The sequence below is a fragment of the Lissotriton helveticus genome, chromosome 3_1, assembly GCF_964261635.1.
Source record: "Lissotriton helveticus chromosome 3_1, aLisHel1.1, whole genome shotgun sequence".
NCBI classification, from domain to species: Eukaryota; Metazoa; Chordata; class Amphibia; order Caudata; family Salamandridae; genus Lissotriton; species Lissotriton helveticus.
Genome location: NC_136061.1, coordinates 40660042 through 40732130, shown reverse-complemented (window position 1 = coordinate 40732130; position 72089 = coordinate 40660042).

Here is a 72089-nt window from a genome sequence, read left to right as displayed (position 1 = left end):
AGGTGCTCACATAGACCTTTACACAGCCACAGGAACCTGTGCAGACCCTCACACGGCCACAGGTGCTCGTGAAGACCCTCACACGGCCACAGGTGCTCGTGAAGACCCTCACACGGCCACAGGTGCTCGTGAAGACCCTCACACGGCCACAGGTGCTCGTGAAGACCCTCACACGGCCACAGGTGCTGACACAGACGCAGGCCTTACAGAGCCACAGGAGCCCGTGCAGACCCTCACACGGCCACAGGTGCTGACACAGACGCAGGCTCTCACAGAGCCACAGGTGCTCACGTAGACCTTTACAGAGCCACAGGAGCCCGTGCAGACCCTCACACGGCCACAGGAGCCTGTGCAGACCCTCACACGGCCACAGGAGCCCGTGCAGACCCTCACACGGCCACAGGTGCTGACACAGACGCGGCCTTACAGAGCCACAGGTGCTCAGACAAGTACAGTTGACCATGCCGCCACATCTACAGGTGCACACGCATCTACAGGCGCGTACGTGCTCGAGAGACTCACACAGCTGATACAGGCACAGGTACTTTCAAATAAAGTCACACTCATAAAGTTACAGGCATCACTTACACAACCAAAGGAGCTCAGAGAGGTACAGGTGCCCACGGTGTATCTACAGACGCACTCTACAGGTGCACACAGACAGACCTACAGGAGCGTACGTGCTCGAGAGACTCACACAGCTGATACAGGCACAGGTACTCACAAATAAAGCCACACTCTCCTAAAGTTCCAGGCATCACTGACACCGCCAGGCACCCTGCCAGGGCCATGTGTCCGGCCCACGAGGACCATGTTTCACGGGTCACCGGGGACGGTGGGTGAGTTGAAAGGTGGAAACATAAAACACCAGGCAATTTCCTGCGCCAAGAGGTTTATGAGGAGAAAATCACTGGCCATTACAGGCCCATTAGGAGCCGGCCCGCGGTTCCATCAGGGTCGGCCCTGAGAGGCGGTGGGAGGCCGGCTCAATCTCCGGTGTAGCACGGCCGCGCCGGGGGCGTGCGGAGAGCCTGATTGCACTCATCAGGAGCGGAGGCTGCGGCCGACGAGATGCAGCGAGAGGGGAGGGTCACACGGCGAGCCCGGGGCGCGCTGAGATTCAGCCGGCTCTGAGCCGTGCCCCGGGGGAAACGCAACCAGAGGAAGCAGGGCCGGGGCCATGGGGGGCTGGAGGCGAGAGGAGGGGGGCTCACACGGACAGCCGCCTCCCAGGCCTCCTCTAGGAGAGATGCAGAGGGGAGGGTCACACGGCGAGCCCGGGGCGCGCTGAGATTCGGCCGGCTCTGAGCCGTGCCCCGGGGGAAACGCAACCAGAGGAAGCAGGGCCGGGGCCATGGGGGGCTGGAGGCGAGAGGAGGGGGGCTCACACGGACAGCCGCCTCCCAGGCCTCCTCTAGGAGAGATGCAGAGGGGAGGGTCACACGGCGAGCCCGGGGCGCGCTGAGATTCAGCCGGCTCTGAGCCGTGCCCCGGGGGAAACGCAACCAGAGGAGGCAGGACCGGGGCCATGGGGGGATGGAGGCGAGAGGAGGGGGGCTCACACGGACAGCCGCCTCCCAGGCCTCCTCTGGGAGAGATGCAGAGGGGAGGGTCACACGGCGAGCCCGGGGCGCGCTGAGATTCGGCCGCTCTGAGCCGTGCCCCGGGGGAAACGCAACCAGGGGAGGCAGGGCGGGGCCATGGGGGGCTGAAGGCGAGCGGAGGGGGGCTCACACGGACAGACAGCCGCCTCCGAGGCCTCCTCTGGGAGGGATGCACTCCGAAGAAGCAGGGTAGGGAGGGGTTCCCAGGGAGGAGGCTGCGCTCTCTTCAAAATACATTTCAGGCCTGGACTTAACTCGAGAGAGAGACCCCGCTGCTCTGACTGCTTGGAAAAGTATCTATCCTTCCGCCGCAGAAATGTGGGAAGAGAGAGTGGGGTGCAAATGAATAAAGGCCCCAAAGGGAATGGAGGGTGCTGGGAATAGGGGCATGCCGGGCGTACCTTCAGGGGGATGTTTGGGGGGTTACACTCCCCATATGTATATTCTGATGAGTAGTTGGGTACACCTGCTTTCAGTCGGGTAGGGTGAGGTGTCTGTCGGATTTCACCGGGGATTTTTGCATGCAGGGAGACAACACACCCAGACACAGTCTCATCTGTTTTGAAAGCCCTACAAAAATGTTGATTATTTTTACAAATATTGTGTTTCTCTCACTCAGTATTCATACCAGTCGGCATTCCTCTGCCTTTCCCTCAGGGCTTTAAGTGGGATGAAAGAACTGGAGGATCTCTCAAAGGGGCGTGGCCAATGTAATTAAGGGCGTGGCTTAAAACACATACTAAAAATCTGTGCTTAGCATAGCGTGCCGCCCGACTTGTATTTGGCTGTGCCTGTCATTGCGTCCAGATGTATGATACAACAAGTAACATCATACCTACAAATCAGGACTAATGGGCTTTGTCAGTGGTTGTAATATGCCGAAGATAAATAAGCAGGAACTATGACTTGTATATAATATTGAAAACACTTCCACTTAAAGCCCTGGCGACACCACGACAATGTTGCTGCTCCTGAGTTTCAAAAAGAGAATGGAAATCCAGATAGAAAATTACTCTCTTTAAAGGATTTCCCTGCCCCTACAAGGCTCACCTGGCATGACGTTATGCCGTAACTTCTACACTAGTGAGAGGTGAGCAGTGTGAGCAGCACAAATCGATGTGCCTGCTGTCACTGCAGTCTGGAAAAAAACGACCGCTTGTGCCAGGGCACAAAACCGAGCCTGATAGAGACCTGTTTCGAGGCCCCCTTAAGAAAACTGCCGGTGCTCAGACCTGGTGAGACCCGGCCCACTTAAAGCCCTGCTTTCCCTAACAAGTAAGCGAGGATGACCACATTTTGAGAAGGAAAAACTGGGCAAGACCAGACGTAATAGTAGGGCTAAAGCCTTTAATGCCTGGCCTGTCCCGATTTTGTGTAGCCATGTAAAAATGCACACGCATGCACACGCGCATGCACAAGTGCACACACACACACATATGCACACACACACACGCACACACACACACGCACACACACATACATAGATAAATAGTAAATGTATGTGTGTGTGTGTGTGTATATATATATATATATATACATATATATATATATATATATATGCCACACATTTACAAGTTACTCTGTCTCCCTCTCTGCTGCAGCAAACATTCAGCCAAACTGCGCTGCCTGGAAGAAAGAAACAATTTACTTGAGGAGAGCATACCGTTCAATTTGCCATTCAGGATTGTTGGACCCGGCCTTGTGGCGTGGTCCTACCCCTCCCGCATGGCGGGCCCCGGACGACATCGGCCCTCCATCCAGCCCGGGTCGGCCTCGGGCACACCTCTGCACGCCCTCTAAACCACCAGATCCGCCATCACGTCACAGACACGTGGTCCCGGACCAGCCGCGGCCACGGCCCCAGCGAGCCCGCCATCGAGGCACCAAGAACCCTACGGGTGGTAGAGTGGCCACTCAACCAGAGACAAGGAGAGGGGAGTTTTGGTGGCTCTCCAACCGTCCCCGGATGCCTGGTTTCGATCGGCCTCCGGCCTCCCTGAGCACTGGCTCCACCCCCTGCTGGGTGTCTGGACACCATCATCCCGGCCCCTCTGACCCCCAGGCGAGAGGGTCCGGACATCAAAGGACTCCAGACCTATATCTGGGCCAGCCCCGGAGTATGACGGCAGTTGTATCCCAGAGTCGAGAAGCCCTGCTGACGCTGTCGCGGCTGACCCTGAGACGAACTCCCCTTGCTGTTCTACCTGGAACCTGCTGGCGCTGCCGTGGTCCATCTTCGCTGTAACCACTTTGGAGCCTGCTGGCGCTGCCGCGGTCCATCTTTGCTGTAACCATCTTGGAGCCTGCTGGCGCTGCTGCGGTCCACACTCGCTGAACCATCTTGGAACCTGCTGGCGCTGCCGCGGTCCACACTCGGTGAACCATCTTGGAACCTGCTGGCGCTGCCGCGGTCCACACTCGCTGAACCATCTTGGAACCTGCTGGCGCTGCCGCGGTCCACACTCGCTGAACCATCTTGGAACCTGCTGGCGCTGCCGCGGTCCACACTCGCTGAACCATCTTGGAACCTGCTGGCACTGCCGCGGTCCACACTCGCTGAACCATCTTGGAACCTGCTGGCGCTGCCGCGGTCCACACTCGCTGAACCATCTTGGAACCTGCTGGCGCTGCCGCGGTCCACACTCGCTAAACCATCTTGGAGCCTACTGGCGCTGCCGCGGCCCAACCTCCCGGAACTCCCCAGCTCGAGGATTGAGAGCTGTGCGTAGAGTCTCCTTGCAACCGACCATCTATAAGACTGTCCCGCTACCTTGCCCTTTGTCACGAGACTTTCCAGATCTCGGGATCTGCTGTATATATTGAAACGATACTTATTGCCAGATAAAGATTGAAAACTCTATCTACGTGTGGTGTATATTTGTAGTGGTGTGGTTACTCTGCTGTACGATTCTAGGAGAGGGCCCTCCCGTCAGAGGCCTCTCGACATCGCTCGGTCCCTTCTCCGAAGGAGGGGTAGACCTAGGGGTGGTCAGTCAGACACCTTCTGCCTCCCCGGGTTCGCCTTTCTAACAAGGATGAACTGACCTTTGTTGCAAACACCGGGACGTGTGTTTAAAATGAAGGAGAGCGTCGGGACACTGGAACAGTCCTTTGAAAACTAAGACTGTCTGGGGAAATCCAGGACATCTGGTCACCCTACCTTAAGCTCCTCTCATGCGCCTGCTGGTCGTATAATGCTTTTTAATATTATATGCAAGTGTGGTTGTCAGGAAATATGAAGCATGCAACGCCCCCACAATCTTACTGACCAAGCTACGCCCCTCTGGACATGTACTCTAAGACCCCACGGTTCAGGAGCAGCACGTGACTCGCCAAAAAGCTCTTCGACGCCTCGTCAGGGAGAGTAAGCGCTGTATAAGTACAATTACAACTACATTCGGGGTGGAAGATCGCAGGACAAATTGAGCAGGGTGTTGATGAAGGGCAGAGTTTGAGATTCGAGTAATGACATCGAAGCACCGCCCCTCATCACTCCCACGCTCCATACTCCTCTCCTGAAGCCGGCGTGGCCAACATCCATCACTCACCAAAGCATCTGACCATAAAGGGCAAAGCGCCACAGCAGGGGCGATCCTAGGCATGTGCGAGCTGTGCACCTGCACAGGGCAGCCAAACCCCAGGGGCCACCACGCCAATATATATCCTTAATATACTAATACTCTGAGGATGGATAAATATTTGCGTGGCGGCCCCTGGCAGGGATTTGGCGGCCTCCGACTCTGTTCCACTTCCAAACACCCTGACCCCACCCTCTTCACTGGCCTCCGCGCTCAGCACCGCCCGGACCCCCTCTTCCGGGGCCCCCTACCTCCGCTCCCTGCCCAGGGCCGCCATGAGCCTAGAGCCGCCCTTGGCCACAGGCAGGCTGAGGAGAGCATACTCTTTCCAAACTGCTTCGGTGGTCCCTACAGCTCTGTCTAGTCTATGCCAAAAGGGCAAACACATGCAGTGGCAAAACCCATAGGTATGCCTTTGGCTGCCAGGCTTTTGACTTTGTAAAACTTTGTTGTTGAGGGAACCAGCTGGCCCTTGACAGTATAAAAAATGATATATTAAAAACATTAATAAAAAGCGAAAATATATTTTAGTCTCAAAAGAGCACTTGCAATACTAGACCGGTCAACGAATGGAACTACTTTGTGTGTGGATGCGCAGCGTGTGAAAGAGCAGAATTTGGCAACTCACAGCGAGGTTAGCCAACAGCTGAAGTAGCTGGCCCTATGCCGAAGAAGAACATTGTATATGGCACAATAATGCACAGATGGAAGAAGAGGGCTGGCAAAAACACCTCTATTATCATATTAATAAAATCAAAGGCGCATATTTACAATGCACCTGTGGCACTTTTACGCTGCCGTTGCGTCACTTAAGTGACGCTCAAGAGGTGCAGTGTGGGCCATATTTACAAGGCGATGTAAAACCACCCTGTGTGGCTTTTCACGGCCTTGTAAATATAGAGTAAGGCAATGCTGTGGGTGTTCCCACTTAACACCCATAGTTTTTGACACAGACCCATATTTACAACATAGTGTACATCTGTGGCAGCGTCAAAACCAGTGCCTTCCCAGAGCAGACATGATGAGGAGAAATGTGTACATTTCTACTCGTCATCTCCTCTTTCCACATGGCTGCATTCTGCAGCACACATAGAATGAAAAAAACACCTCCTTTACTGGTTTTTGCACAGAAAGGTGAACTTTCCTGCACAAAAACAATTATACCAACAAAACAGATACCCTTGCAGCATGATTGGCGCTCGGCTGCAGTTTGTGCACTGGCGCTGGCAGAAAGGACAGGAATACATCCTATCTTGTAGCTATGGCACATCCCTGCCCTTTCTTTTGTCGTAGGGCAGTTCAACTAGAAGGCTTGCTGAGCTGCCTTACTCCAAAATATTGTAAATATGCCCCAAACTGTCTTGTTTAATGCCAGACCTAAAAAGTAGGCCCAGGCATAATTCCACCAAATTTCGTATCACGCTTGTTATGCAAAATTGTCAAAATTACACCGTTATGCCACGTGGTGTATTTATGTTACAAGGCACCTGTTATCAATCAATCAATCAATCAATGACACTTATAGAGCGCGCTACATACCCGTAGGGTCTCAAGGCGCTTGGGGGGGGTTGCCGCTACTGCTCGAACAGCACGAGGCATTGTAGACTGGCCTCATGCGAACCCCAGATGCACAAAATGCATGCACACAGGGCTATGTCCTGGGCAGTAAGACCACGAGCTGTCCACGCCCCTTTATTTGATAGCCTCCGGCCACGCCTGGCCAGAGGATTTACTTGGTGAGCATCCAAGTGAGAGCCTCTCCGTAGAGCCCCGGGTGACTCACTACAGCCAAGGTCACCAATATATACGCATCTTTCTCTTCCTCAACTCATTCGGAAGGTTCTGATTCTAATCCCGTGTCCACATTATCTAAACCTATATTTTCACATTTTCACTCTCTCTCTGCTGAACTAATCAGTAAACAGGTTGTTACCATCAAATCAGGCTCTCCTCTAGACCCGTGTCCACCTTTTATAATCAATCTCCTTTCTGAGGTCATCACCCCCTCACTCACGGACATCTGTAATTCCATGCTTCTTACCGGCGACTATCCCGAAATATGGAAAAAAACTGTTATTAAACCTTTGTTAAAGAAACCATCCCTTGACCCCTTAGATCTAGCCAGCTAGTCTTCCCTTTCCCGCTAAGATATTTGAATCTATCATGAATCACCAGCTCTCTGAATACATCAACCAACATCAACTTTTAGATGACACCCAGTTTGGATTTAGGCAGGGTCAAGGTACCGAAACCGCACTGATAAAGGCGTCTGATGAGATCAGGGCAATCCTATATCAAGGAGGGGCGGCCGTCCTTATATTATTAGATCTTTCCGCAGCCTTTGACACGTTGATCATTCTATCTTGATCAACCGTGTCTCACCTAGCTAAGGACCTTCTTGCCTCTTTCCTGGCTAACCGCACCCAATCTGTGAAATTGGGCTCTTTTTTCTCGCCCATCTTCACCTTGCCGTACGGGGGGCCCCAGGGATCCTCGCTAAGTCCGACACTATTTAACATCTATGTGTCGGACTTGGCGAGGGTCATTAAAGCATATGGGCTTGGTTTAACCACATACGCAGATGATACCCAGTTGGTGCTGGCAGTGCATAAGGATGGGGTAGCGGTTGCCTCTAGATTCCAGGAGGGTATGCTAGCCATAGGCTCCTGGATGTTGAAGAACTGCTTAAAATTAAACTCGGACAAGACCGAGGTTATGACCTTTGGCAACCTTTTCCCGGGATGGTCTGCTATCTGGTGGCCTAACGAAATGGGCCCCCCCCAAACCGGTTGCCATGGTCAGAAACCTTGGGGTCATGTTTGATGACAAACTTTCATTCCTCCACCATGCGAACACAGTGGTCTCCTCCTCATTTTATATGCTAAAAAAAATCAAGAAGCTGCTCCCATATTTACCACCATCAGCAGGAAAAACCCTTATAACTACCCTCATTTTTTCAAAGTTGGATTATTGCAACGCCCTTTTTTTGAATGCGCAAGAACAAGTTCTAAATAAACTCCAATCTATCCAAAATGCGGCAGCAAGAGTTTTACTTGCTATCCCCAAATATAACTCTATCACTGCGGCCATACGTCAACTTCATTGGCTGCGTGTTAGAAGCCGCATAAAATTTAAAGCACTTTGTATAGCTTACAAAGCGATTCACAACTCAGGACCACGGTTCCTCAGGAATGCTTTTCTGATTTATACCCCCAACAGACCCCTCAGTTCATCATCTACTTGTCTTTTACCAGTCCCCCGCACCAGAACCTCTTCTTGGGGAGACAGACGCTTCTTAGTGGCCACCTCTAGGCTCTGGAACACCCTCCCTTTGTCCAGTAAGTCCAGTCCCTCCCTTGCCATTTTCCGCAAACAACTGAAAACCTGGCTTTTTAACCAATGATCCCTTCAGCTTTATCGGTCTGATTAAAAATCTTATGCGCCTAGACACCTCAGGGTATTTGCGCGCAATACAAATCTGATACTAAACTACTAAACTAAACTAAACTACAGCCCTTCCCAACCCCGTCATGAATCATCATTATTAGATTTTGCACAGAAAGCCCCTGAGGCGCTGACTCGGCTGGGGATTGGGCCGGTAGTGATATCGCAGGGGTGGCGAGCGGACCGGCATCTCTCCGGCATTCCAAGCAGTCTGGGCGTCCTTGGTTGCCTTGCTTTCTCCAATCGTGTTATTGTGACTCCTTTGGCTGGGAGTAGTCTCATTGGGGCATTCAGCCTCCAGCCAGTTGTTCTCCTCCATGTCATCCTCGACGGGTATCCACTTTCCTGAACCACAAGATATTTCTTGCAACTGTCTTGGTGCCATTACCTAGGGGTGGGCGGAATTTGCGAAATTGACTTTTGCAAAGTATTATGAAATTGTGCGAAATCTCTGTGAGCATGCAGAACTTTCGCGAAGATGCGTAGATTGCTTTTCCCGCCCGTTCGCGATGTGTTTTTGTGTGCTCGCGGGGAAATAACCTCTAACTTGCCCATACGGTCGCTAATGGGTGTGGCCATCTTGCTCGCAATGCTTATTTCCTGTTCCGGGTCGAATGACATGTTCGCGATCGCAAACTCACGCGGGATAGCGCGACCGGTTACCAACAATCCAACACCTTGTGGTGCCCACGAATGGATAGGAAAACTCGTCGGCGAACGCAGGGACCCGGTAAGTCGCTCCGCGCTCGCGAGAACACATTTTTAAGGCGCAAACAAGAAAAACATCTGTTTCGCAGCAAATTGCGAAAGTTTTGACATTTTCGCGCTCTTCGCTTAACGCAAAAATGTCAAAATATCGCAAATTCCGCGAGCGGAACTAAATTTACCCCCAGGCCTACCATTAACCCTCAGTACCGTCCACACTCCTGGTTTGAAAGGGGTCCTGAACTTCCACCCTAGACTGTGATCTCTGGTGATGACCTCATCTCTTGACAGGACCAGTCATGTTTTTGCTCGCCCTGTCTGTTTCATGCGAATGTTACACCGGGTACGCCAGGTTTGAATCTCTTGGGGGTCGTAAATCGATGGACTCGATCCTGGGAGTGTTGGGATAGGGTGTCGCCATGGTCCGTTGAACATTAGACAGACCCCCCAGGATATAGCGGCATGGATTAGCAAATTTAGCGGCACAAAAATGGAAATTTAGCGGCACAAATATGGAAATTTAGCGGCAATTTTGCGGCATTTTATGTGGCCATTTTTCATACAACAAACACAGATATCTTAGTTTTTTTAGTTATTTAACAACATGAAGCTATGCATATTTGGTTTCTTTACAATGTCGACACTTTGTTTCCTCAAGAATACGGTCTCTCAGATTGAAAAAACTGTGATTACTTGCTGCACATGCAAATTAACAGACCTTGCCAGAAAGGCCCATGCTACATATGACACCTTAAAGAACGGTCTAGGCGTTTTGCTAGCAACAGCATGCTGGGGTTGTAGTTTTTGCTTTTTTGAAAACATTTTTACTTTAGAGCTGTTAAGAAGAGACCTTGAGCACCTAATGAGGAGTACACGGGTGCACGCCACTGACGCAGATTGTATTAACCATTTCTAAAATGTTTAGATCAATAGATGCAAAAGCTATTAATTTAAAAACATCAAGTTTCTTTACACAACCAAAGACTATCAGCCTGATTCATCAAGCTGATTTGCGCTCGCAAAGGGCCAGATTCTGAGAATCTGGCCCTTTGCGAGTGCGATTTTTGCATTTGGGATTCATCATCCCAAATGCAAAATTCGCTATTTAAGAATTCGCACATTTGCGAAGAATTGAATTTAAGGAATCTCTAATAGAGATTCCTTAAATGCAATTCATCAACCAAATAGAAATAGCGAAATCGCAATATTTGGTCTCAATTTACCACCAGGTCTGACTTGGTGGTAAATTGCGAAAATAGTGTAAAAAACACTTTAGTGCATTTTTTTCTTTTGCATGTTACACACACACATGTCCTTTGGACTTGTGTGTGCGCAACACCTGTTCAAATGTGCATTTTAGGGGTGCTACAGGGTGTCCTTTGGACACCCCTGGCACCCTTAAAATCGCTATCTTATTTGCGAGTAGCAAATTGCTACTCGCAAATAAGGGATACTCCCCATTCATTCCTATGGGCCTTTTGGCCCATAGGAATGAATGGGGAGTTATTTCCTTTTTTTGCGAGTAGCAAATTGATACTCGCAAATAGAGAACATGTAGGAATCGCTATTTATTTAGCAATTCCTACATGAATACCGTTTTGCGTGTCCTCAATAGCGAGTCGCTATGATTCGCTATTAGGGCCACGCAAAACGGCCCCTTGATGAATCAGGCTGTAAATGCGCACAACCATGCACACATAATATGACAGGTATTTAGAAACGGTTTGGAAGCTGTTATACATTTTCTAAGTTCGAGACCATTTTTATAAACTAAAACTGAGCCGCTTTTAAAATTGGCAACACAGCAGATTGAAAGACATTTTACCTAGAGGTCCCTCCCACCTGCGGCATTAAAAGGCGAAAGATAGCAGTGGAGCCGATTTACCCAGCGCAATGACGCCGGGAAATCGCCCATTCGCTGAGTACTTTATCTCGCTGTGTAAAACATCGCAGTTTGGACTAAAAGAATCCTGTCGCCTTGACTTGTGTTTAGTGCAGAACAGCGGGAGGTGAGGCCCCGCGCAAGAAAGTTGATTCCGGACTGAGGGGTCTGCTGCCCACCTGCTGTGTTTCATGAATGATAGCTATTAGCAGTACACTCAGATAGTGTGGTTTTTTATTTTAAAGCTAATCGTGGCTGTCCAGACAAATCCAGAGGGGCTGCGAGCAGATGACACCCCAGCAGTTCTCCCTTCCGTCGTCTTCTGCAGACTGACTGGCCGACAGAAGCAGGCACAGAAGAGAGGCATCAGAAAGGGAAGCTGGAAGGGGAAGGGTGAGACATCGGAGAGAAGAGAGAGCAAGAAGAGACTGTGAATGGAGGGAGAATGAGACACCGGACAGACAGGGAAAGTGAAAGATAGGGGCCAAGCAGGGGGTATGATATTAGAGGGGAGAGTAAAAATAGAGAGACCTGTTTTAACCACACAGTTGACGATGGGAAGGGGAGAGATTGTGCAAGAGAGACAAAAAAGAGCTGGCGAGGAGACCGACAAAGGCGAGACTATCACGGAAATCATTGGGTAAAAGTGTGTTTATAATCGAACACATTATCATGCATACTTTTACAGAACGTAATGGACTTGGCCACCTCTAAAAACAATATGGGGAAAGCGATCTGCAACAATAGTAAATGCATTCTATGAAAAATAAATGCCATATGTCCTAGCTGAGCATGTATGATATATGACGCAATTGTGGGCATAATCCTTACTTCGTACGATGGGGCAGATTTATGAAGGCCTTGCACCGCCGGTGCGTCACTTTATTTGACGCAACGGCGGCGCAAATAATGCGCCCTATTTACAACGTGACGCATCTAGGAGATGCGTCACGTTGTAAAGCCCTGTGCCATAAGGAGGCGTTCCTGCGCAGGGGGGGGGGGGGCGTTCCTGCGCAGGAACGCCTCCTAAAAGTGGCTGAGTGAAATCTATGAGATTTCACTCAGTCACTTTCAGGACAATGCTGCGTCAAAACCCTGCGCCTGCTTGAAACAGGCGTAGGTCTTGACGCAGCATTGTAGAGATCGGTCACCCCCGAGCCTTGCTGGAGCTGCGTCGCACTTGCGACGCAGCTCCAGCAATGCACCACCTTTACGGCACAGATGCGTCACGCATCTGTGCCGTTTTTGCCCCATAGTGCGCCGCATTGTAAATGCGGCGCACCATGGGTGGCGGAGCAGCGCAGGATGACTGGCGCATCCCTGGGGATGCGCCAGTCATCATAAATCTGCCCCGATGCACTTTAAATTTGCTTTTGATGTATAGTGCTTAAATTCACACTTCTTCCATCTATAATCACTCTAAATAACAGCTGTGGCCATTGCCCAGTTTTGATGGTACTCCGTTTTCTTCATTTCGATCGATTCAATGTTTCCATCTTAAGCCCTTACTAGAAGTCCCGTTTTAGCTCCACGCCTTATTAGGGTGAATACTTGCACGTATTTCTTTTCCCATTTGAAGCCCTGCTGGCACGGGAGCGATGCATGCTTCCAGGGCTGGGAGGGCGGCGGGGAGGGGGCTTCCTATGGCGCAACCTCCTCCCCAGTGCCTGCATGGCCGCCCGCGCGCATCCCACTGGCACCACAATGCCCCCTTTCAGCAGAGCCGCACGTTATGTGGGTGGCTGAGAACTCTTTATTATTGTCGCATGCTACCCCAGGGCTGGCACTGTCCACAGCTCTCTGTATTCAGCCATTGCCTGGGAGCGAAAGTTGAACTCCACAGTCCGCCTACAATCTCAGCGTCACGGAGCAGAACCCTTAAGTGACCTAGGAAGAGTTAGGGATGACAGGTTGTGAAGATTCTGCGACTTGGACCATAGGTGCAATAGCTCTCCAGAGATGTCATCCGCCCCCATTAGTGCCCCATAAGCTGTGTTACTGGGTTGTCAGCTAAAATCTGTGAGGTCTATAACCGAGTTCAGTGCCGGACAATACGAGGTGGGCAGAGGATCCAAGCAAAGGACACTTCTTGGGCAAGCTGATGATGAAGCAGACCCGCCAGGATATAGCGGCTTTTTTAAAAATGCCATGATTTATACAAAAGTGCCGATTTCGCGGCAAATCGCGAAATCGCGAAATCCTGGAGGGTCTGATTAGAATCCACAGGGCTTGTTGGGTGGTACCCTGTAGCATCCTGTGATACTCGTGGAACTTCTGGAGGCTGAGTTGAGGGTTGGTGTTCTCTGCAACTGCAATCCCGTGTATTGTTTAAAGTGCACATGAATCTTTAAGCTTTGCAGTTTGCCTGCGGCCACTGGGGAGTGATGCGACGGTGGAGTATCCCCAGGTGTCTGAGGAGATCTTTGAATTCCAACCCTGGTACAGCGGTCCATTATCAGTTTGGATCTCAACTGGCAGGCCAAACATTGTGAATGTCTTTTCCAGAATTGGTGCCTGTAGGAACTGGGGTCACCAGTTCCCCGGGGGGTAGCCTGGCACGAGCGGGTAGGCACCCGAAAGCTCAGGTGTTAAGTGACTACACAACACACACATCCACTGAGACAATGAGTGCACGCAAGGACTTAGACCACACCAGTTACGTTTGATTCACATTAATAAGCTTTTATATAAGATTAGAATCAGGGCAATCAAAAATTCACAGTAACAATAACTTAGTAGCTCCCTTTAAAAATACATGTGTTTCATCACTCGGCAATAAACACTTTACTGAATAAATATTAAATATTAGATAACCATAGCTTTGTAATGGTCCCGCTCTTACTCAGCACCTGCAAGAAATTCTCTATAAAGTCATTCAGAAACCATTGCAGCAAGCATCAATAACCATCTCTACAGGTAAGTAACCATTTCATTTAGTACCCATAGACATCTCAGTGAAGATTAGGCAGAACCATACATTTCAGGAAGCCCGCAGCTGCAAAGAATTCATTAGAAAGACATTCCAGTAACATTTCATTTAGTAGGGTTAGCATCTCCTCCTGTAAAGCATTGAGTCAGTATTTCCCTTAGGCCAGAACAAGCCCTTTTCTTAAACAGGAATAAACATTTCCTCCAAGGAATAACGGTTCAAGGCTCAGCATTGCACAGGTGGTTATAAAACTGCGGGCCCCAAGGCAACCTTCCCTTATGCAGGCCTAAACATTTCATCACAAATCAGCACATTGTCAGGCCGGGGGAGTCATGGCATAAAGCAGGGACCAACAGTGCAGATAACCAGGTCAAGAGGCTAAGAGGAACCTTTCACCCGGTAAAGGTAACCATTGGTTTGTGTCACCATGAGCTGGTCTATCTGACTCAGGGGTGCCGAATGTGTCTTCCCAGGCCCTGGCCCGGTATCGGGTGTCTAAGGGGCCATTCAGGGCCAACGGGGCCCGGCAACAGTTTCTACAGAGGGGAGGGGGTGTTCCGGGGCCTCCTTCTCAATCTTGGGAGACCTGTGTCTATTTTGGTCCTCCTCCCTCCCCTAGGGCTTTACCTTCAGTCTTCGGCCCGGCCCGGGCCCTTGCAGTGTTTGTCAGGCTCTGGGAGAGCTCTCTCTCCGATCGGATCCCTCCAGTGACATGCAGGCCGTGGAGGGGGACAGGGGAGGCCCGCGCTCCTCCAGCGCTCTTCTCGGGCCTCCCTCCGGCCCCGGGGCAGTTCTGGCTTCCTTCAGTCAGCCGTGGGAGGGCTCCAGGCCCTCTCCAAGCCCCCCGGTGCGAGGATTTCCTGTTCCTGGGCTCGCGTTGACGTGAGCAGCCCGGGAACCAATCAGCAGGCGGGCGCAGCAGCGTCAGCCAATCGCTGGGCGGTGCCAGATTGGGGCGTGTCCTCCCGCGTCCCCTGTCACGTGACGGTGGGAGGAAGGCTTCAGGCCTAGCGGGGCCTGACAGGAATTCCGGCGGCCCTCTCCTGACACCGGGGGCCACCGCAACGGGTCACTCAACGGGGCAGGAGGCTCAGGCGATCGCGGCGGCCCTCTCCTGGCACCGAATTACCATGCCCGACAGAGCAACCTTAGCTGCACGGACGTCCTGGGCTGCGGCGGTGAGTTGGGGGCAATTAGCGCTTCGTGGAGGCAGCGCTCCCTCGCGCACACACACAGCGCTGAGCCGGTATAGGGCTTTGGGGGCAATTAGCAGGTTCACAGTGCTTCAGGCAGGTCAGTGGGCTAGCGCTAAGTAGGAGAAGCGCTTAGCAGGCAGTCCAGGCTGGGAGGCCAGGGGGCAAGGCAGGACAGTGCAGGCCCAGATGAAGACAGAGGGGCGCAGAAGTAACACAGCACAGTACCTGGCTGATCCCCAGTAGTCCTGGTAACTCAAGAAAGTAGTCTTCTCGGCGCTTGGTTGATCTTGCGCCCTAAGGAAGTGGTTCTTGGTTTCTTGAAGAGGGGAGGTTCCAGGAGCTTCCCTCATTCTAGCTAAGGGCAGGCTGGCATTGCTACATTGTTTAAGGCTTCCAGCCAGCTCCTGGCTACTAAAGTGCGTCTAAAAAGACCACGCTGCAGTAGCAGGGGTCAGTGGCAGCCATGTTGGGGGAAGAGAGCACCTGCACCTTAGCATTGATAAGCAATGGGAAGGTGCCCAGAGTCCTAAAGCCAACAAAAAGTAGGTGGGAAAAATGAGGCAAGGGCAAAAAAAATAGGGAAAGACCACCCTAGGGCTGACAGGTCTAACAGTGTCACAAATGCTGAAAGCGGTCAAGTCAATTACTTCAACAACAGGGTATTAGGAGGAGTTGTCAACTATGACCATCGTGATCCGTCCATCTGGAAAGTTCCAATGTCAAAGCTTAATTTGGACCATGGGGTGGTGCACGGTTCCTCCGTGATGATGGGTGCAGGATTTTCTGGAGGGCTTGTGATTTGACACATGGGGCACGGTATCACTACTTTGTATACCATGGCTTCAAGGTTAGGGAACCACACTTTTTCTCACATGCAAGATTTCATCCACATGATACCTTGATGTCCCCCGTGGGCCAGCAGTGTCACTTGATATTGTAGCGTGGCAGGTATTACTGGTCAGTATGCTCTCAGCAAAATGCCTTCTTGAGTGGTGCTGAATTTGCTGCATACTCTCCACATTTTGGCTGCTCCACTCATTGGCATCACACAGGAAGTTCTGTGAGGACCCTTTCTGCACATCTGCGTTCACTTGCATCAGCATAGAGCCTTTGTTTTTTTGTAAGTTCCTCCAAGTCACTGAGGCAATGTGCTCTCAGAGGCAGTTTGCGAGGCCATGCAGATATATTTTTCTACAATGTTGACCACGTCAGCCCCACAGTCGTACATTCGAGAAGGGTAACAGGAGAGAAAATCCACAGGGTTTTTGGACTCATGGGGATTTACTCCATACCTGTGGTAATTCTTCAGCTGGGTGTTCCACCTCCTGATTTGCGGTGGAGAATGTGGTGGTCAGCCTCAGAAGATTAGGACAAGGGGCTGGGGGTCTGTGATTACTTGGAAAGGTATGCCACTCAGGTGCAAGTGGAAATGTCTGCATGCCCACTTGATAGCCAATGCCTCCCTTTCGATTTTGCATAATGTCTCTCCGTTGGGGTCAGAGCCTTGCTGACCCCAACTAGCCTTGTGGCTCAATGGTTAGAGCGGCAGACCCTGATGCAGACTTCTGGCCATGGACCAGGGTTCGATTCCCGCCTCGGCGGGTCTCGGGCTCAATTTCCTCGGACCTGTTAATTCTCGCCTCGGTGCCTATTCTAATCACGGGCCCCACGCTGCATCCTTGGTTGGATTCATCAATATGATTTGTACATTGTCATCAATCCAAGAGCCAAGAATCAGATCATGGTAGTGGATGATGACTCTATAGAATCCATTCTTGATGAGTTTAGTTCGGTGTTTAAAGCCGAACTTGGTGAACTGAGAGGTTACTCTCACCTCATCAAGCTGAAGAAGAACAGCTTACCTGTACAACACCGGGTCAGAAGGATTCCCATCTCTATCCGCGAAGATGTTAGTGCACTAATAGAAGAGATGCTTCAGTCTGGAGTCATAGAACCAACCGAAGCATCAGCCTGGGTTTCTCCTGTGGTTATTTCTAAAAAAGCTGATGGTAAACTTAGGTTCTGTGTGGACCTCAGGGCCTTAAATAAATTTATTGTGGCAGACACTTTTCCCTTACCAAACATCTCAGAGATGGTGTCTACTCTTCAGGGAGCAAAATACTTCTCAAAACTAGACCTGAAGAGTGCCTATCATCAGGTCAAGCTTCACGAGTCCTCAAAACATCTCACCGCCTTTATCACTCCGGAGGGTATCTTCCAATTCACTCGCCTTCCCTTTGGTTTGATATCGGCGGCGAGTGTGTTCAAAAGGTTAGTCACTGAAATTTTCAAGGGGTTGAAAAATGTGGTGTTCTTCCAGGACGACATCCTGGTTTTTGGCGAATCTGTTGCTGAACACAATCATGTCCTGAAGAATGTCCTACATAGGATCTGGGACACCGGTCTAACCTTGCGGAAAGAGAAGTGTTCCTTTCTAGTCAAGGACATTGACTATCTGGGTCATGAGATATCCGCTAGTGGAGTAAAGCCAAAGAAAGATCTCATGGAGGCTATATGTTCTGCTCCTTGTCCTACTGACAAGGACCAGTTACGTTCTTTCATGGGACTGATAGAATACTATTCTAAATTTGTAGAAAAATTTTCTGAGAAAACATTACCCTTGAGAGCTTTACTTAAAAAAGGATGCAAGTTTGTGTGGGGACATGAGCTTGAGGTGTGTTTTAACGACATCAAAGATGCCATTTGTACTGCAAAGGTCTTAGCGCCTTTTGATACTAAAAAAGTTTCTACGTTGTTGGTTGATGCGAGTGCTTGTGGCATTGGTGCTGTTCTGATGCAATCACATAAAGATGGCGAGAGGCCCATTGCTTTTGCTTCCCGCACCCTTTCTCGATGTGAACAAAATTACTCAGTCATCGAGAAAGAAGCTTTAGCTGCTGCATGGGGCACACATCATTTTCGTACTTATTTGTGGGGTACACGTTTCAATCTTAAAACTGATCATAAGCCACTTATCAGGATACTTTCCCCAGGTGGTCCAGTTTGCAGTTCCCCAAGGTTGGCTAGGTTAGCTTCCAAGCTCCAGGAGTATCACTTTGACATTTCTCACATACAGGGTTGGAGAAACTTTCAAGCAGATTGTTTATCTAGGTTGGCTGTACCGACTAAGTCTCAATCTAGTGTGACGTTCAGTCTTGAGGGTACTGAAGAAAACATTGCTTGGATTAATGATGTTGTTTCTCTAGGTGCTAATTCTTTTTCACGCATGGATTGGTTGGAGGCTATGTCTAAAGATTGCGTTATGCAAGAAGTCATTCAACTAATCAAATTGGGTACACGGAGAGAAAGTAGTGTTCATGTTTCTGTACGTCCTTTCTTAAAGATTATTGATGAATTGTCCGTGTGTGAAGATAATGTTATAATGCGTGGAGATAAATTTGTTCCTCCTTCTGATTTGAGATCCAAACTTATTGCTATAGCGCATGAGGGGCATTTGGGACAAACACTGACACAACAAAGGCTCAAGTTGAATTTTTGGTGGCCCGGTATGGACTCATCCATTTCTTCCTGGGTTGAGGATTGTCCTACCTGTAAGATGGGAGAGAAAAGATTGAAAATTTCCTGCAGGTTCTCAGATGGGAGAGTTAAAATTTCCTGCGGTCCCGTGGCATACTATATGTCTCGACTTTATAGGTCCAATGAATGAGCTACCTGTGTCTCAGAGGTTTGCCATTGTTGTAGTGGATTGTTTTTCAAAGTGGTTGTCAGTCGAATTTTTGAAGGATATCACTACTGATTCGACCATAAGATATTTGAGGTCTCTATTTTTCATGGAGGGTTTTCCTAATGTCATCATTACTGACAACGGGACACAGTTAGTTTCTCAAGACATGCGCTCATTTCTAGCGGGTTCTGGCATTTCCCATCACAGAACGTCACTCTACAATCCCCAAGGGAATGGTCTTTGTGAGCGCTTAAATAGATTAGTCAAGGGAACCATCCAGATGGCTGTTTCTAAGGGTTCCTCAGCTTCTGGTATGGTTCGTGAAATGGTTTATGCTTATTGCACTACTCTACATGGTTCTCAAAACAAGTCACCATTTGAAATTATGAGGGGTAGGACTCCCAGCACGAAATTGACTCCCTCTTGGCTTAAAGATTTGGTTTCTCAATCAGATGTGACAAGGAGTGCTCTTACGTCTGGGTCTTTTTCTTCAACTTTCCATACGCCCTCTAGTAGTAAGGTGGTAGAGCCAGTTTCCAGTAAAATATCTAAAGGTGACCTCGTTAAAGTGAAGTCTGGTAGGATTTCTGGTGGTTTGTCCAAATTCAGGGGTCCTTTTTCAGTGAAGAAGGTCTACCCTTACTATGTGGTACTTTCCAATGGGGAGAAATGGAGTTTGAGAAGGGTGGCTCTATATCAGAAAGCTAGTTCTGATACCAGTTCTCAAATTTCCGAAACTGTTCCTTCTCAGGTTCAACATGATTGTAGTAGTGATTCTTCTGGTTACATGTTCATCCCTTCTCATGTTCCAGCTTCCTCCAATTCTGTGGGAGGGTTGAGTAGGAGGGATGGTGGTGGTGATGCTCCTGACGTTCAATCCAGTAACGGAGCCTCAAACCAGTCTGTTCTTTCTCCAGTTCATGACCTATGTCAGCCACCTTCAAAGTGTCCAAGATCTCGTAGACCACCGTCATATTTAAATTATTACTGTTGTGATTGAACAAGATATGTTTATTGTTTTATCTTTTTCCTAATATTCTTCTTTTTGTTACGAGTAGGTATTTTCTTTTCATGTGACATATAATTCTTTTGTTTTCAACGAGAGAAGATGTGTTGTACATTATTCCTACTCCTATTTGTCATTATTACCTTACCTCATTGGGTTCCAGAATGTATGTGGCTCTGAACTCCTCCTGGGATTCTAGGTTGAGTCAGTTTGTGCCTGGCCAGCTCCTTATGAAGATGTCTTGCTGTCAAACTGCGCAATAAACCTATTGCTCTACATTGAAGTCTCCAGGGTATTTACTACAGTTGGCTGATGAACCAAAAAAGCACGTGAACGAGATTGGGCCTTTATCGTAGGTGGAAGGACCGGAAGCCAGACATCCAATGATCAGAGAGGTGGCTGCGTAAGATGTGGTTGAAACGTTTCTACAGCAAAAATTGTATCTAATGGAATGACAGACACAAGAGTAAACAATGCCTGAGGGCCCTATTCCGAATTTGGCCAAACCCAGGGTGGAACAACGGTGGTGTGAGCACCCGTGGTCTGATCACCGTATTCTGAGTTTGGCGATAGGACTTCTGCAACTGCCGGAGACCCATGATTCCTCGGTGGTGGCATGGTGGGCTGAGGATTACAATATGCTGGCGGTGCCGCTGCGGCATCGGCAAGCATATTGCGACCTTCCTCCCTGCTACCCTTTTGATGGTGGTGAGCCTGCCATGAAAACGGTGGTGGAGAGGAAACTAAGGGGGCACTACAGGAACCGCTTTTACCTCAGGGGCTGGGGATACATGCAGGGGGACACATGTTGTGCATGCATCCCAGTTCCTGCATGGCCTGGCCTGCAAAGTTCATGTTGTGCTGGAACTTGCTTTGGCGCTCCTTCAGTGCTGCAGTTCAAATGCTCTCATATGAGCCGTAGCAGGATGCCGGTCCGGTGTGCCGCTCCGACACCCCCAAAGTGGTAATCAGGCCCTTACTCTTGATTCTGAGACCAAATGGAAAGCACAGATGTGGGCCTCTAATTTTAGATGTGGAAAAATCTTAGCAGCAGAATTCTGCATGTGCTGAAGGCTCATCGTGATGTACTCAGGGATTCCAGGGTACATGATGTTTCCATTTTTTGAGAATACAAGCATAATTGACCTTGAGCAACAATGGTAAGGTCATCTTTATTTTGCTAGAAAATATTGATAAAACAGCAAAATGATCTGATGGTATTCTCGTCTTCTGATGGTGCGAGCGATCCTATGTTCATGCTCTGCCTCCGGTGAGTCTAGGGGGTCAGGTTATGAGTGATGAGATACAGGCATGAGTTTCTTCAGGCAGGTAAGCATTGGGAGCGGGCAGGATCCATGCATTCTGTGCCAGAAGCTGTAGTGAAAGTGGAAAGAGAGGGGGACTGGCATCAGAGGGCTGTTGGGCATGTGTACCAGCACCGATTACAGATGAACGACAGACAGTTAGATACAGATCTGACATAGAAGCAGTACCAGGATCCACCCCTTGAGCTGATTGCGACAAAAAGCCCTCTGGCTGCTGTGGTTTCATCATGGCTATTGTGATATTCTGCCTTTCTTCTGATGTCATGTTGCTATGGTAACCCCCGTATTCTTTTGCATTGCTGTGTCTGTAGTTTTAGAATGTATTTAGAATGTATTGGTTCAAATGAGGACTGTGACCTGAGGTGACTCTGTGACTGGATGGGTCTCTTCTTTCTCCATGAAATAAACCTTTCCTTTACTTACTACATGCCTGCAGAGTGATTCTTATAGCTGCCCTGGGATCCTACACATATTATCTTGTTTGAAGTGTTCTAAACATTTATTGAAAGCATCGCATCAAAGTAGGTACAATTGGTAAGCTTAATGAATTGCCTCAGGAATTCCATTGGAGTAAAAGCAGGAGTGTTCAATTTTGAACAGCTCATGCAGGTGTCATGCCTCTTAAATGATGATGAAGTGAGGGTATGTCATGTCATGACAACGTATGTTACTAGTATGGTAAATAGTACATGTCTGCCATACTGGTATGGCCTTAGGATGCTGCAGGGTGACTAGAATATACATTTTCACAAGGCTCTGGGTTACATGTAGAATGCATCCAAGATTGCAGAAGTTTGTTGTTTCTTTTGTGTTGTGAATAGTTTGTGGGTGAACTTTTTATGCGTTGTTATCAATTCACAGCATTCAGTGTTTTTTAGGTACAAGAATGCTTGGAAGTGCCACTAATGTGTGTAGAGGCCTGGTTTGATCTAGTTCTTGCCTGAATGGTGTGTGAACCTGATGGTTGAGTTTGTGTCTGTACTTGGAGGACTCAAGAGTACGTCTCTATGATCTGGTATTCTTTGAAGGAAATGAATGCCCCAAGTCCATCATATCCGATAAGGTTTCCACAATTCCTTTGCACTGCAGGGTGCTATGTGAGTCAAAAAGGGAACATGATTTGAAATGGATTAAATACACATTTGACAAAAATAAAAGCAACAATGACATACATCAACAAATGTTGAAATCATTAGGTGAAAGAAAAGAGATCATGTTTAAACAAACTGATAAAGGTGGAACTTTACAGGTTATAGGTACTGAATTCTACAAACAAAAACATGTAAGAATATTTATCTTACCAGAATGTATATGTCGAATTTGAGCATAACCCAACAAGTGGATGTGAAGGAATAATTGGAAGCATACTTGACAAATTGCTTGAGATTGACAGTATATCACAGAAAATAAAGTAAACATCCTCTTATTCCTGTCTGGGATCTATTACCAAATATCCATAACAGTTTTTAAAAATAAACAAATAAGCCTGGTTGTTTTAGCTGTAGGTTCTTTACAGCTAATTTTGGGATTTTATACTGATGCATATCTACAACAGAGAGTCAACAATTCTAAATACTACATAAAAAATGCCACATATTTTTTTTTAAAGTCTGAGGGAAGTATACGTTGAAAACTATTTTGCCATCTGCACATCTATTCCACATGAAGAATGTATAAGTGTAGCGGAACACTACCTGTATGATCACAGATGGAATCTGGTCGCGTTTACGTATTGGTTGGAGACACGCTTTGGGCTTTACGCTGGAACTTATCATGGATTCACAATCACCATGAATGAAGACGACTGTCATCTCTAATAGTGTACAACTAGATTGAAATATACATTGGGCGGATTATTTTGTAAGGAACTTTGAACCATATAAGTGTCAGTAGATATAGTGCTGTACAAATTGGATTTCTTCCTTGAGAAAGCCCATAGGGGGCGAAACGTGCGTCGGCTGTGAAGAACCTTGTTTTAAAAGAAATAAAATCTGGAATTTGTCTACACTACGTGATTCCAGTTGAAATAAGAAGTCGTGTTTGTGCGTGCTATATGCACATGTATGAAAGAGACTATTTATGATGTGCAATTATGTTTTTTCTAGTACATGATCACAGATGAAAGACGTCCATTTTGGGTTCTACGTGATTTAAAATGATATATTGTACTGGAGTTACTTAGGAACTTTGGAGAAACATTTTCTATAATATCTGGAACTTCGAAGGGGAAGCTGTGCAGCCCCCACATTCGCAAATACTGTTTATGATTACTTTTGATGAAGGTAACATCTTAAAGACACAGAGGAAGCATAATTGCCTTGTGATATGTGTATGCTTCATCAATATTACATTTCTAATCTGGAATGGACAACAGAATAATTGACTGAAAACCTCATGAGACTATGATAATCATACAAGAATGAACATTTTGCAAATGATCAACTGAGGGGAAATAACATTCTAAGACCTGTTAATTTGACGTACAACAGTCATTTGGCAAACACCCTTCTAGCAAAAATTTATAGATCGAAATACATTGATACATGTCCATTTTTCATTGAAAATTGTTAATCAAAAAGGTATATCTGTCACAAGCAGATAGAATCAAAAGAGTAGTTTTGAATGAAAAGGAAACTACACTGACCAAACTAGGATGTAGGAAAGATTTGTGAAAATAGAATATTTGACTAAAATCCTAAAAAGAGCAGTGGAGAAATGAAACCAATAAACAAGAGAAAAACATGCATTTGCATGAAAAGAAAAATAGTGCATAATCTGCAATACCCGCTTGAAAGTTTAAAAAGATCAGACAAAATGATGGGACATTATCAAAATGGACCAAAAACTCATGGGCATATTTGATGAGTATATCACTTCTGCACACAATTGGAAAAGGGGATAAATACTGACAAAGTGTTGATTGTGGAAAGTTTTGGCTATAACAGTCTAAGAAAACTAAAATACCTAAAGAAGGGAGACGTTCCATGCCTACCTTGTAGCCAGTTCATACATTTGATAAAAGAGGAAAAAGTGGCACCTCAAAAATCTGATAAAGAATATCAAAGCAAAGAAATTTACACTTGTGAAACAGCCTTTTAAACACACGTTATAAAATGTTCAAGTTGAACAGGCTGCCTTGGAAAAACATGTTATGCAAAAACATGATGGACTAAAATGAGGAAAATTGAATTTTGCCTTGTCATGTGTTCCTACGTGTTCCCCATCCTATGTTATATGTGCATGATCGATATGCATATATCCCCCTATGATCGATTAAAGACTCAATTATAGTTGTGTCCAACTCTAGTATGCCAGTTTCCAGTTCTCGTGAAAGCAACGAGTATTAGGCCTATGTTGCCATGTTTTACAGTGTGCACGTTAATTCATTGAATTGTCCCCGTTTCTAGGCCTCAAAAGGGCCCGGACACCAGATTCAAGCTCCAGTCTCCTGAAACCCACTCCGAGGAGCGATGCAGCCCCCACCTGCATCCCTGACCCTTCACTTACTTCCTGCCGCGCAGCGCGGTGCCCGGCCTGGCTCTGCCTGCCTGTCTGCCAAGAATATGTTATGCCTCTAGTTATCAGTTCAGCTCTCCGTCTTCACATTCCTAAGCTAGCGAACCACATAAACAGCTTCAGCTATAGTCTAGTCTTTCTGTCTCCATGCAAGTGAATTACTGTATTAATATTCATGGAAGATTCATAGCACACGCAATACATGTAGAATATATGCATGCACCAGCCTTAGTGTCAAGTTGCCTTTGCCCTGATAACTTTTAGATTCTATCAACATGTACTCCAAACACCAGATACCAGATATGCTATAGGTACATGTCGTCCTGACACCGCAGACTTTAGTCTCCTCTTCTAGTGCAGAAGTCATAGCCCCCAGTTCTCCCCGGTAACACGTCATTGCCCGTTGCGCGCACCACTAGGTTAAAGGTCCCAGCTGCTCAGGTAGCCCCCTCCATGTATCCACCCATTTATGACACTTCTGTGACGTTCTCATCACATGTCTACGTGCACGCCCTGTGCACCCCTTCTTTTCACGCCCATGTATTCTTATCTTACGCTTGTCACTTGTTACGCCTACTGTATGTAATGTAATTGTGATGTTTTACTATATATACCTTGTACTGTTAATGAGACGTTGCAGCTGCCTTCTATGCCATTCTATTTCAGGCTGTTCCGATCCTGTCCCTTCCCTTGTGCCTGATTAAAGCCTGTTAGACTCAGATACCCCGGATCCTGCCTCTTATTTATTGAGCTATCTGTTATTATTAATGTATTCAAAAATAGTACCGGTAATTAATTATTTATTTACCACATAAATGGCGCCCGAATATGGACGAGCCCCTTCCCCACGCGCCGGCGATGTAACGCAGGCCCCCTGACCCTTCTACAGCCGTGACGGAACTCTACCGTGCACGTGCAGATATTTCTGCTTCAAGTCTCCCTCAGGCCCACGGAGGAGACGGAAACTGCGGTCCGGCATCCAGACGAGGCGGTGAGGAATGCGGTTCGTCCCGACCAGAGCCCAAGCCGAGAGAGCAAGGTCCGAGGTATCCGGAGGCCCACCCGTTTCTGAAGTCCGAAGTTCGTAGTCCGACGTCGTAGCAGTCCAGTCCAGTCCGAGGCCTTCAGTTTCTGCTTCCCGGTGAGTACCGTTGCGGGGGAAGTATCTAGACAGGTTCATTAGTTTGTTCCTGGTCCGATGGGTTTGGGTACACAGATCCAGTCCGAAGTATTCACCTAGGTGGATACGGTATGACGTGTCTCTTTACGAGACCGGTATGTTCTGTACTGTTTTAGCAGTGCATCCAGTAATTCTAGTAAGTCCGTTCTCGAGAAATTCAAGTGTTATGTTTTCTGTCCGAACTGTTATTAATGTATTTCTATGTCGTGGTATGAGTGATTTGTTTGCCATTTCATTACTGTGATTATTGTGTATTGTATTTGCAAGTACAACTCAGCCATGCCTCTGTTTTCGAAGTTACGTCAGATAAAAACTAGAAAAGGGTTACTCGAAGAAGCAGTTCCTGTCCCTCCTAGGGACAGTCCTGGACATTTTATGTATCACAAGCACGGCTTAGATGCCATATTATATCTAGACTTATGGGCGGATTACACGAAGGATCTTGAAGAGAACTATAGATGGCCCGTATCAGGTACATGGGATGCCGAGTGCATCATGCGAGTAGAAGAAGCATTATGGAAAAAGAAGGCCAGACAGTCCCAGAAAGATGCCATCGAGTTATGGCGCAAAGAATCTCATAGAAGAACCGAAAAAGAATTCAGAAAAACAGAATTAAGTAGGGAATCCTCAGAAAAAGCCCAAGAAAGGGAATTAATCGAAGAAGGTGAACGAGTTAGAGCAGAACAGTCAGACAGACAGAGAAATGCCCTTATTAAAGGTATGTATCCTCTTCTTGCCGAGGGCTTGCCGAAGGCAACCCCGGAAGCACCCTGTAATTTACCGCCACCATTGGTCCCGATTAAGCTACGTCATAAACCGACCGCAGCTGAAATTTTTCTTTCGTCCTACTTGGACGACACAGTCCCAGCATATGCAAATCATATTCCGCCTGCTCACCCTCAGCCTCCTGTAAATAATGTAATTCCTGTTCCTCCAGCCACTGGTCCCGGGGACCAAGTTAATGTGCCAGTACCCCCGGACCAGCCCACATTAAATGTACCCGCTTTGCCAGTCACTCTACCAGCACGTACAGTATTAACTGACGATTCTAGTTCAGGAGCAGCGGGGGGAGGTGCTCCTATCACCCCGCCTCAAGTAAGACGACTGACGCCGCGAGAAGCAGCGTTACAGCGTACGCCAAAAGTGGCTACATACACAGACATCAAGCGACTTCTTACTGACTGTATATATGATCCAGTTCCAGGCGAAGATCACATGGTGTTATATTCAGTACTTTTAAGAAGGGTTGCCAACTTTTTGGTCACCCTGCCAGACATGAAGGAACATCTAGACAGAATATATCGTTTTGTCCGTACAGGGGAGAATCCAGGAAGTATTCACGAAGCTATGGCACACAGGAAAGCCGAGATTCAACATATGATTTTACAGTTCTTGATTAACTGTGTAATAAGAGAGCAAGATTATCCTGATAAAGACAAAGACGAGATGAAAGGCCTGATCCGGTGGAGTGACAATATAGCCGAGGGAAAACACAAGACACAAGGTAGTGTAGAAAGTATGTACAAGAAAATTTGTGAGGAAGTTATAAGTATACACCAGAAGGAGGAAGCAAAAAGAGGAACAGAGAAAGAGAATGACTCTTCTAGTGAAGAGGTAGACAGCGAGAATCCCTCCAGAATAGCGTATGTAGGTAGAACCAGATTTTCCGACAGACATTCACGCCTAGATTACAAGAAAGTCTTTCCTCCTCCAGTACCAGAACAGTGTTCTCTTGAACAAGTATTCCAGGCCACCGATCAAATTCTGAAATCACGAATAGGTTATAGCGAGCTTAGTACAATGCATGAACAAGAACTAGCCCGATCAGCAGTCCGATGGACTAGTGATTCTACCACGTTTCCAGACGAAATAGTGGCCCAAACGTTTCTGAAACTGCCCCCAGCCGAGCAGCGTCTGGTGGGTACGTATATGATCCAGCACCTCATTACACTGTATGAGGATCAGCATTCTGATCCAGGTCCTTTACATGATGTACTGAACGAGTTACTCCTAAACAGATGGAAAGGTCTAGGTACTGATTTAATTAGTGTCATATTAGAACAGCGCCACAAATACAGAACGTTCCTGAATCCACATTTTGTTCCCGTTCCACCCCCAGAAAGAAAATCATTCTACATAGACAGACAGAATCCGTTACGAGAAGTACATCCAGTTAAGGGAGAGGGGGGTGGTCTAGAACGAGTATTTGTTTACACCCCTATCACAAAAATAGAACTTCTGGAAATGAAAAAGTTAATACCCTGTCACGATAAAGATCCAGCAGGGTTCCACCGTGAATTAAAGGACATGCTCCGTATGGGAGAATACACGCATCCTGATATCATTAAAATGTTAAAGGTCCTGTTGCCTGCGGGCACATATGAAAAACTCAAAGAAAAAGAATGGGAGGTGGGAGAGAATAAGATAGATTGGACCGCATTAGAGACTGAAGATAACACACGAGTTCCAGGTACCGGTCTTGGGGATAAAGCTAAAGCATTGCCCGAATTATTAATACAAGTTTTGCCAAGATTACTAGCCACGAAAAAGGAAGATTGGGATGCCATCTCAGCCTGTAAACAGAAACAAGACGAAGATACTAGTGATTTTTATTCTAGATTTGAGAAATGTTTCATTATTAATAGTGGTCTGAAAACAAGTAGTGAATCGTATCCACATCTTTTTGTTACTAAACTAGTTGAGAATTCAAGTCCACAAGTTAAAAATAGAGTACTGAAAGTCGAAAGTACCTGGCAAGCTAATACTCCGTCACAAATGCTCCAGATGCTACAGTACCACCAGAACAGAATTCGGGAGGAGCAGGAACATGAAAGGAGACGTATGAAAGACACGAAAATGAAAGTACTAGTCGCACAGTCTGTTCCGCAAGACAGTCAGAAGAGGGGTCCGAGTCAAACTAGTCATCCTGCAGCTCCCGTTAAAGGGACATGCAATTACTGTAAACAGCCAGGTCATTATATAAACGAATGTGCAGTTCTGAAACACAACATAGCTACTGGTAAAACGAAAGAGAGACCACGTCCTAGACAAGAACAAGTTTCACAGACTTCCCAGCCACCACAGAACGCACAACAGACAGTTACAGTACCGCAGCCTATCGCTGCAACACAACACGTTACACAGCAGATGTACCAGTACGCACAGTCAGAGTATCCAGATTATCAGCCATATTCATGAAACAGCCTAGAGAGGGAGGTTGGCTTGCCTCTCATCAAGATTCCTGTAGATCAAGAGGGTCCCTATGTACACAGTCAAGTATTAGGGAAAGACAGAAAGTTTCTGATTGATACACGGGCAAGTAGGACTACCATCAGTGATGACGAGGTTCCAGGGGCTCCACTCTCAGGCTCTAGAAATGTTTCCCTTGGATTTTCAGGAAAGCCTATTGTTAATGAAATATCGAAACCAGTTACTCTAGAAGTTGGTCCATTATCTCGAACTACAGACTTGTTACTAACGAAATCATGCCCAGAGAATTTACTAGGCATTAAGACCCTGAAAGAATTAGGAGCAGTTATATGCTGTTCCCCAGAAGGGGTGCGATTGTTTTTGAGAGATTTTAAAGGTCATTATGTATTACGTGATTTTGATCCAAGATTATTGAATGTACCACAGCATTTATGGGCGCAAGGTCCAACTGATGTAGGTTGTATGCACATCACACCCCATCGTGTCACTCTGAAGAAAAGTGTTGTATTACCACGAATCCGACAGTACAAATTGCCACCTGAGGCTGTAGCAGCCTTATCCAAAATTATTGACGAGCTCATTGCTCAAGGAGTGGTTGTAGAAACTGACTCCAATGTATGTAATTCTCCTATCATTCCGATTCTGAAACGTACTGATCCAAATGCACCTCCAGTTTATCGATTAGTGATTGACCTTCGAGAACTTAATAAATGTATCATACCCCAGTACCCAGTGGTTCCAGATATTTCTTCCCTATTGACTGCCATTGATTCTGAAGCTACGTTCTTCACTGTTATCGATCTCAAGAACGCATTCTTTAGTGTCCCCATTCATCCAGACAGCCAGTTTCTTTTCGGATTCTGTTTAAATGGAAAAAGCTATAAATTCACACGAGCTCCTCAAGGCTTCACAGAAAGTCCTAGCATTTACAGTCAAGCACTTAAAAGACAACTAGACAATATTCACATGCCAACTGACACTGCTCTGCTCCAGTATGTCGATGATCTATTGATAACAGCCCGTTCTGAACGTGACTGCGAATGTGCGTCACTTACGGTCCTGTATTTCCTGGCCGAGATGGGGCACAAGGTGTCCCCTTCCAAATTGCAATTCTGTGTCCAGCAAGTGGTCTACCTAGGACACTTACTGTCCAAGAGGGGTTAGGCAGTTGACACCTGACCGTATCCAGTTAATAGCACATCTTCCACAGCCCAAGACTCAGAAGGAGGTACGAGCTTTTATCGGCCTCACTTCTTACTGCAGACAATGGATTCCTCAGTACGCATATCTAGCCAAGCCACTGATACAGTTAACGACACAGGAGGCAGCCGTATCGACTGTCCTCCCTTGGACCCAGGAACATACACTTGTTTTCAATGAGTTAAAGAAAGCTTTATGCCAAGCACCTGTTCTAGCAACACCAAACTACAGTAAGCCTTTTACACTTTTTGTCACTGAACGTGATGGTACTGCATTATCTGTTCTCACACAAGATCAAGCAGGACAATACAAGCCCTGTGCTTATTTTTCTAGCACATTAGATCCAGTGGCCCAGGCTCTGCCTGCGTGCCTCAAGTCAGTTGCAGCCACAGCTCTAGCTATCAGACAAAGTGATTCCATAGTGTTAGGACACTCCCTGACAGTACAAGTTCCACACTCCGTGGAAGTTCTTTTAAACCGAACACAGACTCAGCACTTGACAATTGCACGTTTAACAGGTTATGAACTGACACTGTTTCAGCCACACATAGAAATCAGACGCTGCAACATTTTAAATCCCGCTACACTGTTACCTTCAGTTACTTCAAATCCTGCCACACATGACTGTGTGGAAGTAGTTAACACCATGACTAAGCCAAGACAAGACTTGACAGACATTGCATTACCAGATCCCGACCTGACACTTTATGTGGATGGTTCATGTATGAGAACAAGTACAGGAGAACTAGTAGCCGCGTATGCAGTGACTACTGACACTAAAGTTATAGAAACACATCGTATTGACACCCTGTCTGCTCAAGCAGCAGAGCTTGTCGCTCTGACCCAAGCCTGCATACGAGCTAAGAACCTGAAAGTAAACATATACACAGATTCACGTTATGCATTCGGAGTCGTACACGACTTTGGAGTGCTCTGGCAAGAAAGAGGTTTTATGACTTCTCATGGAACCAAGATTCAGCATGGCCCCCTCATTCAAGCTCTGTTAGATGCAATACATTTACCGACAGCCATCGCTATCATGAAGTGCAAGGCACATACGAAAGTCACTGACATCATTTCCCAGGGTAACGATCTAGCAGATCGAACAGCCAAGCTTACAGCTCAGACTCCAGACATTCCAGTTAACACGACACAGACAGACATTCCAGATCAGATTATTTGTATGACAGTTAAGGACCCTATACAAGACGTACTAGATATACAGTCACCTGCTACTCCCGATGAAATCAAGAAATGGTCCGAACAAGGAGGGGTCCAGACAGATCAAGGATGGTTGACGAAGGGAAAAGCCACATGGTTTCTCCCCGACTCTATGGTTCAAGTCATTATTAACACCGCACATAGTCCAGCACACTTAGGAGAAAAGGCCATGTTAGACAGTATTCAGAACCTCTGGTTTAACAAGCATTTACGAGCAGCAGCCAAGCAGAAAGTGCGTACCTGCATGATCTGTTGTCAGTTCAATCCAGGTAAAGGTGTCCCGGTGGAACAAGGTGGATTCCATCCTCCTGACCACCCTTTTGAAGTCCTCCAGATGGATTATATTCAGATGGAGCGATGTTGAGGTTTCAAGTATGTCCTCGTAGTTGTATGCGCTTTGTCCAGGTGGACAGAAGCATATCCAGTTCCAGATTACACCGCCGCGACCACTGCCAGGCAGTTGGTTCGTGAGTATTTTCCCCGCTATGGATTGCCTAGGGTCGTGTATTCAGATAACGGCCAGCCATTCTCATCCGAACTCATGAAACAAGTATCTCTTCTGTTAGGGTACCAGTGGAAGTTCCACTGTGTACGACATCCTGAAGCAGCCGGTCTCGTAGAGAGACATAATCAGACTCTGAAAATCCGCATTGCCAAAGTATGCGCAGAGAAAGGCGTAGATTGGATAGTAGCACTGCCAGTCGCCCTTTTCTATATGAGAATGGTCGCTCACTCCCGTTCAGGTCTGTCCCCTTATGAGGTAGTGTTCGGTCGTCCCCCAAACATGTGGGGTACACCTAGACCACGTACAATTACAGATGTTGACAGTAATATGCTGACAGATTACCTGGCTTCCTTGATGTCTGCACTACTCTCTTGTCGTTCACAGGTTGCCGCCGCTTTTCCAGACAACACCCAAGTGAAACCGCATGAGGTCATACCAGGCGACCTCGTTTTGATTCGTAATTTTGATCGTTCAAGTCCGCTGGAGCCCCGCTGGAAGGAGCCAAGACTTGTACTACTAACAACAAGGACGGCCATCAAGGTGGAGGGCAGGAAGGGGTGGTTGCACTCCAGTCATGTGAAGCGATTCCATGGACTTCGGCCAAAAACATTTTTCAAGGACTGCCCCGTTCTCAAGGACTGCCCAGACACTGAATCTAAGCTTCCCCTGTTAGAGAAAACTCCGCAGCAGGAGTATAAAGAAAAGTTAAGGTCTAGTAAGTCAGCCAGTTTAATTGTCTAAGTCCCTCTCGGGTGAAACGGTTAGACAGGTTCCTGACATGTATGAGATAGACCCACACAGTGAGAGAGTTAGTCAAAACTCTAAGAGAATACGTTATCACAAGGATCTTCGAAGTAGATGCATTATTACTCTAGTATTTATGATATTTCTGAGTCTTATGGTTACCTGCATAAGTTATGCCTTACATTTATGTTTTCCTATTAATTCACATGTACGTATGTTTTCTAATGTTACAGTAGAGCACACCTTTAGTGACCTGCCTCCTCACGAGTTATCCTATCGTCTTGCCATGCGCAATAACACGTTTATCCGAATGTTACACTATTCACATCAGACCAGCAATGCCACTAATTGTTGGGTGTGTGGTCGACTCCCCCCTTTCCAGACACCGAAGGGAATTCTGCCACTCTTTCCTTATCCGTTTTCACATAATGGTTCGTGTGGAGCATGGTCCACGTTAACGTCATCCTCAAATGATATATCCCTTCTGAATAGAACATGTTTCCCAGACAAGGAAGGTCTTTCCCATAGAACAGGGTTAGATCTAGAAAATGAAGTATATGATTTAGGTAATTATTCCTCCAATTTCATGGTTTTGAATGTTCAGTCCGAGACTACTCCAGACTTGCCTGCTATTTCAGTTCTACCCGTGAAAGGCGAATTATGTGTCAGAAAGAATGGTTCCGCACATGTAGGCCATAGTGATTGTACTACTGTGGTCGAGTATAGTGACAGTGGGAAATCTATTTTCAAAGCCTCACGTCATTCTTATTTTGTGTGCGGTCAGACCGCATATGTTCGTCTGCCCCTCGATTGGGATGGAACATGTTACATTGCCTTCCTACTGCCACCAGTTTTCCTAGCTCCATCCGATTATCACAGAAACACACATCTAGTACACGTTAGACATAGAAGGGAGACCGAGTCCCCAATTGTCGATCAAACTGAAACTGCCTTAGAACAATATCAAGATTTCAATAAAGGTTTCTTCTTCTTCATAGGTCCTGTCCAGAATAGTAAGTTAATACGTAGGCTAACCAGAACCCTTGAAGCAGTAGTGAATGAGACTACTTCCGCTCTAGGTAACTTAACTGAAGAGCAATCTGCTATGAGATTTGTTGTGCTCCAAAATCGTCTCGTCCTTGACGTCATACTGGCCGATAGGGGAGGAGCTTGTAGAGTCATCGGATCTAGTTGCTGCATTTTCATTCCTAATAACGCACCGTCTGTTTATTCAGCTATAACCAGACTTCATAAAATTGCCCATCAGTTACACCAGAATCCAGGCACCTGGACATGGTCCGGTTGGCTCTGGAGTATAATATCTGCCTGGGGATGGAAAGTATTGTCATTCCTAGGTATAGCAGTAATGATTATATTCAGTTGCTGTCTCTGTTTACAATGTGGCCCTGCGATTTGCGGCTTGTGTGCTACCTCTTGTATTCCTAGTCCTAAGTCCCGTTCCAAGAAAATTCGAGACGAGCAAATGATGCTATATGAACAGATAGATGGTATCATGAATATTGATGTTTCCTGATGGAAACGTAGGGCACAAGGAGGGAATGAGGAAAATTGAATTTTGCCTTGTCATGTGTGCCTACGTGTTCCCCATCCTATGTTATATGTGCATGATCGATATGCATATATCCCCCTATGATCGATTAAAGACTCAATTATAGTTGTGTCCAACTCTAGTATGCCAGTTTCCAGTTCTCGTGAAAGCAACGAGTATTAGGCCTATGTTGCCACGTTTTACAGTGTGCACGTTAATTCATTGAATTGTCCCCGTTTCTAGGCCTCAAAAGGGCCCGGACACCAGATTCAAGCTCCAGTCTCCTGAAACCCACTCCGAGGAGCGATGCAGCCCCCACCTGCATCCCTGACCCTTCACTTACTTCCTGCCGCGCAGCGCGGTGCCCGGCCTGGCTCTGCCTGCCTGTCTGCCAAGAATATGTTATGCCTCTAGTTATCAGTTCAGCTCTCCGTCTTCACATTCCTAAGCTAGCGAACCACATAAACAGCTTCAGCTATAGTCTAGTCTTTCTGTCTCCATGCAAGTGAATTACTGTATTAATATTCATGGAAGATTCATAGCACACGCAATACATGTAGAATATATGCATGCACCAGCCTTAGTGTCAAGTAGCCTTTGCCCTGATAACTTTTAGATTCTATCAACATGTACTCCAAACACCAGATACCAGATATGCTATAGGTACATGTCGTCCTGACACCGCAGACTTTAGTCTCCTCTTCTAGTGCAGAAGTCATAGCCCCCAGTTCTCCCCGGTAACACGTCATTGCCCGTTGCGCGCACCACTAGGTTAAAGGTCCCAGCTGCTCAGGTAGCCCCCTCCATGTATCCACCCATTTATGACACTTCTGTGACGTTCTCATCACATGTCTACGTGCACGCCCTGTGCACGCCTTCTTTTCACGCCCATGTATTCTTATCTTACGCTTGTCACTTGTTACGCCTACTGTATGTAATGTAATTGTGATGTTTTACTATATATACCTTGTACTGTTAATGAGACGTTGCAGCTGCCTTCGATGCCATTCTATTTCAGGCTGTTCCGATCCTGTCCCTTCCCTTGTGCCTGATTAAAGCCTGTTAGACTCAGATACCCCGGATCCTGCCTCTTATTTATTGAGCTATCTGTTATTATTAATGTATTCAAAAATAGTACCGGTAATTAATTATTTATTTACCACAAAACAAATATCAAATATAATATTAAGAATTCCTTTAACAGCTGCAGTGCATTTTACATTTTACCCCACCACACCCCCAAACCCCTTCTACCAAAAAGAAAGTTTGCTCAGGCTGGTGCCGATATCCTGGGGTGCTTTCACACCCCAGGACGGCAGCTCAAAGCCTCAAAAAACGAGCTGGAAAACCACTATTTTCAGTGACCTTCAGCTCGTTTTCCCTGCCACCGTGTGATATCGGCTCCTTACTGGAAGACCGTGTGATGGGAGATGATATTGTGTGTCACATGGTGGCACCGTGTGAGTTGGCAGATATGCAAACTACTGGCACAAAGAGAAATCTGTTGGGGTTAAATTATTACAGATTTTGCAACCATGTGAACTGAATGAGTGGATTGAAATGAAATGTTTTTTATAAGATCCTGAAACATCATAAATTTGAGGTATGAATAAGAACAGAAAGATCACAAGGTTCATCATGCATGTAGAAATAAAATAAAATGAGAAGAAAGCTAATACAGAAACTGATGGTGAGGTTCATTAGTAACAAGTTAATTGAGTAGAAAGTGAATCTGAAATAAAAAGTGAAAATAAATAACAATTTCTTTTCACATGTCAAGGGATCCAGGAGTTGAAAATTGTAGATCATAGTATGTTCTACTACACAAAGCAGTTTACTGCATGATTGCAAGTGGACATTTTAGAAGCACAGGCAAGCCGAGGGAAAGTGGAGTTTATTGAGCTAGTCACACCCTCTTACAGTGAGAGTGACAGAGGTCATTGCATGCTGTGTATCATGAAAGATAATGATTCTCTTGAGGCTCTAGAGCATGTCTTCTGAGTTCCTTAGGTGTGGCCTTTACAACGTAAGTATGTGTAAATATTTAATTTAATTTTAACCCCTACACCATCCAACACTTACCCTACTATTACGCCCCCCTGGAGTTAGAATAGTAATTTTAACCCCTACACTATCCAACACTTACAATATAAATTACTTACCCATACTTACGTTGTAATGGCATGCGTTGTAATGGATCCGAAATTGTAAAAGTTTTGTTGTAATGGCATGCGTTGTGGAAGCATGCATTGTAATGACATACATCCCTACTAAAATATTCATTACTAACAAAAATGTAAAAACTTAAATATATTCTAAACTTTTAAAGAAATCATTAATAGAACTATTACAAAATTAAACAATTTACATAATTATTCACAAATTACATAATTCACAATTCAAAACAAAATCACCTTTAAAGTATTTAATTGCACTTCAATTAACATCCCACCTAATTCAGCTCCAAAACCAACAATCCGCTTCTAAAATATAAATTACCAACAAAAATAATAAGATTTAAACTCAATTTTTTTTTTTATGAAACACAATTAAAAAAGAAAACAATTTAAAGAATTAATAATCAATGACATTAATAATCAATATAATATTAATAAGCATTAATATAACATTCTTTGTAGTTTAAAAAAATGTTTCACCCTATTCCTCAAAGAAAATAAACACGCTATTGCAATTAAAAAAATGAATCAAAAAAATTACATGTACATAAAAATATCATTTAAATACATAAAATAAACAATTAACAAAAGTAATAATTAATTAAATATGCAATTTACAATACAGAATTACATAATAAAATAAAATTATTTATAAGTTAAATTACTTCCCACCCCATTCCCTTACAAACTCAACAACCCAATACTACATTATAAATTACTAACTTATTTAAAAAATGAATTAAACATATTTAATTACAAACTGTAGTCCAAAATTTAACAACAATTATACTAACAATAGTAACACCTACAACAATTTTTGTAACTAATATATAATAAATTATACAAAAAACGATATTTTTCACAGCTTTATTTTGGTAAATGTTATTAAATAAACCCATATTATTTGAAAGATATATATAAAAAAATTCTTGACAGTGATATTCTGTGACACAGTAGTTCTGTACTAATGATATTTAGAGATCATATTTATGTATCACAATACTTAAAACTCAATAATATTTTCCCCAAACACCATGTATGGTGCTTGCCAAATTTTTCACAACTGATGATGGTGACTACAGCAAATATGGAAGGACCACCACACATCATTTGTTGTATGAGATTTGTACCAATCAGGGGACTCCTGATATATATGCATAGATCAAAATTGATTATGGAATACCATTTTGACAATTTATGGCTTATGGCCAAATGACAAGGGCCATTTGATTAACCTTGAAAACAGGTGTAATTGAGTGGGAAATAGGTAGACATCAGTCTTGACATCGTCCCTCGGAATCTCCCCTTAGACGTCCCTACCGTTGTTACCTGCATTCAGCATGGCTGGTAGACTTTTAAAAGCCATGCTGACCTCAGTTGTTGTTGGAGCAGCCCCTGATCTCTAACCTACATGGTGTATTATTGACCACATTCAAGACATTACTGGTGGAAGGCAATGGGGGGCAAAACACAGTGAGAAAGAGTAGGTGGCACTGAATGGGACAGAACCGAGGAGTATGTGGGTAAGGTAACATTTTACATCAAAGCTACCCTAGCCCTGTTACATTGAGATGAATATTTGGGGCAAGCTTCACCAATGTACAAGATGCATAAGATATGGGAGTGTGCAGTAATTACCGGGCCGGTGTTGACTGATGTGAGGTCTGGTATTGGTTTGTGTTTGCTGCTATTGTTGGGACGGATGTTCAAACCTCATCCACTTCCCAAATTATTGTGGGTTTAATCATATAGGACCAGATGCAGGTAGCCTAGTACCGGTCGGTAACGGCCGAAATTACCGAATTTCGTCCGTTACCGACCGGTATTAGGCTTTCCAGATGTAGGTGGCCAAATTGAAGGATTCGGTAATTTACCGAATTGGTAATTTAAGGAATTGGTAAATTACCAAATTCTTAAGATGCCGAATCGGTAATTTATCAAATCCTTAATGAAGGAAGCACTCAAGTGAGTGCTTTTCTCATTTAAGGATTCGTTATTTACCACCAACTACAAGTTGGTGGTAAATATCAAAAACCTTTAAAAAAAAAATTGGTGTTTTTTTAACAGTGCCATGTGGCAGCATGTCTGTGTGCACATGTGCACCCATGCACTATTCAGGGGTGCAACAGGGTGTCAATGTGACACCCTGCCACCCTTGTAAGTCTTCCCCCATTTACCGATTCGGTATTTACCGAAACGGTAATTCCCATTCATTCCTATGGGCCTCCAGGCCCATAGGAATGAATGGGATTTACCGTTTCGGTAATTACCGAATCGGTAAATACCGAATATTTCCGATTAGGTCAAATATACAGAATCATTAGCTACATTCCATTTACCGATTCTGAAATACCGAATCGGTAAAATTCGGTATTTTAGAATCAGTAAATGGTATTTACCTACATATGGCCCATAGATTCCTCCATGAGTTATTCATTAATATTTCTTAAAAAGTCGTTTATTTGTATTGTTTTGAGTTACAATTCATCATTTGTTGCTCATTTCAACTGAGATTTTAAATTTGCCATTGCTTCCCCAGTCCCTAAGGCATTTGGGCCATTCATCAGTTCTGAATAAACACAGCTGCACCAGTGTTTGCGCCCCTGTATCTCTGCAGAACACAAGTGCTGAGAGTAAGGGATTGCACACTAAAGAAGGGCCTGCAGCAGGCCTGAAAACGCCTTTTAATCAAAACACGCTGAGACCGAAACGTGCCTTAGGCAGGGCGAGCACAAGAATACAGCCAATTTGCGATTGAATGAGTAGCAGGGAAGTGAGATTAATAAGAAAATAAAACGTCTCTCCCTCCCCTCCATGTACTACTATAACTTCAGGTACCCTTTGTACCTACGTTGATATTACTAATCACATAAGCTGTGCACTACACAACAACACTTCTGTTCTCCTAAACACAATAAGTCCTTTTATTTATTTTCAAAATATTAGCTGACAGTACGTCATGTAATTGTTCATACGAGATTAAAGCAATTTTATACATTATTCATACACAAAGATTACCAACATCCTTTTACAAATAGAACTGAACTCACAGTTAACACAATAAAAGTTAAAAGTCATATTTTACCTATTCATATCAATCAAGTTGGATACAAGGGTTAAACTTAAACCGTTGGCTGCGCCGCCGAATTTGCGGAAGTGCGGCACCAGCGAGCTAGTGCTGCCGTCGGCCAATGGCCGACGGCAGCATGAAAGGCGTAAAAGGTGCAGATAGATAATGCATTTTTGGTATTTAAACCCTGTCCCCTTCGCTTGCTGAGTGATAATTCTCTTGTATGTAAAGATAGATAAACAAGAAAACACCCACTAATGAGTAAGGGTGCCACCTAAGCTATCGCAGATGGTTAACATGCCCACTGCACAGAACACACTCCATACAGTTCACAGAACTGTATTGTTTGTGGATAGCTCAGTGGGTTACCGCTTCCGTCACAGAGATCCTTCTGTTACTTGCAGTTTATAATTTACAATCCTCATATAGCACAGTGACCTATGAACTATCATCAAAGAGCTGCATGGAAACTGCATGTTACAGTTTGGAACATTATGGCGCTGATTCACAGAACTAATCTGAGATAAAATCCTTAACCTACTACTTTTGGTATTCACAGAAGGAATTTAGTAGTAGTAAAGTTAGGAGTCCTAACTTTACTACTACTAAATGCCTTCTGTGAATACCAAAAGCAGTACGTTTAGGATTTTGTCTCAGTTTAGTAGTGGTAAAGTTAGGAGTCCTAACTTTACTACTACTAAATGCCTTCTGTGAATACCAAAAGTAGTAAGTTTAGGATTTTGTCTCAGTTTAGTAGTGGTAAAGTTTGGAGTCCAACTTTAGTACTACTAAATGCCTTCTGTGAATACCAAAAGTAGTAAGTTTAGGATTTTGTCTCAGTTTAGTAGTGGTAAAGTTAGGAGTCCAACTTTACTACTACTAAATGCCTTCTGTGAATACCAAAAGTAGTAAGTTTAGGATTTTGTCTCAGTTTAGTAGTGGTAAAGTTAGGAGTCCTAACTTTACTACTACTAAATGCCTTCTGTGAATACCAAAAGTAGTACGTTTAGGATTTTGTCTCAGTTTAGTAGTGGTAAAGTTAGGAGTCCAACTTTACTACTACTAAATGCCTTCTGTGAATACCAAAAGTAGTACGTTTAGGATTTTGTCTCAGTTTAGTAGTGGTAAAGTTAGGAGTCCTAACTTTACTATTACTAAATGCCTTCTGTGAATACCAAAAGTAGTAAGTTTAGGATTTTGTCTCAGTTTAGTAGTGGTAACGTTAGGAGTCCTAACTTTACTACTACTAAATGCCTTCTGTGAATACCAAAAGTAGTAAGTTTAGGATTTTGTCTCAGTTTAGTAGTGATAAAGTTAGGAGTCCTAACTTTACTACTACTAAATGCCTTCTGTGAATACCAAAAGTAGTAAGTTTAGGATTTTGTCTCAGTTTAGTAGTGATAAAGTTAGGAGTCCTAACTTTACTACTACTAAATGCCTTCTGTGAATACCAAAAGTAGTAAGTTTAGGATTTTGTCTCAGTTTAGTAGTGGTAAAGTTAGGAGTCCTAACTTTACTACTACTAAATGCCCTCTGTGAATACCAAAAGTAGTACGTTTAGGATTTTGTCTCAGTTTAGTAGTGGTAAAGTTAGGAGTCCAACTTTACTACTACTAAATGCCTTCTGTGAATACCAAAAGTAGTACGTTTAGGATTTTGTCTCAGTTTAGTAGTGGTAAAGTTAGGAGTCCTAACTTTACTATTACTAAATGCCTTCTGTGAATACCAAAAGTAGTAAGTTTAGGATTTTGTCTCAGTTTAGTAGTGGTAACGTTAGGAGTCCTAACTGTACTACTACTAAATGCCTTCTGTGAATACCAAAAGTAGTACGTTTAGGATTTTGTCTCAGTTTAGTAGTGATAAAGTTAGGAGTCCTAACTTTACTACTACTAAATGCCTTCTGTGAATACCAAAAGTAGTAAGTTTAGGATTTTGTCTCAGTTTAGTAGTGGTAAAGTTAGGAGTCCTAACTTTACTACTACTAAATGCCTTCTGTGAATACCAAAAGTAGTAAGTTTAGGATTTTGTCTCAGTTTAGTAGTGGTAAAGTTAGGAGTTTAACTTTACTACTACTAAATGCCTTCTGTGAATACCAAAAGTAGTACGTTTAGGATTTTGTCTCAGTTTAGTAGTGGTAAAGTTAGGAGTCCTAACTTTACTACTACTAAATGCCTTCTGTGAATACCAAAAGTAGTACGTTTAGGATTTTGTCTCAGTTTAGTAGTGGTAAAGTTAGGAGTCCTAACTTTACTACTACTAAATGCCTTCTGTGAATACCAAAAGTAGTACGTTTAGGATTTTGTCTCAGTTTAGTAGTGGTAAAGTTAGGAGTCCTAACTTTACTACTACTAAATGCCTTCTGTGAATACCAAAAGTAGTAAGTTTAGGATTTTGTCTCAGTTTAGTAGTGGTAACGTTAGGAGTCCTAACTTTACTACTACTAAATGCCTTCTGTGAATACCAAAAGTAGTAAGTTTAGGATTTTGTCTCAGTTTAGTAGTGGTAACGTTAGGAGTCCTAACTTTACTACTACTAAATGCCTTCTGTGAATACCAAAAGTAGTAAGTTTAGGATTTTGTCTCAGTTTAGCAGTGGTAAAGTTAGGAGTCCTAACTTTACTACTACTAAATGCCTTCTGTGAATACCAAAAGTAGTAAGTTTAGGATTTTGTCTCAGTTTAGCAGTGGTAAAGTTAGGAGTCCAACTTTACTACTACTAAATGCCTTCTGTGAATACCAAAAGTAGTAAGTTTAGGATTTTGTCTCAGTTTAGTAGTGGTAAAGTTAGGAGTCCAACTTTACTACTACTAAATGCCTTCTGTGAATACCAAAAGTAGTACGTTTAGGATTTTGTCTCAGTTTAGTAGTGGTAAAGTTAGGAGTCCTAACTTTACTGCTACTAAATGCCTTCTGTGAATACCAAAAGTAGTAAGTTTAGGATTTTGTCTCAGTTTAGTAGTGGTAAAGTTAGGAGTCCTAACTTTACTGCTACTAAATGCCTTCTGTGAATACCAAAAGTAGTAAGTTTAGGATTTTGTCTCAGTTTAGTAGTGGTAAAGTTAGGAGTCCTAACTTTACTGCTACTAAATGCCTTCTGTGAATACCAAAAGTAGTACGTTTAGGATTTTGTCTCAGTTTAGTAGTGGTAAAGTTAGGAGTCCTAACTTTACTGCTACTAAATGCCTTCTGTGAATACCAAAAGTAGTAAGTTTAGGATTTTGTCTCAGTTTAGTAGTGGTAAAGTTAGGAGTCCAACTTTACTACTACTAAATGCCTTCTGTGAATACCAAAAGTAGTAAGTTTAGGATTTTGTCTCAGTTTAGTAGTGGTAAAGTTAGGAGTCCTAACTTTACTACTACTAAATGCCTTCTGTGAATACCAAAAGTAGTAAGTTTAGGATTTTGTCTCAATTTAGTAGTGGTAAAGTTAGGAGTCCTAACTTTACTACTACTAAATGCCTTTTGTGAATACCAAAAGTAGTAAGTTTAGGATTTTATCTCGGATTAGTTCTGTGAATCGGCCCCAATGTTTTTTTTTCATTTTTTCCCAGTCTTTCATTATCCTAATGTTACTAAAAAGGGTTCTCTTTAGAAGGAATATATTTTCGTTAGTAAAGCCAACCCCAACCACTGTGGTATTTTTTAAGTCCCCAGTTTGTTTTTTCTCAGGCCAAACACCACTTCCTATAGACTGATTTACACACGTATGATTATTTGTCTGTGTATAATGTGTGTGTGATGTAAAGTGCTCTGACACCCTACGCTGGAATGACTAGTGCTAGAAAACAAATGAAATGCATGTGAGGGGGGCTATGGAGAGATGAGGGGCGGTGTTGGAGGGTGGTCGTGAGGGAACCGTGGAGAAGAGGTCAGTGGCGGGCGGCAAAAACTACTATCCCACCAGGCACCACCAGTGGTGAAGCTGCCCTGGTTATAATGTTCCAGTGATGATTAAACGATCTCACTCAATCTAGAAAAGTCTCTTCACTTTTTCATACTATACCGCTTTTTTGTATAATCTCTCTCACTTCCTTTTTCATCTTCCCTTTCTTGCTCTCTTTCTTACCTTTCTCTCTAACTTTTTCTTTTTACATTTTTTTCTCTCCCTCTCTTTCATCCCTCCTTTTTCCTTCTATCTCTCTGCTTCCACCCTATCTTTCTATCTCTCTCCTGGATGTACGGCATTACGACGCGTGCCGTTACAACGCATTTTTTTCAACACAAGTCGTTACCACGACTTGCGTTGTAGGGTGCGGACTTAGGAATTTTTTAATTTACTATTCCAACACCAGCCTACGTACAGTAGGGATGGTGTTGGATAGTAAATTAAAAAATTCCTTGTCCTGCAGCGCCCTCCAGCGCAAGTCGTGGTAACGACTTGCGTTGAAAAGACCGCGTTGTAACGGCACGGCGGTGTAACAGCCGCGTCATAAAGGCTGTTCACCCTCTCTCCTACTTCTCTACCTAGCTGCCTCTGTCTCTCTTTCCTCTGTTTTGCTTGTCTCACCATTTCTTTCTCTTCTTGTGTCCTCACTCGTTCTCTCTATCCTTCTATCTCCCACGGTAAGACTCCCGCTATCTCTCTTTAAATTCGGCCCTGATCTTTTCCCTCTCTTCTTCTTCTCTTTTCTTGCTCTCTCCCATTTTTTCTTCTCCGTCTTCCCTCTTTACCACATTCTCTTTTTAATCTCTCTCTAACTCACTCTGTCTTTCTCATTTGCCCTCTCACTCGCTGTCTTTGCTTCTATTTTCGTTTTCCTCTCTTCCGTTTTTTCACTTCCTCTTACTCTCTCGCCCTCTCCCTGTCTGTCTCTCTTTCACGTGTTTCATTTCCGTCTGTCTTTCTGTCTCCATAATAAGGAACCAACACGACCTGGATTTGGGGCCGGCTCTGAAAGTATCCGCAGGTGGATAGATGTGTTTACCAGCAGCGTGGATATTAATGACAATTTCCCTGCTCTTCTCCGCTCGACGTTATTAAAATAAGTTACTTTCATGGGAACCAGAGCCTCAGAGTGAGTGATGGGGCCTGGGCCCGCTGCCACTTGGAAAAATAATGTGAAAACCAGGGGGGGGGGGGGGGCTGCAGAGGGGCGGAGGGCGTGACAGACATTTGTATTTCGTTTTTCTTTAAGACAAGACAGCGTAATTAATTATAATGCTGCATCATTTGTTCAACAAGCTGCCTAATGAGGCCCCGCAGTACAAAAGTGCTCAGAATGCGTACTTGTCAAAGAGAGGCTGAGGATGACAAAGTGTTTGTCCAAGATCACACGGCATGACTGAGTGGGAAGCAGGGGCTGAACTCCCTCGGGGTGAACCCCAGCCAGGTGCTTCCCCAGCAGGGCATTACGTAAGCACACAGGCTTTTATTTGGAATGCCTTAAAAAAGCATTTCGATCCCGGAGGCACTGATTCTCCTGGGGGGAAGTGGGGTAGAGGGGGGGAGATTACAATAAAAGTGCCAGTGCCCATGCAGTAAGGTGGTACCCTTTGGTATCCCTTTGGTCGCCCTAAGTTGGCAGGGTATGCTCAGACGTGAGTCCCTTGCTCACTTTGCCACTGGAGTCAAGCAAGCCGGGCTGAAGACGGCTGGAATGCCAGAAACCGGTCCTCGTTAGCTTGTTTCCGGTCCAGGGAAGACATGGCTTGGCAGTTCGGGCTGGACTGTTCCCATGAGGCACAGGGTCAGACTGATTTGCATATGACCATGTCTGAACTGGGGTGGCAGAGTGGGCTAAAGAACGGTGATGGATTAAACCCAGATCTGTTGACTTGGTGTGAGTGTTTGATTACTTCAGATGCTCCGTCCATCACCACCCCCTTTTGTACCGCTTTTCGTTGCCATAAGTGTGGCAGGGTATGCTCAGACGTGAGTCCCTTGCTCACTTTGCCACTGGATTCAAGCTAGCCTGGCTGAAGACGGCTGTAATGCCAGAAACCGGTCCTCGGAAGCTTGTTTCCGGTCCAGGGAAACATGGCTTGGCAGTTCGGGCTGGACTGTTCCCATGAGGAACAGGGTCAAGAATGATTTGCATATGGCCATGCCTGAACTGGGGTGGCAGAGTGGTCTAAAGAACGGTGATGGATTAAACCCAGATCTTTTTACTGGGGGTGAGTGTTTGATTTGCTCCAACGCTCCGTCCATCATCCCCTTTTGTATTGCATGCAGTAAGGTGGGCTCGTGGTGGAGACTTCCATCTGAGGCAAAGGTGGTACCCGTGCCACCTGGCCCTCAACCCATTGGGGTGCCTGACCACTTCATGGCAATGTCGTAGCAAATAGGGGTGAGCTTGACCCCCAGCTCAAGGGATCAGAACCTCATAAAAGGGCAAAGTGGACGAGAATGGGTTCGAGTCTCGGCGTCGGCTTAACATTCTGTGATTCTGGGCAAATTACGTATGGTCTTATGAGTTTGGCGGTCGTTATACCACCAAACTCACAAGTGGCACAGCGGTCCGGCCACTGCCACACCACCGGTCTGCCCACCATATTACAACTTTGACAGTCGGACCGTCATAACCGCCAGGGAACAAGGACAGCGGTTAGGAGTTCACAATATGTTGGCGGTGCCGCTGCTGCACTACCATGCATATTACGAGTTTCCTGATTGCCAGGGGTCTCAAGTGGGTTCTTACTCCATGAAATTGCTGGCGGTCAGGAAACAAAGGGGGCCATACAGGTCCCCATTTATCCCAATTTTTTTTGATGCACGCAGGGGGGCACATGTTGTGCCCCCCTGTGTGAATGCACCCCCAGTTCAGGTACAGCATGTACTTCACAGTCCATGCCGTGGCGGAATGTGCTGTGGCAGTCCTGCTAGCTTTTTACTGCACTGACTTTGGGAACTCCACGCCACCCGTCCGCCAGACCATGATTTCACTCACAATCTGGTGGGCGGGCGGCAGCCCTGTTTGGCTGAGTCGGAGCGGGAGCGGGGTGATGGCATGGGAGCCTGATCCTACATAGCCACATTCATGATTGGACCCTTAGAACCAAGTCTGTGTCGTTCACGCCACCACTGCGTGGGAGATCTACCACCCACTGTATTATGAATTGTGCTGTCTGAAAGTCCGACCGCGGCCATAGTGGTTTACCTGGCGGGACTGCAGCGGTCTGCAGTGTCAGCGGTGCGTCGACTGACGCTGCCGGGCCCGGGGTCCACATGCTGAGCTCATTATGACTAGACAGTCGTACTCGTGGTTTCCCATTGGTGGTCAATTGACAGCAGTTATCCAACAGCGGTTGACCGCCGCGATAGGCTGCAAAAAAAAACGCAAGTGACCATTGAATGGATTAAAAAATACACACCTGATGTGCTTTGGCAAGTGAACACACCTGCAAATTACACTACAGAACACACCCCATCCCAGACCAGCATCCTTCAGGGTCGGACTGGGAACAGAAACCGGCCCTGGCAAACTGCTCAGCCTGCCCCCCCTCAAGCAGTTTGCGAGGGCCGGTTTCGGCTGAATTTGTCACCAGGACCCGGTAACAAAAACGGCTTCCCAGGGGTCCAAAACCGGCCCCCACCCTAGCGGCCTACTGGGGAAACGCCCGGTGCCCGCTATGGCCAGTCCAGCCCTGGCATCCTTTGCTTCACAACTGCAGCACAGCAAGACAGACAGTCTTTTTCCGAATTTTTAGATAAGGCACCCCTTTTTTCATATTCCCATTCAGCTCTATCTACCACCTGTAATATTATTTTTGCACCTTTTTAGCCGTATCAGTTTTTTATTCATATACTTACATTTTTCTTTTTCTCCATGCCTCGGGAAATAAAAAATGCATCACTGGGCAAGAGTTGACAGTCATGGTGGAAGAAATCATTAGAGTCGAGCCACCCATTTTTGGGTCCCAAGTCCAGCAAACTCGTCTCAGTAGGAAACATGAAATGTGGGACAGGACAGTCAACAGAGTGAATGCTGTTGGTACCACCCTGTGCACACAGAGTGACATTAGGAAGAGGTGGAACAACCTCAGGCTGAGGGTACTCAGAGGACTGGCAGTGGCCGTCTCAGTGCACCATTAGAACTCTTACCCTGGAAGCAGAAGGTCTTGTGCTTGCTGCATACTGAGAGTTTGACAGGCATAGAGGGGGAGTGGACTCTGGTAAGATACACTTCTATAACTGCCACAATATCAAAATGTGCTGTTTGATCTAAACTCTGCTTTTGATATTCTGTTCTCTATCTACTTCCCTAAAAGGCAATACTCAATTTATGTCATATGTTGATTTGTCTGTGGCAATGTGTAAAAAAGAAGAGATTCAGCCCTGATTCTCCGCTGTGTTGACCATATCTTGATGCATTTGAGAAGGCTACTGGAAGGGTCAGTAACCAACTTTTTATAATATCTAGTGTCCGACAGTTGTCTGCGGCACTCCAGGTCGTAGTCAACTGTGTTCATGTTTACAGTGGCGCCTCCTTCTTCAGCCGGTTTTATGATGATGTCTTCATCTTGCATCAAGGATGTTAGAGCTGCTCTAAGTTTCTTAGAAAGGTTATTTATTGCAGGTTTATTTTGTTTTAGTCCCCCACGTCTCTGAGGACTGCTTTTAGAATGTCAGGATTTCATTTAGAGTCATAGCAGCTGTGGGGGTGAAGGTCGATGGGGTTCCAAGTCCTGTGTCCGTCTGGGTGGAACTGGGTTTGTCTTGAAATAAAGAACGTAGTCGAATTGTCATAAAAAATTGATATAGTTCGTCTGTCAGGTGAAAATGATCTTCACGAGAGATGGGAACGAAACCGAGTCCAAGTTGTGAGACTGTGTTCTCGTCTTCACTTAGTAAACTTTCTAATAGGTTTTTCTTTTGGCTGTCTGACTTTTGGTTTGGCATTGGGTCTTGGTCTCCTGCCAACATACGTGTTTGTAGTTGCCTCTTCTTCTTCTGAAGTCTTGTGCTGTGCGAATTTCAAAGCATCTATCTCCAAAATGTTAGGAACTCAATGTATTCAGGGAATTTTATCAGCTATATGTGATACACGGATAAACTACGTATGTAAAGCTATATTGTGACTTTGAAGGTAGTGGACATAGGATGTGATTTGGAGTGTAAAGTGTCATCAGAGTTCAATGTGGATTTTCATGTAATATGTCTGCCACATCAGTAAATGATGGCACATTGGTGTACCTCTTGACCTTTATGACATCCTGATGTGTCCTAAGAAATAGTTAGATGTGTTTCATTCTCTGCCTTGCGTCAGCATTATGTAAATCGCACACTTGGGTCCATCCTATTTGGTTACATCATATTACAATGGTAAGTATACAAGAAGTGCCAAAGTATACAAGGTGAACAACTATCCTAGTGTGGACATGAGGATGGAGAGTAGAGTATTCCATAAATGCATTTGGTCCTGCCTGCTGTTATGACATGAGTGGATCCAATTTTTTGCATGCATGTGCTGATGCTTAAGTAGAAGCTTATGGAGTGAACCGTGAAGGTGGTGTGATATGTGGAGTTCTTCAATGTTTTCCGGTGATTTGTGATGGTCAGGCATAAAAACACAGTTGCAATAAACCCATGTTCAATGTCATTTTAGTTACCTCCTAGGCAAGCAAAGGAGAAGGGGGCAATGGCAGTGGGGGCACAGCGGTCACAGGCGTTGTGGATGTGATACGTCAAACACAGAGGGACCCAGTGAGCAAGAGGGTAAAAGGAGGGCCCCATAGGATATTGTCCAAAGTTCTTCATCATCCAGTAGACACTCCAAAGTGGCGGCAGACCCAGCTGGATCAGCTCCACCTTCATTCTTGCCCACCCCCTTAAGTTCCATTGCCACCCTCCCTGTTGTCCCTGCACAAGTTGGCCGTCCCCACTTCCATAAGACAGGAGGCATCTCCTTCGCTGCAGGAACCTCGGATCCTGCCCCTGATAGCCCTGCTGCCCTGAGTCAGGAGGATATTGACCTCTTGAGGAGCATCTCTGGGGGTCAGGCTGCAGTGCCAAATGCCACCCAAGAGCAAGGCAACAAGTTGACCGCGGTGGAAGGTATTCACACTGCCATATGTGTTCAACAGAAATCTTTTCAGCCTCTGGTGTCCACTCTCACGGCAGCCCATCACCCATCCCAACCTGAGGGATGAAATCGATTTTCTACATTTATATTAATCTTTTGTGTTAGCACGATGTATCTATATTCACATGTATATCATAAAATACACTAATTAGTTATGTCAATGCAGGAACTTCCTTTCTGCTTCTGCATCACATTTCTTTCGTACGCAGACCACGAACCAAACAGACTCCATTTTGTGCACATAGGTATCAGACTCGAACGGTGGTCATGTGGCACCCCCTTCCAGCAGCCCAGTAAGCCCTGTTAGTTGTGTTATACAGACAGCTGAATATATACTATTATTTCTTCTTCTGAGACCCAAGGTTGCATCCGGTTTCAGTGGTGATAAGCGCATTCCTGGAGGCGCTGTACCCGTGCTCCCAGGCACTGAGACGAAAGGGAGTCACCCCTCCTGACCCTCCCCGATAATAGCAGAAGCAGACTTCTAAATGAGCTTTGTGTGCCATATAAGGTCTTTCCTTTTAACTACTGTGCCTACCAGTAATTTTCCATGTACGGTGATCTCATGTAACGCAATGAAAGTATATATGCCATGTATTGAGTGTGAATCTGCAGTCTTCTCCACGCACTGGCTGGGTGACGTCGGAAGGGCTCCTCTATAGAGTATTGGTTGCTTAATAAACGATTGACTTTTCTTCACTGCCAACTGATTGATTATTTGGTAAGACGATAAGTGGGGGTTATTGGAGGTATAGCTCCTTAGATTATTTTTGTAATACGTCAAACCTTCCAACCCCCCTTTTGTCCCTACCCATCCACATTCCCTATTGCCCTTCCTATCCCAATCACACACACACACCTAAGCATGCACGCACATAATTAGACACAAGCATCACACACAAACCAGACATCTAAAATACTCAAACATGCATGCACACAGCAGACACTCACCCCCACCACCTCAGCATATGCCCCAAGCGGTATTGAGTCAAAATATTGAGTTTTAAATATCGACTAGACATAATATCGAGTAAAAAATATAGAATAGACATAATATCGACTAGACATAATATGGACTACCAAAATATCGACTAGAAAATTTTAATATCGAATAGCATGGATATAATATCGAATCAAAAATATAGAATAGTCATAATATCGACTGGACATAATATAGACAATAAAAATATCGAATTTAAGGTAAGTTAATATTAATTTTTAATTTTTGTGTAATATAATTCTGTAGCGGGTTGTGGGTTTATAGGGGAATAGGGTGGGAAGTGATTTAATTATAATTAATTAAATATGTTATTTTATTTATTGTTATTTATTTAGAATTAATTGTTAATTAATTATTAATTGGTAATTAATTAAAATATAATTGGTAATTAATTTTAATTGATTAATTGATCAATATGTTAATTTTAGTAATTTATTTTCTGTAGCGGGTTGTGGGTTTATAGAGAAACAGGGTGGAAAGTAATTTAATTATAATTAATTAAATATGTTATTTTATTTATTGGTATTTATTTAGAATTAATTGTTAATTAATTATTAATTGGTAATTAATTAAAATATAATTGGTAATTAATTTTAATTAATTAATTGATAAATATGGTAATTTTAGTGATTTATTTTCTGTAGCGGGTTGTGGGTTTATAGGGGAATAGGGTGGGAAGTAATTTAATTATAAATAATTAAATATGTTATTTTATTTATTGGTATGTATTTAAAATTAATTGTCAATTAATTATTACTTTGTAAATAATTAAAATATAATTGATAATTTAGTTTAATTGATTACTTGATAAATATGTTTATTTTAGTAATTAATGTTCTGCAGCGGGTTGTGGGTTTATAGGGGAATAGGGTGGGAAGTAATTTAATTATGAATAATTAAATATGTAATTTTATTTATTGTTATTTATTTAGAATTAATTGTCAATTAATTATTAATTGGTAATTAATTAAAATATAATTTTTTATTTATTGTAATTGATTAATTAATAAATATGCTACTTTTATTACATTATTTTCTGTAGTGGGTTGTGTGTTTATAGGGGAATAGCTTGGGAAGTAATTTAATTGTAAGTAATTACATTTTTTAAATATTTTTTTGTGTCTAATTTTTATTTAATTTTATATTGTAAATTACTTTATTGGTAATTGGTAAATAATTAGTATTAGTAGGTAATTTTTATTAGTTAATTTTTATTTGTAATTTTAATTGATTAATTAATATATTTTATAAAACTGTAAAATATTTTAATTATTTTCAAATTGGTATTAATATTTATGTTATTTATATTTATATATGAAGGATTTACTTTCCCTACTATTGCACTCACTGGAGTGGGAATAGTAATTTTTACCCCTACGCTATCCAATGCTTTCCCTACTGTTGCACTCTCTGGAGTAGGAATAGTAATTTTTACCCCTACGCTATCCAACGCTTTCCCTACTGTTGCACTCACTGGAGTGGGAATAGTAATTTTTACCCCTACGCTAACCAACGCTTTCCCTACTGTTTCACTCACTGGAGTGGGAATAGTAATTTTTACCCCTACGCTATCCAATGCTTTCCCTACTTTTGCACTCTCTGGAGTAGGAATAGTAATTTTTACCCCTACGCTATCCAACGCTTTCCCTACTGTTGCACTCACTGGAGTGGGAATAGTCATTTTTACCCCTACGCTATCCAACGCTTTCCCTACTGTTGCACTCTCTGGAGTAGGAATAGTAATTTGTACCATTACACTATCCAACGCTTTCCCTACTGTTGCCCTCACTGGAGTGGGAATAGTAATTTTTACCCCTACGCTATCCAACGCTTTCCCTACTGTTGCACTCTCTGGAGTTGGAATATTAATTTTTACCCCTACGCTATCCAACGCTTTCCCTACTGTTGCACTCACTGGAGTGGGAATAGTAATTTTTATCCCTACGCTATCCAACGCTTTCCCTACTGTTGCACTCACTGGAGTGGGAATAGTAATTTTTATTCCTACGCTATCCAACGCTTTCCCTACTGTTGCACACACTGGAGTGCGAATAGTCATTGTTATCCCTACGCTATCCAACGCTTTCCCTACTGTTGTACTCTCTGGAGTGGGAATAGTAATTTTTATCCCTACGCTATCCAACACTTTCCCTACTGTTGCACTCACTGGAGTGGGAATAGTAATGTTTACTCCTACGCTATCCAACACTTTCCCTACTGTTGCACTCTCTGGAGTGGGAATAGTTATTTTTACTCCTACGCTATCCAACACTTTCCCTACTGTTGCACTCTCTGGAGTGGGAATAGTTATTTTTACCCCTACGCTATCCAATGCTTTCCCTACTGTTGCGCTCTCTGGAGTGGGAATAGTAATTTTTACCCCTACGCTATCCAACGCTTTCCCTACTGTTACTTTCTCTGGAGTGGTAACAGTAATTTTTACCCTCTCACTATCCAACGCTTGCCCTACTGTTGCACTCTCTGGAGTTGGAATAGTAATTTTTACCCCTACGCTATCCAACGCTTTCCCTTCTGTTGCACTCACTGGAGTGGGAATAGTAATTTTTACCCCTACGCTATCCAACGCTTTCCCTACTGTTGCGCTCTCTGGAGTGGGAATAGTAATTTTTAACCTTATGCTATTCAACGCTTTCCCTACTGTTGCGCTCACTGGAGTGGGAATAGTAATTTTTAACCCTACGCTATCCAATGCTTTCCCTATTGTTGCACTCTCTGGAGTGTGAATAGTAAATTTAACCCTCTCGCTATCCTACGGAAAAAAATATTGTATATGTTTTGTTAATAATATGTACATATATATATATATATATATATATGTTTTACAATTAATTTTTTTTTAAGTTACTTTCATTATTTATTAATTTTAAGTTAAGTATTTTAAGTATGTTTAGATTAATTATATTTATTATTATATTACTTTTAAATTACTTTTAAGATATTAAAAAAATTCGATATTTTGACTGTCTATATTTTTTCCTATCGATATTTTGGAGTCGATATTTTTGTACTTACCTGTTTGTAGATAGGAAGTCGATATTGTGGCATTCTATATTTTTACCTCGATATTTTGGTAAGTCGATATTTTGACTGTTGATATTCTGTCAGTGATCCACCCCAAGCATCACAGAAACACATACATACCCCTCCAGAGACACACCCTTACTCGTTGTCACTGCACTCAGACCCCTCTACAACACCCATATCCCCAGACACCACACCAACAGGCACAGACCCCTCCACAACAACCATAATCACAGATCTCTTCCCAACATCCAGCCCATCCACAACACTCCCCCGAAAAAAAAGGCAATTACTCACAGTCACCCACACAACAGCTACCAACCCAATACACAGGGCACAGAGCAGACCCATCTCGCACATGCACTTCCTCTTCCTCCCAATGCGAAATCCAACCAGAACACCCTACCTATTTTACCCGTGAATCTCCCTTGTTTGCCATTGGCCATAACTCCTTGAATCCTGCCACCCCCCACAAAGTCCCAAAAAACCCTCCCATACCCGAAGCCATCCCTTCCACTTCTGCCTCCACCCCTGAAAAATAGACTTCATACCCCCATGTACCCAGTTCAAAAGCGAAAAAAAGAAAAACAAACTCCTAAACCCAATTGAAAAGCCCCCATACCCAAATAGGCCCTTCCTAAGGACAAACCCAAGCCCCCTAAACCTCTGCCCCCTTCCCAGATACCAGCTTGAAGGCTATGCCCAATGGATACCACTTTGTGAGGAGGTTCCCTGGCAGTGTCAGTACGGGCAAGTTTGGTGGCACTGCATTGTGCTGTGGCACATGGACTATGAATGTACTGGCCATTGGCCTTTGTTTCTTTTTCAGATTAGTTGATATCCATTAATTAAAAACTATCACAGTTTGTAAGACATTAGTCCTGCCATTGCTATACTATTTATTTGATTTGATTGTTTAGTTAGTAATGTGTGAGTACAGTTGTGTTTGTTTGATCCCTGATTGCTGATCCAGTTGTTGTGTTTAGTATGATGTGCTCTTGGAGTCAGTGATGAAGTTAGAAAAGACAATGGGAATTGTTGGATTGATGTCTATGGGAGTTACCATCCGGATGGGCCAGACATTGCATTTGATGACATTTTATATGGTAAGTACTTCAGCTTGGCCTTGGCACTGTCAATGCCGTTCCGGTAGCACTTCTCCCTATGATGTAGGTTGTATATGTGTATGCTGTGTAGAAATTAGATATTTGTGTATACACACATGGGGGCCTCAACGTGTCATACCTTTGTGGAGTTGTGTATGGACAGGTGTCCATTTTACAGTGTATACCTTACCGCTACTTCATTTAGATATGTACCACATGCTGTAAGTGCTGTGTTTGTTTCCATAAGTTGCACTTACCCATTGCCTTCACATGCATGGCACTTGGCTATGCTAGTGGTTGTCCCTTATATATTTCAGTTTCTAAGTCCAGTGCACATGAAATATGCCAGACATGTGCAAAATGCACTGTGCCCCATCCTTTCAGAGTTCCTCCTGATAGAGGCATAGCTATTTCGCAGAGAGTGTTTCCAGTGTGCCCTTAGATTGGTTCTCACACTGAATCTATATAATCCCATTGACTGAGATTGCCGTTTCATGTGGGTGATGTGTGAAAGTCCAATACAGAGTTGTAGCAGAGAAGGTGTATTTCACTCTAATGACTCATCCATACGGATATATTTTTGACATCAAAACACGACCTGGGATGTGCACAATGTGAGTGTGTCACATTCACTAAAGCATCTTGGTTAGATTTGGAGTGACAAGGCCTCATGGTAGTTGTAGTCACTTCAATGTCACTTTCCAAGCACTTGAGCAATGGTAACCTGCAGGACTAGTGCACTTTAGTAGTGGCATGGGAGACAAGTGAAAAGGGGCAAAAGGAGCGCAGCATCTTGGTTAGAGTTGCACTCACAAGGCCTTGTGGTAGTTATATTCACTACAATGTCACTTTAGCAACACTTGAGTAATGGTAAGGTGTATGACTAGTGAAGATCAGTAGAATATGGCAGAAGGTGAGAAAGGGCAACAGTTATGTGTGACAGATATTAATAGTTGTGATATTGTTGAGGAGGTGGTGTTTCTGAGCACAAAATAATGCACACATCACTATCACTGTATATCATTTGCAAGCATGTCCATTTGTTTGCATTGTGCCTGTGCCGTATCAGTGTTTTGGCCTAGGAAGGCATCCCACAGATGCATTTTTGATTTTTGCAATGAAACAATCTTAGACAGTGTCCCTGTATAGGTGTAAAGTGCTTAAGGATCCCACCTCCCTTGCGTGGTACATGGCGGTGCATTGTTTTGCAGAGGAGTCTATGGCAACAGGACTTATCCTTATCCTTACGACTTACTACCGATTTTGTCTGTGACAGATTGGATTTTGAAGGAAGGTCCGGAAGGTAGAGCAGCGGCAGGACATGTATGATGGAGTCGATGATGCTAGAAGATGATTAGATTCCGCCAGTATAGGCGATTCAGCAGTGGTCTTCGGAAGCCAGTCTGCCCAATTTGAAATACAGCAGCTGGACTTCAGAGCTCACCAAGATCTGAACATCAATACCAGTACGGCGGTCCAGGGACCACCAAACTCATAATAAGGACCTTATTCTCCCTAAAACATGAAGGCATCTTTGTGTATTGTAACTGGTGCTCATGTAAAGAGCAACAATACCTTGAAGTCAAGTCTGCGCTATATAAAACTGTAAACAAAATGCACCACACGGCAGACCTTCTTCCATCATGGTGACCTTGGAAACAGGATTAACACTTACAGTAAAATTAAGCTAACAAGGAGGAGAAGAAGTGTTTCACTGGAGCCAAAAACCCTAGTATATATTTTTTGTTTTGGGTGGAGGGGCTGGGTACCCCTGCACAAAGCATTCTTGCAAGATGTGTACATTCCTGCATGTTTAAAATTAAATGTTCTTATCTAGTTCAACAAGCATTGACAAAAGGGCAGTCAAGGAAGTGAAAATAATCCTATTGAACCAGTTCTTGCCTTAATTGAACATGACTTATTTGTCTCACTCACCGCTCTCGGACTAACTACTATATGAGACTATCACTTGTTAAGCCCAGAGTTGATTGGTTATACTCTCATAAGTTATGTGTGTTCTTGTCCCAGTACGCTTTGTTTTATGTAAATGTGATGTCCTTTGATACCTCCTTGTCACTGTTTACTTGCATACATTGCAAAATGACATTGGTTTTGAATCCCTTTCTTATTTACGACACTCCAAATTGTGAAGCGTTCTGATACCCATGGGGTCTGGTTTGCGCTATACAAAACTTTATAAATAAATAAAAATAAATAAATAAATAAATAATTTTGGATGTTGCCACAATAAAAAACATTTCCCTGTTCAGACACAAAAAGGCAACTAAAGAGAGAATTAGGGTGGGTCGGTGTAAGGTCCCTGCCGCACACACTCCGTGGTTCCTTATTTGTAGCGCACAAAGAACAGTTGCTCTGCGGACATATTCAAGGTGCAAATAATTAACATAATTTGCCCACAATGGCACATGAGAGGAGGGTGTGGCATTTGTGCCTAGCACTTCCCAAACCCTTTGTTGTTTTTACAGCTTTTTCACAATACCCCTCAACAATGCAGCAACGAAACAACGCAAGTCCACACAGCCCTCTGTGCACAATCTTTGCTGTGCACAGCGGGGTCTGGACACAGGGAACCATCCCTCTCACATCCCCTGTACCTCATAACCCAGCACCAGTCTTCCACCTTCTGCAGCTGGTTTGGAAGGGATGTTTTGTGGGGACACAGCCATAGGCAGCAGGCTCTGGGTGCAGGACTCGAATATCCATCATGCCAAATGCACACAGGCGTGGCTATGTGCAGAGAAGTCTGTGTGCAGGGCATGGCTTGTGGCAAAATGTCACTGTCGGTCCCCATAGATATCAAACCAGCTGCAAAAAGGCCAAAATCGAGATGCTTTGGGGCCTATTCACAAAGGCAAGTAAAAGAATGTAAAAGAGTCCTATAAGAGCAAGACTCCCCGCACTCAAAAAACTCTATAACTAGCCCAATAGCTTTTAGACTTTTTGCTAAAAACAGTGAATAGGCTGTCACAAAACCACAAACGCATTGCAAGATTGACCAGTTCACATAAAGTCGTCAAAGTTTTATGAAAATCCATCCAGCAGTTTTTGTCTTAGATGGGACAGTTTGTTAAGCTTCACAGTTTATTATAGAGGTGAACAATTATTTACATTTAAAAATGCGTTTCTAAGTGGAGTGACATGTGAACATGATCACAGAATGGCTATCACGGTCATTGGTGAAATGCCAGGTTGTTTTGTTTGCAAATAGCAAGCTGATGTTTGGCCAGTGACCACCTTCACACTTCACCTAGGCTGCTTTTCTGTAACCGCCATTCTTGGGGTCCATGGAGACCTGGGAACATATTATTCTTCGCACCTAGGGGCAAGACAGCTGGGGGCCCACTGTTAGTGTCCCTTCGGTAACATGAATTGCTCCAGTGATAAATGTACTCCTGTGCAATCCCAAATGGGAGTGTCCTCGTTTCTACGGAATGTGATAGAAGGCAACAAGAGAATCATATCTTTGGTTCCTGTACTATAATATAGACACGGGCGCAGAGGCAAAGAGGGCAGGGGTTGCACTGACTGCACCCTATAGAAGTGGAGCACAGTCGGTGTGTTTCCAAGGATGCTCCTTGTGAGGTGGTGATTGGGGTCCCAGAGTTCCCACAGGCTTCCCTCTAAAGGCGGGTGCAGTCACTCACTGCAACAACCGGAAGATGGGGCTTTGCCTCCCTTTGGAATGGAGGCCATGTTGGCATCTCCATTAAAAGGCAAACGTAACATCACATATTAGACACTTGTTGGTGCACAAACGTTCACCTGACAGGTACCATGGCATTATAAAACCATTCTAGTAGGAGTCCTGCAAAGTAAGCTCATTTCTAAATAATATAATGAAGTTCAGTGGAATCTTAAATGGACTAGCAGTTATTGTGGAAATAACCAGGTCTTCAGGTTCTTACTGAACCCAGTGAGAGTTGGACTACCTCTAAGGGGAGCTGGGAGAGGATTCCAGAGTTGATCTGCTTTGACTTGCAAGGCTATTCCTCCTAGTCTGACTCTTCTGAACTTTGGACACAGACCAGGTTTGCCGAGGCAGAGCTTCTAAAATGATTTTGTAGATCACCACCATAGATTTAACCCGTTGGCTGCGCCGCCGATTTTGCGGAAATGCGGCACTTCCGCAAAACGGGCAGGGCCGCGTCGGCCATTGGCCGACGGCAGCACCAGAGAGGTAGTGCTGCCGTCGGCCAATGGACGACAGCAGCATGGAAGGGGTTAAAGATGACTCTCTCCTTGACTGGGAGCCAGTGTAGTTCTCCTAAGTTACTATAGGATGAGTCAAATCTGGATTTGTTGAGAGCGAGCTAAGCAACTGCTGCTTGTACTTGATTTAGCCCCTTATCAAGTATTCTGGGACCCCCAGGAGAAGAGCATTGCAGTAGTCGATTCTGCTTAGAATTGTGCTCTATACCACTAGTTTTCATTTAGGCGGGGGCAAGAGCGGTATAATCTTCCTGATGTTTTGAAGAAGACCAAAGCAGGTGCTAGCAGTTTTATTGATGTGAGTCTCCAGATTCAGTTTGTCATCCACAATAATTCCTATGTTCCCGACTGTTAGAATTGGGGGTCTCTAGTTGGCACAGGTAGGTACTTGTGACAAATAGGGACCCTCTCCTCTAGTCAGAGTAAGGGGGTACACTCCTAAAATAACCACTGCTCACCCCCTTGGTAGCTTGGCATGAACAGACAGGCATATCTCAGAGGCAGTGTGTAAAGCATTTGTGAACACATACAGTAATCAAGTGACAGCACACAGGTTGCATATTTATAAAAGAAGTGTCTTTTATATAGAGTTACCACAAGACCATAAACAACAACAATAATCCACAATACTATTAGAAATCAAGAGATCTTGTTAAAAAGGCTTAAATCAAAGTTCTGTGCGAGTCAGTAGCCCTGTCCGGCTACAGCGCTGATAAAATAACTGCGAGTCTAATGATTCCAGTGGACCGCGTCGATAAAGGCCCGATCAAGTGTAGACAGACTCGGTCACAGTACCTTTACTTGATGCGGCAGGCACGGGCGTGCAAGCCGGTTCCGGCGTTCGTTGCATTGCAGAAAAGAAAGCGTTGCAGAATGCGTTGTCCCTCATTATAAGATGTAATAATCTAACTGACCATTCTGGCCTATGGAGAACAGGTAGCTTTGCAATAGTGAAAAACGAAAATGGCTGTAATTCACTATTAGGACATGCCACACACACCAGGGCATGTCCTACCTTATACTTACAATGCACCCTGCCCTTGGGCCTACCATAGGGGTGTTTGATATGAAGAAAAGGGAAGGTTTAGGGACTGGCGAGTTGGTGCACTTTGCCCAGTCAGCATGACAGTACCAGACTGCACGCGGTTCTGCAATGGCAGACCTTAGATACACTTTTACAGGCTGCGTCTGTGGGTGGCACAACCAGTGCTGGAAGCCCACTAGCAGCATTTGGTTTACAAGCCCTGAGCACTCCGACAGGTAAACCAAACCAGCCAATCATGGAATCACTAATAATACATCAATTTACAATGGGGAGTGCATATGCACTTTAGCACTGATCAGCAGTGGTAAAGTGCCCAGAGTCATAAAACCAACAAAAACAGGTCAGACAAAATACAGGAGGAAGGCAAAAAGTTCAGGGATGACCCTGCAAAAAGGGCCAAGTCCAACACCAAGTATGTGAGATATTTTGAGGATGTCTGAGGGAGTCCAGGGCCAGACTCCTACGGAATATAATGGGGCTCTTTGGAGGGTATGCAGCAGAGAAACTCAGATTTTCCTCTATTGAATTTCTGAGAGTTCCGTCTCAGCCAATGGGCCATCTCATTTATGCAGCTGTGCAGGCCTTCCACTGGAGCATGGTTGATTATATCCAGGATCAGCTGTGTGTTGTATGCATAGTTTACAAACGAGAGCTCATAAGATCTAATCAGCATCACCAGCGGTCATAGATATATGCTGAAGAGGATAGGGCTCAGAGCAGAGCCCAGAGGTACTCCATACTCTGTTCTCTTAAATTCCAAATGAAAAGGTGCGAATGAGATTGCCTTCGATCTGTCTGCCCGATAAGAATCTATCCATTTTAGGAGAGTGCCATCTACACATATTGCCCGCAGCCTAAGTATGAGAGTGTGATGATTTATCATGTCAATTGCTGCTGAAAGATCTAGTAACATCAGAACTGCTGTTTGATCACTGTCCACTCTCATCCCTAACTCATCCAAGGTGAGAATAAGTGCAGATTCTGCCACATGGGCTGGTCTAAAACCCATTTGTTCCACTTCCGGAAAAGTGTGCTTTTCCAAATAGCATGTCAGTTTTTTGCAGATGTATCTCTCCATTATTTGTATTGGCAAAGGAAGTTGTGAGATCAGCCTGTAATTACTGGGATCATTCTGTCTGCCGTTGGCTTCTTTAGCAATGGGGTAACCTAGGCTTTCTTCCAGATCAGGGTACTGTGCCTGTCGTCAGTGACTGGTTGCAAAGTTTAAATAAGCAAGGTAAAAGTTTCTCTGCTCTTTCTTTCTACCTAGTCGTGTGGTGGAGTACCTGATTGCGTAGTTCAGGGGGGGACCGGGTGCTTCAAGGGCTGCGCCAGGGAAGTTAGCCCCGCTTCACGTTCTTTGGCTATCGTTGCAGGATCAGGCTTTAGTTTGGATGCAGGTTTGCCAACCAGCTGCCAGCGCGACGATCTCCGGGCAGCATGCTCTCTAGGTCCCTCCGTCCTTCGCTGTGTTTTCAAGGCCTATCACTTTGTGTGCTTCGGTGAGAGATCAAATCTGTCTCAGTTTTCCTTGTAGTTTGAGGATGATGTGAAAGGAATGGCCCTTGGAGTATGGAGTCCCCTTCTCACAAAGATGGGAAGTGACCACTCTAAATTCTCGCAGTTTGGCCATGAGACTCCTGGGCTTTATGAATTATCTTTTCTTAGAGCTGAAAGTCATGAATACATACAAAAATGTCTGGTGGCGGCACTTTGCCTCTTCTAGGAAGGCCCACCCTATGAACCCGGTCCATTTGTATGTCGTTCGCGTCTTCTTCACCCAAGACCGGCTGAAAAAGGGCCCAGACGTAAGAACTTAGATCGTCTCCTTCCACCCACTAAGGCACACCTCGGATCCGCACGTTATTTGTCCGAGAACGATTCTCAGGCCAAGGGGAGTCTGCTTAATGTGCTCACGCCGTTGCGCTAGGCCTCACACCCGTACTCACAGAGGGCAGCTGTTGATAACGCTTGGGTGCTCCACGCTGGGGTCTGGAAACTTCTCTACACCTCAGGTCCGGCACAGGGCAGACTGACGCCCCAAACTGGTGATGCGCAGCGAGCAGCGTGTTCTCAGGCCACACCGGGGCCGACCACGTCTCCAGGGGCCTTGCTAGGCCCAGCGCGAGGCCTGCTGTCTGCAGGGTAATTGTGGACGTCCGCCCCTTCTTAACAGTATGTCGGGCGCCTGGGTGAATGTCCACTCGAAAGCGGCTGCGCTGCGTTCCTGCAGCAGCGTTATCGGCTCTCAAAGAGCCTCTTACAGCAGTATATCAGTACAGCTCCTCCCTGAGACGCTGCAGCCCGACAAAATGGTGGCCCCAGTGCCACCGCCAACCAAGGCATCCGCCGTGAGACCAAGTCTCTGCCTGTAAGGGTCTTTGCCAGTTTTCTGCGCATCACTGCGGGTCCTGTGAGCCTCTAGAAACGTACTTGTAGTAGGCGTCATCCGGCCGACTGCCCCGGCGTCTAACAGACGGGCCGACTCCGCCCACCACGCTTCCAACCTGGCCTCTGCTCCCGCTGCTCCGCGAAGCGGGCTGATGGGGTCGGGCGAGTCGTCTGAGAGTCTCAAATCGGGAACTGCACTGCTGCGATGCTAGAGGGACACGATTGTACGTCCTATCCAGTCTCCATCTTCAACTCACCATACTTGAAGCGAGATGGGGTCTCTTTGCTAGTACGAAACCGAAAGTGGAGTCTGATCAGATCATTCTCCAGTGGTTCCTTTCCATCTCGCCCCTCATTGCTTCCATATCCTTGAGCTCCTTTGTTTCTAAGGAAAAACAGACCTGCAAGTCCCAGAATGCCATGGACAATAGAGAGTGGGCTGGCTAGTGCACCTGACGCAGGGCGACCTTAGGTCAGATCTATAGCCAGTGGTTCCTTTTCAGCTCACGGGGAAATAAAACTATGTTAGTGATAAGTGAATATCATACTAGTATCATTGGCACTTGGGAGGTATTTTGCTGGGTAAAACACCTTTACAACGCAACTTTCATTCCGCATACCTTCACTCCGGATACCATTACAACAAAAGTACCATTACTCCGCAATACTATTATAATGCATGCCATTACATCTTATATGCTTTTTTACCATGCATGCTTTTACAACGAAATTCGTTTGGGGTATATGTTTTAGGGGTTCAGGGGTGTTTTAAGGGTGGGTTTGGGGTATGGGGTATTTTTAGGGTTCGGGGATAGGTTTGGGTTTTTGGGTACAGGGGTATTTTTAGGGTGCAGGGCTAGGTTTGGGTTTTGGGGTACCGGGGTATTTTTAGGGTACAGGGATAGGTTTGGATTTTGGGGTACAAGAGTATTATTAGGGTTCAGGGCTAGGTTTGGGTTTTGGGGTACAGGGGTATTTTTAGGGTTCAGGGCTTGGTTTGGGTTTTGGGTGCAGTGCTATTTTTAGGGTTCAGGGCTAGGTTTGGGTTTTGGCGTACAGGGGTATTTTTAGGTTTCAGGGCTAGGTTTGGGTTTTGGGGTAGAGGGCTATTTTAGGGTTCGGAGTTAGGTTTGGGTTTTGTGGTACAGGGGTATTTTTAGGGTTCAGGGCTAGGTTTGGGGTACAGGGGTATTTTTGGGGTTCAGGGCTAGGTTTGGGTTTTGGGGTACAGGGGTATTATTAGGGATCAGGGCTACGTTTGGGTGTTGGGGTACAGGGGGATTTTTAGGGTTAAGGGCTAGTTTTGGGTTTTGGGGTACAGGGGTATTTTTAGGGTCAGGATGGGTTAGTGTTTAAGGGTGCTGGGGTATTTTAAGGAGTAAGGGTGGGTTAGGATTATGGGGTGCAGGGGTATTTAAAGGGACTAGGATGGGATTAGTGTTTAGGGTGTGAAGGGTAATTAAAAAATTTAAATAATTATATATATATATATATATAAATATATATGTAATATTAATATATATATACATATGAATAATACAATGTAAAAGATTTTTTTTATTTTAACAAAAAAATATGCATTTATATATATATATATATATACATATATATATATACATATATTTTTTTTTAATATAGTACTTTTGAGGAGCATATGACTTCACCACTCATGCATTTGCGTTGTAATGGCATGCGTGATAAAGTCATATGCGTTGTAAAAGTTTGAGGAATTATGGCTTTGCGGAGTAATTGTCCCGTGTTGTAAAAAATGCGGAGTGATGGTATGCGGGATGAAAGAATGGGGGATAACATCAAAGCTGTCCTCTTTGCAAGTAGAGTGTATATGATTCCACGTTTTCTCTATGATAAGTGACCCTTAAATGCAGAATGAGGTTTGTTTCATGTTTCTTGGGAAGTGCTTACGGTTTCATTAGAGTTTGGGATTTCTCTGTTAACGATTGTGACTTGAAGCTGAGATGAACTCCTTTTTTGAAACTCTGCCTTTGGTAAAGTGATCACGATTCCTTGGTAGAAGCCAATAAAAGGCTCATTACTAAGGCAAATAGAGAGGAAGAGAGAAGGAAACCACGTAGGAGGGCAGATACAAAAGCCAGGTCCTGTGACCAACCCCCACAGTGCACAGCCAAAGACCAGGCGCAGGGGGCGCTGCCACTCATGGTTGGTTGGGGCAGGGAACTATTGCTTGTGGTATAGAATATATAAACCCCCAAAAGTCACTGAAAAAAACAAAGGTTAAATTAAAGTTAGCTTTGGTTATAACACATTAGGATATGTTTAAAATAAGCCCTTGGAAATTAGTTTAAAAAAAGTTAAACTTCAGTTATGTTTACAAATTAAAATCGAAAAAACACTGAAATTCTAAAGTTATGATTAGAACCATATTCCATAACTCACACACAGCCATGCAAACCAAACTGTAATTTGCACACCAAATTGAATCCTTCTGATCCAACTGTATGTATACCAATAAATAACAACTAAAAGTGAATTGTAATTAAACATCAACACATAATCAAACCCATTAATGATTCCAGTAGTTGTGTCATCTAATCAGTGAAATGATTTGCAACATTTGTAATTACTGTTTCATTCAGAGTGAAGTTATAAACATTGCCTTTTGTGCGTGGGTTATGGATTGCATGGCTGTAATGTGACATATGTTTTGGGGTCCTAACATTGATTTGCAAATGTCAGTGCTTGTGTGTTGTTATGCTATGCAGATTTGTGGCGCGCACCATCACCCAGGAGGGTATCTTGGCGCTGCGAGGTGTGAGTCAAGGCAAACCTAGGGCCTGGCGGGATAACTCGAAAAGCCAGGTCTTTAGCTGCTTGTGCAATTCAAGAAGAGTGGAGGAGGCTTTTATGTGTAGCAGCAGGCCATGACATGCTTTAGGAGCTATGTGGGTGAGGCTCAACCCCAAATTTACTTTCTGTATGCATGGGATGTGTAGGAGTCCGGATGAGCACAAGCGCCTGGAAGGTTTGTGAAAGCAGATGCAATTATTGAGGCATAACTGTAAGTTGTAGGCTGCTTTGCACTCACATGTTTATTTTTGTACCATGATAATATTTTAGCAAAAAAATGCACATTTTAGTCATTGGTTCTTTTCTCTGTGATTATGTCTGAACATCTCGTACAAGGTCAAACAACACTGTGCTCTGTCTTCTGTGCTCGGTTAGCAAGGTAGCATGGCATTTGGACACAGCATACATTCTCATCTGCCATTTGAAAACAGAGAGGGGAATTCTTGCAGAGGAGAGGCCCTGAGACGAGCGTGTCAGCTTGCGCAACCTGAGCTGTAGATTACCTAACAATTATACAGGTATGGGATTCGGTTCTAATCCCAGAGATCTAAGATATATCACTCCGCCTCTGTAGTGAGGATAGGCCAAGACACATAGGGGCATATTACCAACAACTAGCGATAATTATCGCTATGTTGGCTTAGCGGCAATATTTTTATCGCCGTGCTGCGGTGATTTTTATCGCTTAGGAACTTTGCTGTTATCAAGGTTTATCTCCTAAGCGATAAAAATCGGCCGAAATGCATGAATATCGCTGAAAAGTCAGCGATATTCATGCATTACCGAGCTAATGCTCTTAGCCATGTTATCCACCTACCATTGGATAACATGGCTAAGAACTGCTCAGGGCAGGTGTTAGTTTTTGGAGATATTTGCGCTTAGCGCGAATATCTCCAAAAGTTGGTAATAGGAGATAGCGATGTTAGCGACTGTATCCAGTCGCTAACATCTTGGCACGCCCACTTTGCATGTCATTAGTGATAAATTTCACTGACATGCAAAGCGGGGCCCAAGATGGTCGCTATCTCCTACTAGCTGTCGCTAACTGGTGTTAGCGACAGCTAGGTAATAGGGAGATAATTTGATCTCCGCTTTCTTGGCTTTTAAAGCCAAAAAAGCAGAGATAAACCCCCTTGATAATATGCCCCATAATTCTTTAAACATGGTAGTGCTTCTCATTGTATACTGTTTATTTGTGATGCTACTCACTCTGCTGGCATGCATATATTTTCTAGTTGACTCTCAGTTGTTTTATAAAAGAGCACAATAGTTTCAATTAATATTGTAATCTGTTCTTGTCTCTTTGTTTGTTTATTATGGTCATGAAAGAGTGAGTAAGTGAAATGGGGATGATCTGTGTCCACGGTTTTCTGAAAAGACAGGAGTGTTATTTTCTGGAGTGTTCTGGATTGCTAACTTACCTAGCACTGTGGGAAGGTTAGGAGGGCAAGTAAGGCCCAATGAACTAGTCAGGATTGGGGTTTATAGGTACTGGTGTGGTATGGGGCCAGATGTAGGTAATTCTATTTTTCCACTTCTTAAATACCGAATCATACCGATTCGGTATTTAAGAAGTGGTAAAATAGAGGGGGGGGGATGTAGGTAATACAGACTCCGTAAATACCGAATCGTTAAGATTCGGTATTGATCGATTCTGTAAATACCGATTCGGTAATGCCCATTGATTCCTATGGGCATTGAAGCCCATAGGAATCAATGGGCATTACCGAATCGGTATTTACAGAATCGGTAAATACCGATTTCAGCAAGGGTGCAGGGGGTGTCACTTTGACACCCTCTAGCACCCCAAATACAGGCATGTGTGCCATGTGGCACACAGACATGCCCTAAGGGCATGTCTGTCTGTCACATGGCATAGGTGTGCATGCACACATGTGCATGCACACCTGGATTCGGTATTTTACCACCCAATTGGATTGGGTGGTAAAATACCGAATCTGAAAGGCCTTTGGGACTCAGAAGAGTCCCACCTACATCTGGAAGTTACCGAATCTGTAAAATGATGCCCCTACATCTCAATCACCAAATACCGGTCGGTAACGGCCGACTTCGGCCGTTACCGACCGGTATTTGGGCTCCTACATCTGGCCCTCAGTCCCTACATACTGATGTTCTGTGATCCCAGACATAGTTCTGTTTTCACAGAATCCCTGCAACAGGCGTCTTATTAAGTGATTTTAAAGTGTGGGTGAGGAGGTTGAATTTTGCTAGTTTGTATATGGGGAGTCAATGGAGCTCCTTCAGGTGTGGTGTGGTGTGATGTGAATACGACATGGGAGCTTGAAAGTGATTCTGGCCAACAAGTTATGAATGATCTGCAGTTTTCTGGTGAATTTTTTGTTGTTTCTGGAATAGTGGGTGTTCCTGCAGTCCAGCTCGTTTGTGGCGAGGGAATGCATGATGATTTTCTAGGTGACGGCATGGACTTCAGCGGTTATGTCGAGTTTGCTGCCAATGACGATCTTGAGATTCTTGGCGTTGGTGTTTGGTGTTGGTCCAAGATCTAGGGCCAGATGTAGGAGCCCTAACACCGGTCGGAAACGGCCGATTTCGGCTGTTTCCGACCGGTATTGGGGTTTTCAGATGTAGGAGCATGCTTTACAGAATCGGTATTTTACCGAATCTGTATTTACAGATTCGGTAAAATTACCGAATCGGTAAATACAGACTCGGTAAAAATACCGATTCTGTAAAAGCACATGTAGGTAGCACATCTTTGAGTGCCGCAGGCCTTTCAGATTCGGTATTTTACCACCCAATCCAATTGGGTGTTAAAATACCGAATTCAGGTGTGCATGCACATGTGTGCATGCACACCTAGCCATGTGACAGACAGACATGCCCTTAGGTCATGTCTGTGTGCCACATGGCGCACATGCCTATTTTTGGGGTGCCAGAGGGTGTCAAAGTGACACCCCCTGCACCCTTGCAAAATTCGGTATTTACCGATTCTGTAATTACAGACTCGGTATTGCCCATTGATTCCTATGGGCTTCAAGGCCCATAGGAATCAATGGGCAATACCGATTCGGTATTTACAGATTCGGTAAATACCGAATCTTAAAGATTCGGTATTTACATAATCTGTAATACCTACATCTCCCCCCTTCATATTTACCACTTCTTAAATACCGAATCGGTAAAATTCGGTATTTAAGTGGAGAAGTGTGGCTCAGTGGTTAGAGGCGGCAGACCTGGAATCTGAGATCGACCGTGGACCAGGGTTCGATTCCCCGCCTCGGCGGGTCTCGGGCTCATAAATTCCACGGTCTCGACAATTCTCGCTCCGGTGCCTACTCGACTCACGGGGTCACACTCTGCGACTCTGGGCAATAGCTTGCTTAATCTCCACATCGGCCCCTCGCGGCGGGATGCCTGGCTTTCACCTTGTGGATTCCCTGCCGGGGTTTCTCACAGGGGAATACCAGGACGGGTTCCCTAAGCAAGCGCGGAGATGCCCCAGGGTAAGTCCTGCGCTATATACGTTTCATACATTTACATTACATTTACATTTAAGAAGTGGTAAATAAGAATTACCTACATCGGGCCCCTAGTTGCCAGCAGGTGGAGTCCCACGATGAGTGCTCATCTCAAAGATGACGTTTTCTGTATTGTCAGTGTTCAGCTTCAGTCGTCTTCCCGTGGGCGATTTCAGTCATGCAGGCATTGAACTTGTTGTGTGTAGTGGATGTCTTGCCTGTGAGGGAGAGAATGAGCTGTATGTCATCAGTGTAGGTGAGGACGTTGATGTGAAAATGGATGACGCTGGATCATGTATGTGTTGAATAGGATCCATTTGAGAAGGATCCTTGCAGAACTCCTTAGTTGAAGGATTGGGCATCCGAGGAGTATGGTGCCAGGCAAACTGACTGCATCCTTCCAGTCAGGAAAGAGCAGACTCGTCGGAGTGCATGTCATTGGTTTCCTATGTCATGTAGGTGTTGGATTAGGATAGAGTTCAAGATTGTCAAATTTTGTGGAGAGGTCCAGAAGGATGGATTAGGGCTACTGTGTCTTCTCAGTCTAGAGTCATGCGGATGTCATCTGTGGCAGTGAAGAGAGAGCAGTTTACGTGGTGTGATAGGGTCTGAAACCAGAAGGAGGAGTGTTGAGGAGTTGAGGGCCATAGTGGTTGTTTTTCAGTCACATATACATATGTTTATATATCTGTGTTTATATATATATGTGTGTGTTATACATATATGTGTGTGTGTATAATATAATTATTTCCACACACACACGTATATACTTTACCCAGTGGCAGTTGCAACTAGGTAGTTATGGTTAGGATCATGTTTCCTTAGGAAACGCATTTTTTATGCTGCTAATAACTTTGGCACTGTTTGGCAGTCTCTACAAAACATTTGGAAAAAGTGGTACCATTTGACTAGTTTGAACATGGAAAGTTTTGGGTTCATCCGTCAAGTGAGGCAATGAAAAAAGCGGGGTCCCAAAATGCATTTCTATAGTCATTTTTCCGCAGAACTTTAACCACAGCTACAGCCTAACCAGCTAAACAGCCCCAATGAGTCTATGGTGGGTACTTTGGGTGTGTATCAGGGCGACCACCTTTATAAATACAGGCCACAGGGATAAGGTCTCTGGGTCGAATAGTGGCTCAGGGAGGGGGGTCACGTTGTGGCACCCCTCCACTTTATTTTAAGTAGTGACCTTGGAGTATGCGATCCCCAGGGACTAATAAGGCTCAGATTTGGTCTCTTAGCCCCCCTCCCCTTTAATAAAAAAGCATCCCTCTGGGCAGGGGTCCCCTAATAAGATTTAGGGAGGGAGACACTTCAATTGAAAAAAACAGCCCCAGGGGCTTATAAGGCTCGGGAGGGGGGCTAATACCTGATAGTAAAGAGAATGTGTTAACCTGCTGAAAAAAGGGGGGGGGCAGGTTTCAGGGTTAAAAAAGTATAAGAGCATGTCATTAGCGTAAAAAGACATTTTAACCTGATGAGAACCAAATTGGAAACCTGAAATACGAGTGTCTTGTCTGATTTTAGTTAAAAAGGGTTCTAATGCAATGACAAACAGTAAAGGATATAATGGGGACCAATGTTGTACCCCTCTAAGTAGAGGGAAATAATCTGAGGTCCTTTAACAAAAAGTACAGCTGTGGGGTCAGAGTACAGCAGAGAAATTAGTGAAATCAATTTTAGTGGAAAACCAACCCATTGTAATGCATGAAACATAAAATCCCATCCAATCCTATGAAAAGCTTTTTCCGCGTCTAAAGCAATGGCAGCTATAGGATGATCGAAAGATGTAAATGTAAATGTAGTTGAGCTTATATAGCGCACAGCTACCCGCAGTGGGTTTCCCGGCGCTTGCTTAGGGAACCCTTCCTGGTATTCCCCTGTGAGATAGCAGGGTATCCACAAGGTGAAAGTCAGGCATCCCGCCGCGAGGGGCCGTTGTGGAGATTAAGCAAGCTATTGCCCAGAGTCGCAGAGTGTGAACCCGTGAGTCGAGGAGGCACCGGGGCGAGAATTATCGAGTCCGTGGAATTTTTAGCCCAAGACCCGCCGAGGCGGGGAATTGAACCCTGGTCCAGGACCGATCTCAGCTTCCGAGTCTGCTGCCTCTAACCCCTGAGCCACACTTCTCCACTCAATATACAAAGCTAGGATCTTGGCAAAGATCGTATTGTCAGTATTAACTAGACAGATGGGACGATAATTCTTACAGAGAGAGAGATCCATATTCTCCTGTAGTATTAAGCAAATCGTGGCTTCTGGAAAAGCCCCTTGAAATATACAGTTATGAGTGAATGGGATATACAAAGCACCCTACATCTGGTCCTTTTTTGCTCCTTATATAAAGAGCCAAGACTCCGGTTTATTAAACCAATCTTGAAGGGGAGGCAACCTTGCACTTATGAGGAAGGGTACGAATATCTGTCATCATTATCCTCTGTAGAAATCTGCTGTTCCTTGTTAAATTTTATTAGAATTTCACAAAAGATTAGGAAGACCTATGGGTAGTACTACATGTATAGAACTTTTCTGGTGAAAATCATGTTTTGTATATTCTTTTATGGTCATTATTATGTCTTTTAAATTTTTGGAAAAATTGTGCATTTTAAATTGGAACTTTCAACCCTATGAGGTATGATGAATAGTATGTTCAATACTTTTATGATTCATTTTATGTATCGAATAAAGTTTTGTGAATCGAATCGAATCGAGTGAATGAATTAAATAGAAGTAAAAGATTGGATAAGAGAGATTTTGCAAAATGATCATTAAATTCAATTGTAAAGCCATCAGGCCGGGGACCTTTCCTCGGCGTAACACTGAGACTGCATGGATAATTTCCAATAATGTAATATCAGTTTCTAATGAATCAAAATCAATGTGATGGGAAGATGGAGAGGAAATGGACTGAAAATGTGCAGAGAGGTCAGACTGTACTGGTGGTGTTTCTGGAGAGTATAAGGTTTTATAAAAAGAGACACATTTGTTTAAAATATGTTTTTCTTAAAAAAGAAGAGTCCTGCAGAACCCTGTAAAGATTATATCTTAGTTCTATCATTTTTTGTTTTTAAATAGTTAGCTAGTAGTTTCCCCATTTTATTCTGACCTCTGTAATACCTGGTACTACATTTCAATAAGTAAGAAAACGCATTGTCCATAGATATCCTGTTAAAAGTGAGTTTAGCGTCAATGAGATTTTT